Consider the following 72,089-nt stretch of genomic DNA (forward strand, 5'->3'; position numbering starts at 1 on the left):
GGTCCAGATCTGAAGACATCTTAGTTGAGCATGGAAAATAGCTAATTCTTAGACTAAATTTCTCTTTACCATCTTAGTATTAGGTATTTTCTACATGGTAGTTTAAAACACCAATACTGAGATACAATTTTTTTTTTCTCTCATCCATCTTTGAAAACATCCTTTTCAATCACAATCTTCAATTTACATGCAACAAGCTCTAGAGGCAATGAAAAGTTAGCTTCTACTCCATAAAATAAATTGAAGGGTTATATACCAATGACTATTTTAGGTGTGGTTCTATTATCCCCTAATGATTATTTGAGATCAATTTCTTCAAGATATTAATTAGATTCTTATTATTGGACTCAGCCTGTCTATTTCCTTGAGGGAAATAATCAAAAGAATTACCAACTTGGATACCATTATCATAACAATACTTAATAATTTCCAAGGAAGAAAAATAGGATGCATTTTCCATTATCAATTTCACAAGAACTTCAAATATGACTAATATATTTTCTTTGAGAAACTCATATACCACCTCTGATGAAGTCTTTTCCATAGGTTTTTCTTTGAACCATTTACTGAAATAATTTGTGGCGATCAAGATATAAGAATGTCCTTGACTAGAAAGAGGATTAATTGGACCTATAAAATCCATACCCCACTAATGAAAAGGAGCTTCAATCACCACAGGTCTAAGAGGCAAGGTAGCTAACTAAGGTTTACCAATAAACATCTTGCATTTCTCACAATTGGTAACCCACTTATATGCATCTTTAAACATGCCAATTCACTAGTAGCATTTCCTTAAGATTTTGAATGTAGTAACAGTAGAAGAGAAGTGTACTCCATATGCTTCATTATGAAAAGATGTTAACAGCTTCACCTACTTCTCCTCATCAACACATCTTAAAAATGTACCATTAATAGCTCTCTTATACAAGACATTAACATGAATTACATACTTTAAGGCCTTTTTTTAGGTCTCTCCTTTCCTTAGTATCTAATCCATTAGGGCACTCACCATATGTTAAAAAGTATGCAATATTTGAAAACCAAAGGTCTTGAAGACTTATCATGAGAACCTTTGGAGTATCTACCTCTTCAACTTGCTAATTTTCTACCAAGGCTCTACAAAGTACATTTCCCCTCACAAGTTTGGTTTTCTTGATCTCAATATCATACTTTTGGACCTTTTCTATCCAAGCTCCTCTATTATTACAGCCAACCTCTTATTGTGTCAAAATAATTTTAATCGAGGAGTTTGGAACATTTATCATTGAACAAGAATGCAGAATATAAAACCTAAAATTTTTAAGTGCTTTCACCACTACATACACATATTTCTCCATTTGTGACCATATCAATTCTTCAATTTTCAATGAAATACTCATACAAGCAATTGGGGCTCGTATTCCTTCTTTTCTTGCCTGCATCAATATAGCTGACATGGTAAGTTCTGATGCATAACAATATAGAATGAATTCTTTAGTGTAATCCGGATGAACAAGAATAGAGGCCTTAGCAATAGCACCTTTGACATCTTCAAAAGCCCTTTTCCCAATTATATCACTCCATTTGAAAGTCTTATTACATTTCATCATATGAACTATACACTTAACTATTTTTGAGAAATTAGGCACAAACCTTCTTAAGAAATTTACCTTGCCAAAGAACAATTTATTCTAATGTTTCTCAATGGAAGACTTAAATGTTGAATATCCTTAACTCTATCTAGATCAATCTTCAATCCTTCTTGAGATACAATATTACCAAGTAATTTTCCCTTTGTTACACAAACTAATAATTTCTTGGGATTCAATGAGACACCTGGATTTCTACACCTTCGTAGAACACTTTCTAGATCTTTGATATGATATTTTCTCTTCTTGGGAAAGATTGTCAAATTATCAAGGTATATGAAAATTATTCTATCTTTCAAACCACCAAAATCCAAATTCATACCATGTTGGAAGGTTGCACCTGCATTAATTAAGCCAAAAGGCATCCTACTATAGGAAAAAGTACCCCATGGAGTGGTGAAGGCTATTTTGAATTGATCTGCTTCATTGACTTGAATCTGATTATACCCTAAAAAGACATCCAACATGGACATCATTTTTGACCCTACAACGATCTACAATAGATGATCCATTTTGGGAAGAGCAAAGTTATCTTTGAGAAAGGCCTAATTTAGATATCTAAAATTTGCACAAATCCTTATCTCTCCATTCTTCTTCCTCATCAGCACAATGTTAGAAACCAAAGTAGAGTGATTAATAAGATATATAATCCTAGCTTGTAGCATTTTGTCAATTTCCTTAAAGATTGCTCCTTCAACTATAGGGTTATAATTCCTTTGTTTCTTTCTGAATGGGGTTGCTTCTAGTTTAAGAGGGATTTCATGTTTGAATTTACCATCCATGAAACCTTGTAGATCCTCATAGCTCCAAGAAAATAAATCTTGAAATTAAATGAGTAATTTTTTGATCTCGTTCCTCTCCTTTTGTGTACAACCCTTCCCTATGTTTATCATTTTTGCATGGATTTATGTCCCTATATTAATTCCATCATACTCACCATAGGCTTTTCCTTTTTATCTCTTTCTCTCTTAATGTATGCATCATGCCTATCAAAAGGATTTTCCAAATAAATTAGATGAGGTGGAATCTTATTACCTTTCAATTGGATCATATCAGGCTCTAGTTTCCTACTTTCATCTGTCACTGGATCACCAACTGAACTAGTGCTTCCTTCAAAATATAAGCCAGAAAAAGGTTCAACCCCTTCAATGAATTGTTGTATATATTTTTGATCCTTAAATACCTACCAAGAATCCTCATTATCAGGAACATTAGGCCTAAATAGAACTTCTACTTTATAAATTTGATCTTTGAAGTTAGGATGTGGTAAGAGAAATGATGCATAAAGTACTAAAAAATCAGTTCTTGAATTGAATTCCCTTCATATTGCTATAGTTGAGAAAGCATCCAAATTGTCAATTTCATCCCACACCTTATTACAATAATTTTTCAATATTGAGTTCTTTATTACATATTGGTTTTTGACTTGTCTTACCACCAATTTTGCATCTCCTTGAGGTTTGAGTATCTTGACTCCTTTTTTGTTTTGTTGAAATTATACCAAGGAGAAGGGCTCCATACTCTATAGTATTGTTGGTATTTTTGAAATATATCTTGTATGCCAAACAAGTTGTTTCTCCACTAGTTGATGTGCACAACATGGGCACAACTACCATCAAATTCCAAAGCCCATGATTGATCACGTTTAGTTTTCTCTAATTCTTTTGGAATATTAGAAGTATCAGGGAATAGCATATAATTACCAAACTATATTTCTTGATATAAAATTTGAGACCTAGTATCATATGATTTCAGGACATTGAATTTTTCCTTTTCTTCTGGTTCTAATTTCTCTTTCTTATTTCCAACTAGAATAATAGCATAGGGCTAGTCTAGTTTTATCTCTCCCCTCATGTCCTTGCAAAAACTTCTACTTAGGAGCATTCCATAACTTGTAGGGATGTCTACCACTAGAATGGTGAGTTTAAGCCTCTTGGAAGGGTAGGTAGCAAGGGAAACTTGAGAATGTTTTATCTATCCAAGAAAGGGTACTTGTTTTGCATCCATTGAGTAACAATGACCAAAGGTTTTAGCAAGTGGAAGACCTAGAGATTTAGCTATACAGGCAGACATCACATTATCAAAAGCTCTTGAATCTATGATACAATTACTCAACCTATTTCCATTAATAAACAAGGAAATTTAAAAAGGGTTTGGTTTTTTATTTGGAGAGGTGGCTAAAATAGTAGGCTCTAATAACTTAGGAAGTACAAGATCTTCACTAGCTAGAGAAACTCCACTAGTGCCAGCATCAATATTGGCATTAATATTATAATGACCTCCATTTTATTATTACAATGATCAACTAACCTCTCTAATTGATCATGATTAGATTTCAAATAATATAATGGAGATATCTGAATTCTTACCTCTTCATAGTATTGTATTATATCAAAGGAATCAAATGACTTACCTTTGTGCTCTTATTGTGAAATTTGAGGTACCATGTGACTACCTTTATCTACTTTGTTTGATGGTGCATGATTTTCAGTAGGAACTACATTGAGAGATTGATTTCTATTCTTCTGATCTCTAGTCATGACTGTTAGTTGAGGTCTATTAGAAGGATAAATACTAATGATATTACTATGGGAGAGCATTGTACTATGATGATATGTTACATTCATGACTGAGTTTGTCATTGATGTCAACATAGAAATTTTTTGTGGTATATGATAGAAGAATAATGGAAAGATCAAGTTGCTATGGATTGCTAATTGAGTATTCTAACTATACAAGGTTATGGGAGATACTTATGAGTATCTAGTATATACAATTAATGTTGGATGAAGAAATGATAAGTTTGGAAGAAGTTATGTAAGTTTTGGTGATCTTTGTTCTGAGATAGAGTTTACAAAGGAAAGTCCTAGTAAACTTATTATATCTCTTAGCAGGATTGTTATTCTAAGAATCAAGGCTAAGGATATGAAGATTACATGTTGGTAATGATATAAGTTCTCTCATCATAATATTATGTGTAAGGAAAGATATTCAAGTTGCAAGGTAGAAGATTAATGTTATCACTAAGTGTAATGTGTTCATAATGTGGTCCTATAATGATTAATTGAGAAGGTCTAATAGCTAACTCAGGCAATTTTTTTATGGACTCGGTATAAAGGAAGGAAATTTTCCTTTATCATATGAGATGGATTAGGATTGATAAGAAGTAACTATAAGAAATAGAGAGTGGAATGCGAAGTTGACTAGAGCAGAGCAGATGTGAAAGAAACTTCATTACTAAGGTTTTATTGATTGATCTGAGGTTTGATATTTGGATCCAAGGTTTGTAACTTGGTCTAAAAGTTTTGATAGTTAGTGGTTTGGTTTATAGAACAAAGGAAAGAAGAACATAATAGTAAATTGCATGTTTGAGCAGAGATCTCTTCTTGTAGTTAAAATTGCATGTTTGGGCAATGAGCTCTCCTAATACAGATTCAAAGCCTCCTAACAGGGACTCATATGTACTAAATTTTGTAATAGAATCCTAATAGGGTCCATCCTCTAACAAGGAATATTTATCTTAGTACATCATTTTGTGGCCTTCATTCGCACTAGGTTTTTCCCTTTGATCAAGGGTTTCCCTAATTAACATATCTAGTGTAATTGTCTATGTGCATCTTATTATGGTTGCTATTTATTTTGGTTTAATGGTTAATTTTTCTTAAAGAAGATATATTTTTTAATTGTTGGATGATTGATTCACCCCTGCCCCCCCTAGTTATCTTGGAGGACTATTGTTTCTAATAAGGTCCATCTAGAGTTGCAAAATAGCCACCTCCTCTCTCTAAATCTAATTCATACTCCAAGAATAAGTTTTCAGAGTCATCACAAGGAGCATGACCATCCTCACTTTTAGGATATTCATTTGTTTGTTCTTTATTGTCCACCATCTTCTTATATTTGGTCATGTCAACACACGTGTCTCCATCATGATCTTCCCTTAAGTGGAAAGCACTCATATTCTATCTCTTTGGAGCAACTTCAATTGCTAACCTTTCTTGACTAGGTGGTATTTGCAAGGTCAAACCTCTATTTGGATGTCTAGAGCCCTCTTGATAAGGTTGATGAAAAGAATGAGCAGGCCTATTGATCTATTTCTTCAATGAAATAACCTCATTAGACAGCTTTTGGAACATGGCCTCTATGTTACTTGAAGTTCTAACTATATTACTTGTGGTTACAAATTGAAGTTCTCTCTTCCATTTACCAAAAGCTATCATGTCATCTTCCATCTCCATGGCTAGTGTTTGGGAAGCTTGTAAATTTGCTACATTCTCTCTTCTAATTTGATATCCTTGATCAGGAGGAATAGAGATGATGTAGGTCTTCTTATTATCATTTGTTAGTGCACTTATAGTAGGTATTCTCTTGATGAGTTTATTAAACTTTGCATTTAAAAACTCTCATAGAAACTGATGGTTCTTTCTTTATTTGTGCCAATTATAGCAACAACACTTGTGTGTCTTTTATACATTTATAACATTCTTCAAACCTTTGTTTCATACTATTCTAATATGTGATGCATCCTATAGGTAAATATTGGAACCAATCAACAACATTATCTAAAAGGGTATCCACAAACATCTTGACAACCACATCTTCATGTTGAGGATTCACCACACCATAGGCTTCATGAAAAGAACTTAGGTGTTTCTCTATAGAGATGGTGCCATCACCATTAAAAATTGGGAATTTCTTCCTTGATGCTCTTGGAAAATCATTATTAACTACAAGGGCAAGAGGACTGATTATATTTCCCCAAGGAATTACTATAGCTACTGGTACAATGATCTGGTTTTTTTGGAAAGTAATAGAAACAAGAAGTGTTGCACCAATGAAAAACAAAGCATCAAAAATAGGAGGAGAAGACTATTGAATTCTCCTTTTTCTAGTAGGAATAACTGAGGACAAGTAAGTTTCTTGGAATTTTTTAGCTATGGATTCCCTTGCATGTGGTCTTCGTCTTCTACAAATATCTTCTAGAATAGGAAAGTTGGCCTTCTTGAGTTCCTTGTATATTGGGTCAATCCTTTCTTTTTCCTTGGTACTCTTGGTATACTTGGAATCCAGGATGTATCAAACGCTTAGAAAATGGTGTTTGAGTATACCTTAATCTTGGTGATCAAGGAAACTTTTCCAATCTTCAACTTTGAATTAGCTTCTTCTTTTCTAGTAGGTTGAGGCTGTAAAACTGGTATTAGGTTCTTATGACAAACACCTTACTTCCACAAGACTTATCTTGAAACTCAAATATATATGGAATTAGAGTGCAAAATAATTATGAAGAAAAATTCTTTAGAGATCTTTAATTTTAAATTCTCCCCAATAGAGTCACCAAAAACTATTTGTTAACACTTTGTTCTCCTATTAGATTTTATAACTTGACTCTTTTAATACCCAGTGTTTTAGAGAGACAAAAGGATATTACCAACAAATGGGCTAGTGTATGTGTTCTATTAGTGCCCATTGAATTCCAAGATGTAACTCCCTTAATATTTACAATGATGTGAAATGAATATGTCTTTATTATATCATAATTTTATACCACAATAAGCTCTTGACCTAAGAGAAGTAAAGGCTACCCAAATGTCTTGTAGGTACAAACAATTTAGGAAAAATAGATGTGGACAACCTATTACACCCAATGGAATGACTATAGTAGGTTATCTTGAGAATTTCTTACTCTTACCCTTATTCTAAATGTAGATTAATTATCTAAATGCAAAAGAGGAAAGGAAGGAGAGGTGCACATGAGATAAAATGGAATTTCTTTAACTATCAATCTTGAATAAAATGGAATCCAACAAGTTACTAATAGATTCATCAACATTTATCCTTCAACTCCCAATGAAACTATTTAACATGCCATGAAACAAGCAAGAGGAGAAACAAAATCACATATGGAAAAGTGAATGGAATTACCTATAGTATAAATAACATAGTGAAATGGAATCCATATGGTTATCATAGAATCACATATAATTCACTATCAAGTTTTTTGACCTTTATATTATCAAAAGAAAATAAATAATTTATAGTTTTTTGTCATCCCTTAGTTATGGTAGAGAAATAGTCACTCAATAGAAAGAAAATAAGAATAAAATATGAAAATATCTAATTTGGAACATGGTATGTACACGTGACATCTTCCAATCTATGGACTTGACTCCATAGCACTTCTGAAAACACATGGTAACTGTTTATCTTCATGATGTTTTAGGAATCCTACAAAAATCTTTGTTTTCTTCATATTCTATTGTTTGGAACAAAGTATATACAATTCATATTTTAATAGTCACACCAGTTTTTAATTCTGACTGTCGATCTTTGATCAATGATCAAGATTAATTGTAATAGTCCTTCTTATTTCCCTTTTGTCACTCCTTCACAACTATTCTTCATATGATGCCTTTACTTGATGCAATGATGTGATGAAAAATTATTATTTAATTTCACAATTTTGCTACTTAAACTATTTTGAATCCTTTTTAGTCTATGACCTTGCAATCTTTGGTATTTACAGTGTCACTAAGTTTACTCTGGGTTATCTTTAGCCACTTGTGACTATGCGATTGTTCAAATTTTTTGATCTTGGGTTACTTTTTTCAATTTTTCCACTTAAAGTCTTTTAACTATTTTACTATAGGTGATGCTATGATCATCTCACACTTAACTATCTAGATCTTTCTTTGCAGCTTCATAGGTCAAATTCTAGACTCAACTTAAACCTTTTTAATGGTGTGACTAGAGTAGTCACTACTTTGTATCGTTAACTTTAGGTTCCCCTTAACTTGCAGCAACCATGTGATCAATGAATTTTTGTTGCTTCAAAATGTTAACTATAGGTTATCCTTAATCACTTGTGAATGTGTGATGAGTGCTGATCTTTTAGATTTGACAACCAAGAATAGAAAATCTTAGCTCTTAGTTCTATTTTGCAATGTGGGTCCATTTTCTCCATGTATCATGTTGTTCTCTTTGTCTCACTTTCACAACTTAGATTTCTATTTGTTAGCATTGACCTACAATCACAAGCCTAGTAGTCATCTCTGGCATTCCACAACTTCACAACTATCATCCTTAAAACTATTGGCCAAGCTTGTGATCAAGAAATTCCTTTCTTTTACACTTTTAGAGCTATTTATATTGACTTGACACTTGATGTTATGAACATGAGATGGTTGTTTTGATGTTTAATTGTTAGCACTTTTGCCAGGTCACAACTTATCATATCTCTATTCTACTGACCACAATGAAATAGTGACAACTAAGACCTAACCATAATCACACCTTTGTAGCATTAACTTTAGGTTCTCCTTAACTGCTAGTGACTATGTTATTCTTCTATTTTTGCTACTTCATAAAGTTGACCTATGATTAACTTAACCCTATGATCATGGGATTTATACACTTTTTCTTAGTTGTTGCCTTAACTTCAAGTAAGCTTTAACTTTGTGTGACTTCGTGATAACTATTTAGGATTAACCATTGTTGTGTTCCCCAAGTCACAACTTAAAATATATTGAATACTTCTTGGCTAGCAACCTTGTGCACACCCTTGATTTGATCTTCATCTAATGGTCAAGGATATATCTTCAAAGTTAATTGACTTCCAACTAATCAATCACATTTTCTCCTTTTATTGATTGGCTTTTCCACTCATCCATGTAGCTGCTTGGTACAAATCAATTTCTATGCATTCTAAGCCTGATTACTACGATATCTTCCATGAAAACTATAACACAACATGAATCTTCACCTTCAACATGATTAAGAATAGGGAATGATGGATCAATAAAGTATCCATACATTGTTGTCATCAAGGGAACACATGAAAAAACCCTCCAAAACCTAATTACCTGGCCTTTTGACTGGTGCATTGATCACATGATTTCTCACATTGGGTTAGCTCAAGGGGATGATGAGAAGAGAGATCATCCTATGGGCACTCTAGACTTAGGCTCAAGATTTGACTTAACTCAAACCTAAAGCAAAAAGGAATGAAATGAAAATGGGGCAACAAAATTTTAACCCTCAAATCTTTTTGTCTCTTTCTGTTAATTAATTTAATGACATGTGATATGAATGCATAGAAAGTAGAATAATAACTTATATAATGATAAAAAATAAGATATCTAATCTAGTGTATGAAAATAACTACTATGGATGAGAGAGAGAGAGTATAAATTCACATTGAGGGATAGTAGAGGTTTCACTTTTATATTTGAATATCTTTGTTAGGTTGTAGCATAAATTGTAACTAGTTCAGATCTAGAACTTAGACACCTATAACTCCTAGACACCACAAACTTAGAACTCAAAGAACAAGAAATTTTTTGGGAGCCTATACCTTGTATGTGTTTGTCTTAGGGGAATTATACTTTCATATCTACTTTGGATATCTAGCTTTGCAAACCTGAATATGCATATAAGAATATGGGGAAATTCTTAGAGGAAATGGGCTTGCATTGGTCAAGCCACCATTTAGGAATTAAATCATGTAGAAAAATATAAATGTTAATATTTCTCTTTCTTGTCAAACCTTCATGGATGGATTCAAATCCTCTATCCACAAATATGTCTTTTTTCTTGCATGTATGTTCAAATGTAGAGGAAATTGTAGGATTCCTTCATATATGCAGCAAATCAACTATTGTTGTAAATCTAAGAATTCAAAAAATTCACCCAAGATCGTAGAACTCGAACACAAGCACAACTATAGACCAAAAAGGAGTATGATCAATATATCAGAGTATGTCCTCATACATTGCTTTGTATTGTATATCAAAATATTGTACACATTAGGAGTGTTTTTATATAAAGGCCTCTCAGGAAGCACCTAGAATGTCTCTAGAAAGAACTAAGAGATAAGATAAGCATGACAACTAAGCACACATCTTATCCATCATTCTAGATAAGAGGATAAGAATGACAGGGTGTATCTCAAGTGGAAATGTTGTAGACACCATGTGCTTAATTAGTGTGCTAACTCTTGCATTGTAGACACCATGTGCATAAAAGATGTGTGAACTCCTATGTTGTCAACATGACAACTCACAAGAGTGCACATACTCCTAGGTGACTCATAAATAAATATTAAAATAATGCATTAACCTAAGTAAACTTAAGTAAGTGTAAATAGTGAATAATTATTTATACTAGAACACCCCCCCTTAAGTAAAACTTAGGGGAATGCACTTAAGCTCACAAAAAATAGGATGAAATGTAGAATGGGTCCTAGCTACTAGGCCATTTTAGGTACCCATGTACATAATAAAATGCAATCTCTCATAAAGCAGAGAAAGAGGGAAAACCTCATGGAAAAAAACCCTCCTCAAAAATGAGAGATGAAAAGACAAGATGCATGGATGGATGGAGTAATCAAGACCCCCCCCCCCCCCCATTACAACATACATCTAGTATATATAAGAGAGAAATGGGAGAAGGGAAAAACCCCTTAAGAGGAAAACGTCCCCCCATAAAGGAGAAGAAGAAGGAGACAAGGTAGTTCCCCCCCTCAAAAGTAGTGTGCTAACCAGTGAGAAATGCTCCAATGTAGAAGATGATCCATGACCGTTGAATGATGTTCCTCCCATTTAGAAGAAACAATGGTAGGGGTATAAGCGAGATGCTTCCCCTATGTGTAGAAAGAATCTCAATGATGAATGGTTTCTCTAAAACTTGTTCAAGTGTCCCTATGTTGATACTGATGGTGACTCCTTCCAAAATAGTTGAGAAGAAGTGCAGATCTAGCAAGGATACATGTAGAACTTGTCTTAAGAAACCAACAGTCTTCTCAAATGACAAAGAGACCTCTGAAAATTGTTGTACATAAGCATCCACAATCATGCCAACTTGTAAATATTGATCATGTAGAGAATGGAGATGAGGGTCAAAGTAAGCCCTCACAACAACTGTAGAAGGATCATCCTCAGCAAAGAGAAGTGGTAGATCATCAAAGAAGTCCTCCACATTTTCTGTGTGTGACTCCACAAATAAACTTGAAATATCAATCAAGAAGTCATCACATGAGGCAAGAATTGGTGAAGTACATGAATCTATTACTATGGTAATGGATAAAGAAATTGCCTCAAAGAGAAGATGAATATCATCAATGGATGTCTCCCACATCTTCAATGTGAGACTCCACGAACAAAGCTACAATGGTTGGAAGCAAGTCATGGCATGAAGGTAAAGTACGAAGACAAGAAGTGTCCTAGTGCACTAAATCTAAAGCATCTATGGCTGAAATAGGATTAGTAGGAGCAACATGAGCATCTGGAGGTGTGATCTCATATGGAGAGGATGCAATTGCAACTAGAGGTAAAAGATCTTTTTAGGAATGGAGGAATGTGTGGATCTCCATATGTCTCCCAAAGATGGATCCAAATATCATATAAATATTTTGACTTCAAGTCATCAAGTGAATCCATAACCTCCATATCCATAAATAGAAAGAGTGCATGACAAAGAGTGGAACATGTGTCCTCATCGTATAGAAGCCCTCTTGCATATGGTAGTGCATTATGTTGACTAAGATATGAGATAACCAATTGACTCTATTCCTAATAGTTATCTAGTGTCAAGGTAATTAAATCTTCCTCTTCCATGATGGACTAATCAATGTAACCCCCAAAGGTGCAAAATAAATCAAAGAACACCCCACCACACCCCCCCCAATGTATGATTTAGGCACTTGGTAGCCACTTGCCAATTTAGGGCTTATTTTTGAAAGTAGTATTTCTATCCATATAACCTATAATTTTATTGTAGATTTGGAAAGTAGAAAAAAAAATGCACTTTCAAAAAAATGGAACCTGATTATGTGTCCAGATGAGCCCATACTAAGCATTTAAAGTGGAAAAAATTAGGATATACGAGTTGTAGAAAAATTCAAGAATAGAGATCTCAAACTAGCTACCCCAACGTGTAGATCACAAAATTCTACCCCAAAACAAAATAAATTTCTCACAAAAAGGAGTCTGTATGAGGGAGATATCATTGTTTTAAAATCGTTGTCGCTGTTATTTTTTCTCAATCGTTGTCGTCACACCTCCAAAAATCAAATGGCTCTAGATTTTGCCTTAGATGTTTGATTTGGATGGAAAAAAATCCAATTTGGGGGTTTTTTGACCTTCTAAATGTGATGCAAATATTTGATTTGCACCAGCAAGCTTCAATCCTCACCTACAAAAATTCTGTCCTATGGCCCAATAGCCAAAAACTTTCTAGAAAATAATGTAGATCCAACAAAAATAATAGAGATGTAGAAAAAAACAAATATATTTGAAAATTAAATGTACAGATCTAAAACGATCGTACCAATTCTACAAATCAGTCCTTTAGATGCCAGTTTGCAAAAAACATTTGCCTCACAATTGATTTTGGCCTAGGGTAGCCAACTTTATAGCCAATTTTCACTGAATCGATATTCCAAACACAATGGCGAGGTTAGATCTAATTTTAGATGCTCCTAATTTCTATGATACTCTAAATTCAAGCTTAGGTGTTGAAGCATGAAGATGGTCTTGAATAGCTATGTGAAGAGAGATTCTCCAAGAGCTCTGATACCATGTAAGAAATTGGTATAGCTCTGATACCGTGTAAGAATTTTTCTTAGGGCAAAATTCAGCCAAGATCATAGAACTTGAACACAAGCACAACTGTAGACCAAAAAAGAGTATGATCAATATATCAGAGTATGTCCTCATACATTGCTCTGTATTTTATATTAGATGATTGTACACACTAGGAGTGCCTATATATAAAGGTCTCTCATGAAGCACCTATAATGTCTCTAGAAAGAACTAGGAGATAAGATAAGCATGACAACTAAGCACACATCTTATCCATCATTCTAGATGAGAGGATAAGAATGACAAGGTGTATCTCAAGAGACACCATGTGCTTAATTAGTGTGCTAACTCCTATGTTGTAGAAACCATGTGCATAAAAGAGGTGCGAACTCCTATTTTGTCAATGTGACAACTCACAAGAGTGCATGTACTCCTAGGTGACTAATAAATAAATATTAAAATAATACATTAACCTAAGTAAACTTAAGTAAGTGTAAATAGTGAATAATTATTTACACCAATAGTAAATTATGGATCATGGATCATAGAAGAAAGAAGAATAAATGAAGAATATAAGTCTCCTCCCTTGATGGCTAAATTCTTTGTTGCCTATAGAGAAAGGAGTTATATCTATGGAAGAAAATACTCTAATGCTTGATGGATGAAAAATGTGTTCTTTCTTAAAACTCCTTGAATGTATAATGTCTTCAATGATTTAGAGAATGTATTTATATATATAAGAGAATTTATGGCATGGTTACATAATGGTGGATGTGAAAATGAGATGAAGAGACTCCCTTTTATATTAATTTTAGGCTTGAAGTTTAGGGAGCTAACTCTAGAACTTGGGAAAGAATAAAGAAATGGTACCTCATGGCCACAACTACAAAAAATGGATCTCTAGAGTATAGATAAACTATAGGTCATCTATTATAGGAGGGTGTTGATTTCAAACTGATGGTGTGGGAAAAATTGAAGTCTAAAGGGGTTCATAGTAAATCAAAAGGATACACAATGAAACTGATTAAAAAGGACTCTAAATCTTGAGATATCCAAGATAGGGCATAATCCAAAAGAGTTAATTTTGTGTTTGGAGTAATAATAGAGGATAATGTATAGAGATTATATCCCACCTCTATTTTTTCACAAGTTAGAGAGGGAAAAGTAAAGGAGGGTGTATTAGTATTATTTTTACCTCAACTTTTACAACAACAAGGGATGGAAATTGAATAAGATAAATTGATAGATAAATGGGATATTGTGCATATAAATTAAAGAAAACATAAATATTTGAGAAATATTAAAGGATAAGGATGGATCTCGATTAAATAATATATTCAATTAAATGCAATGAAAGATCACAATGGGAAGGGCAACATTAAGGAGAACTAAATTGTCTAGGAAAGAAGTAAGTGCATGCTTTTATAAGATGATACATATAGCCCCCACTTCAGTTAGAGTATATACAAAATTTTACTCATGGTAAAGTATAGAAATGTATAAGATAGTCATATTGAAGCTAAATAGATAAGGAAATAATAAGCCCTCAAGTTACTTAAATCCTTACCAAATCTATGACTACAATGAGAGAGACATGTCTAATAAAAGAAAGAGAGAAAGATCGAGAGGGGAATGATTACTTAGTATAATAATATTTATATGTCTGATTTCAAATCACACAAAGAAAAAAAAAATTATGACCACTATACCTAGTTAAATTTTTATGTCTTGTTGTGGACCACATAAAGAAAAGCACCACAAAAATATGGAATTGATAGTCTAGCAATGTCTCTGTGGAATGCTAGTCAATCAGACATCTAGAGCCTATTATTTAAGGGTTGTGTATATAAAAAGGGGTCCTAAAATAATTATCAAGCCTTAAGGATTGTATATCCATAAGGGATTGAGAGAAAATATAGGGATAAAAGCTTAAGGAGTTGTGTGTCCACAAGGGATCCAAATATCAAGTAGCATCAGTAATAGTGTGTGTGTGTGTGCAAAATGTGAGCAAAATGTGAGAAAAATGTATCCCACCAAATTAAATATATCACAAGTTCCTTAATAGGATATTTGGATTTAAAGGAGTTTAGAATCATCTTCTATAGATGTTTCCACTATGACATTCCCCCAAGAAAGGACAAGTCAAGTAAATAAGAAAATGACAAATAGAAAGCACAAGAGGGATCTAATAACTCTAGGGATAGTATGATCAATGATAATATATGTAATATTATGTCAAAGTGAAATATCATATTTCTCCAAAGGAAGAAAAGCTACAAAAAAATGGATGAAAATGCATTTAAGACTTGCAAAGAATAATAGTTTTAGTCCACATCATAGAGACCAAAAAGAATAAGTATTATATCATTTTGCATTATCTCAAGAAAAAAGTCATGAAGGCAATATGAAAAATAATATGTAACATGTAATGCCCCATTAGGCAACCAAAGGAAAATTAAACTAAATAATTATACTAAGTTTACTGAATAATTTTTTTTCTTAAGAGTTAACAAACAATAATGTGGAAGGAATGTAACTTAAGGTGACACATGCACATAAAAGTAACTCAAACATAGATTAAAATATCAAGGTATCCATAATGTAAAATTATGTTCATTAATTAATCTTCTAAGTACAATCATAATGCACAAAACTACATGATATAGTTGAATGGTCAAAAAATCATCACGTATGAGAGTCTCAATAAAACTAATACAATATACAAATACATAAAGGATCCATGCATCCAATGCACAAGGCATAGGTATGAGATAAAAAGCACATAAACAATATCTCATAAGAAAAACATAACCAATATGTTGATATAAGATACAAGAATAATATGAGAAAGCTAGAACAAGTTTCTAATAAAGATCACAATGATATAACTTCTACAAGGATCATACAAGACTAGAATATTGCATTAGAACACACATCAATGGTGAATTTTCAATACTACTACATAATATTGTAGAACCCAAAGATGCCCCACTCTCTTTGTATCGATGAGATAAAAATAGACCCCACTCAAAAATTAAGTCATAAGACCAATCACATAAAAGAAATGAAGAAATCCAAAAGTATATCTACATCTGAAGGTACATACATACATCCAAAGATGATACACACTAATCTGAAGAAAAAAACACATGTAGGAAACATATAATGTTGATAGGAAAAGTGTCATCACATGAATTAACTCTATGGGTATCTTGGTAATCTCATTGGACCATGACACCCTAGTGACTCTATGTGGATAAGTAGCCTCACATACACCCAAGGTTACCAACAATGATATATCTAGTTTGCACAAGAATCAAGAAATATGCTATATCCAATCTACACAAGCAAAAAAGATCTTATTCCACTCTTATCTTAGCATGTACCAACAATAAAGACATGGGTGAGGAACCACACATCTTATTACTTTATTTTAAACTCTCCATAGAATTTAGTTGTCACATATTAATTTAATTACAATGAGTTATCCCAGAAACCACTTTGAGCCTCACCTCCCATTGCAAGACACTCCCATAGAAACACCTAGATAACCTACTTTAAACTCATAGATCATGAAAATATATCATAAATGAAATAAATAATGATAATCTAATATAGTTCCATAAAAGATGACTAAAAATCATGTTGGTCTTGAATTTATAATTCTCATAAATAAATTTTAGTCCATAAACCATAAAATCACAAGTCCATACTATTCATCAAACCACAACATCATACAACACAGTCTCTCAAAAAGTTTACACAATAATGAGCCTAGGAAACTAGTTAGGTATAATAACTATGACCAAGTTAATATCATGAAATATTAAAAATTTATATGTCAAAAGGACAATAAAATCTTCCAAGTCTCTACTGTCCCAATCCTAACCCTAACATAATTTTAATGAAAAAATAACATCAAACAATAGAATCATTGTGGAGTTTGATCAGTCTCCAAGTGGGAGATTGTTGTGATGTGGAGCCTAATCAAACTCAAAGGTTTATTCGGTGTAGTCCCCCCACCCCCGACAAGATTATTTCTATAGGGGTTTGGGGGTAGCATCCCTTATGGGATGCTTGGGTTGTGCCCCAAGTGTGCTCCTTGTTGCAGTACAAGGTGGGGTTGAGGGACAATGCCACAACAAGGTTTTTTGGGAGCAACACCCTTGAAGCCAAAAATGACTCACTATTGTAAAAGGCATCAACTGCTATATTTCTACTTGATGACTTATTCTAATCCTAATTTTGTAAGCACAAAAAGCTTGTATACAATGGCTTAGGGTTAGGGATTTCATAATGAAAGATGATATTATAGCTTCTTATGGTGATATTAAGTTGTAAGGGATTGCAGATTGTTGTTGTTGGTGGACATAGCCCAAGGATTAGGTGAACCACATCAAATCTTTGTGTCTTGTGTTCTCATTTGTGTGCTTTATTATTTTTTTGATATTGGTTATATTTGTATGTAACTGTTAATTCTATTAGTGGTTGATCCTAACAAAAAATATCCCCCTTTAGAATTGATGGATGCAATACCCCAAAATTGGCACATTGCCATGGTAAACCAATTCTAGTAGATTTAACCAATCTTAAAGTCCTATTTTACTAGGCATTTTTGATTCTGATAATTGCAACTTGACCCAAGTGTCAAATGCAAGAAATCCCTAATCTACATTAATTACATATTCTTTTTAATTCCTAAGTCTAATCGAATTAACAAAGGTAAACCTATTAATTAATTTAATTTAATTATGAGTCCTATCATTTTAATTAAATTAAATTTACCCCTTTTGCTAAAATACACATTAATGAATTAAATGCATTTAATTAAATTAAATATAACCTCATTTTAATTTATTGAATTTAATTATTCAATTAATTAAGATTATGTATTTATGAGGTCATGTTCTATTTTATTAAATTAAATATACTCTCCAAATCCTCTCTTCAGTTCAAAAATGAAAACTCTGAGGGAACTAGACTTGGAAATGGAATTAACTCAGTTAACTCTTTCTCAAATTCAGAAGTGAATTAGTTAACTTCATTTGCATAAGGAAGTTTCCACTCTAATTGAATCTCATTTCCAATCTCAATAGCTTAATGGTGGTTTGCAGGATACTTGTTGAAGAAACCTTATTATAAACCATTAATGACCATTTGATTGTAGGATGTTTATCAAAGATACACATGTCAAAGAATATGTTCAAATACACTAAAACATTGTGTTTTATTTACTTCTTTCTTACACATAGTTTAATAGGGCTTATGAACTTTGTAGGGTTCTAGATAAAGGAATAGAGAAGCATGCTCTTTACTACATGGAAGTGATGCCCAAGGGTAAACTAGAAATCTAGACACCTTTGAAAGATAGTACTCAAGGGAGGAAAGAAAGTTAGTGGTTCTCCTATATGAGTCCTTTTTATGAAGGGATGATGACTTCCTTTTAGGAAATCAAAATATTGAGAAGAGACAAGTTAGGATTGATAAGCTAACTTGGTGATGAACATGTTCTGCATGTTTGGGTAAGGTGACGAGGTAGAGAAGTATGCTCTTTCCCCTTGCAAAAAATTAGAAACTTGGACCCTTAGATCCAAACCACCAATTTGAGTCAACCTTTAGAGGGCCTACTGGAGTGATCCAACCTCCAAGAATGATCTAAGTGAGCACACTCCTTTCACCAGAGATTCCAACTCACTATAATAAAGATGCTTTGTTTAGTGAAATAATCCAAAGCCATGTTAATTTACTCTTCTTCATTCTAATATTGCATATCAAGAAGAGGCTATGTCTATTGCATTGGCTGGCACTGACCCTAGTCTTGCTAGTCAAGTGTGTGCACTTTTAGATGCTAGTGTGGGTTGCTAGCATCAACTTCATTAGCAAAGCCACTAGGGGTTAATATGAATGGAATCCAAGTAAAAACCTCTTAGTTATTTGCTACCTCATTCACCTCCAAAAGGGGTCATACTCTTTGTACAAGGAGGGGGAAGAAATTCTCTTGTACATACTCACCATAGGCATGTACCTAGACATTGAAAGGTGGTGTACACACTTAAACCCTACTACAAGGATGCTTATTTAGTTTCTATGTTATTGAGTCCTTAGAATACACCAAAAATATAGGTGCCCTCTAGTGGGGTGACATGGCTATGTGAGGTGAACACATGCACATAAGTTGTGAGACAAAGGTTTGCTTCCTCTATCATTTTTGGTTATAGGGATAAAGTGTGTCTTTTTCAAGTCTTTAAACTTGTCCAAATCTATCAAATAAAAAAAGGTCAAGACTCCCTCATCCCTCTAAGTTTCTTTGTCCTTGGTTGCATTGTTTGTGACTACTACTTGCTTCCTGTGTCTGAAAACAACTGTCCATTTAAAAACCAAAATGATGTCCAAAACTTAAAAGCTATGCTAATATCTTCCTAAAACTTGTCAACACAATCAATATTCTTTTCATGTTTGTCAAAACCATTGAAAATCTTTTCAAATTTAGTCAAAAAATATTGGTTTGGTCCTTTCCTCATATCTAGTTTTGTGAATTTTCATGTGAGAAAACTCCCTATCAGCACTTCCTCACAGGGTTCTTTGTAGTTCATTGTATGAGTATTTGTGAATCTCTACACGAGAACCTACCAAACACTACATTGATGCCAAAATTTTGTCTTTTTGTCAAATCCTTGCTCAGCTCTGTGCAAGTCTTTATGTGAGAAAATTGGTTCAAATTTATTGTTTTGAATCTTTGCCTGCTTCATTGTACTTTCTCATGCCATTCACTATGAATCCTCGCATAGGATCTTGTCTTGAAACTGTCAAACTATTATGTTAGAGTTATCTGTACTCCAAGTTTGATCTATGTCTGCAATATTTGATCACTTTTCTATATATAAATAGTGTCAAATAGTGACTTCTTGCTTAGTCAACAACTTATAATCTACATGTGAACTAGTCTCCTCACTTAGTTATCTTATTTTATCCTTTTTTGTTCATCATACTTTGCGTCACGATAGTAAAAAATCTTGGCTATTCTAGCCATTACTTAGATAACTCATACACAAGTATACACCACTCTTATTTCATCCATTGAGGCTACTTTCTAGTGTGGTCCTTGTCTAGACTTTTTCTTTGGTCATTGCCTATGACTGTTGTAAAAAGGAGTGGACATGTGTTTCATCCTCATAGAATTAGATGAGGTAGATCTAGGGTTTGTAATCATGGCAGAGACTACTTCTAAGCTTATACATAGTCTGTATCTAGTATATCTTGTGAGGAGTCTTCACAATCTCCTTTACCTATTAGATCACCTCATGTTCAAAGAATATTTTCCATAAACTTACAACAAACAAGGAATCCCTTGTATCAAGAGGATCTTGAAACTAGTAAAGGTCATACATCTCCAAACAACGTAGTTGAATTCTTATTCAAACAACCTTTTCAACCAAAATGCACTGAAACTTATCACATTCCTAAAATGGCTGATCAAGACCCAAAAAAAAAAGAACACAGTGGAGAGCAAGATCACCAAAGAAATGAAAGACATAAAGAACCTTTTACTAATGAGAATGAGGAAGATGAAGAAATACTTCCTGAACATGTCAAAAGATGTCATAAGGATAAACACTTCTAGAAAGCCATGGAAATCTTGCTTAACAAAGAGAAAGAGAAATACTTTCTCAAACTTGCTTAGGAGGGATTCAAGCTACCTCATCAATTTAATGTCAAAAAAATCATTACACCTAAAGGGGAAACTAAAATGTCTAAGTTGCAAAAGTAATTGAAGATCATGCAATAACAGTTAGCCCAAATGATGCGTGATAAGGACAAACCTAAAAAAACATACAACCTAGACACTCTTTTTCCATTTCCTTTTGATAAGAGTATAGACATGCCTCCTTTTCCAAGAGGATTTGAGTTACCCAAGTATGATAAATACTTTGGAACTTTTGATCCCCAAGATCATTTGTAGGAATTTGGTGCCTTTTCTATGAAATTTATGCATAATCAAACATATCTCATTGAAGTCTAGGTGGTCAGGCCATGGAATGGTTTTCACAATTTCCTACTAGTATCAAAACATTTGATGAGATTGCTAACCTACTTTTTCAACAATACTCCTACAACATACAACATCTAGTTAACATATGAGACTTGTGTAACCTTAAATAGAAAGTTGGGGAACCTTTCCTCACATTCCTTTAGAGATGGAGACAACTTTACACCAAATATTCATGAAAAATTCCTGAAATGGAAAAACTTGACATCTTCACTTATAATATTGTACTAGACTTTGGGTATAAAGTTCAACTTTAAGGTCCACACACCTTTGAAGACATGGTCACACAAGTTATCTAGATAGAGGAATTCATAGTCAAAAAGGGAAAAATAACCCTTCAAAAGGACACCAAACAAGTCTTAACCTCTAATAAGGACAAATCTTAGTATGTGAACAAGAATCAAGAGGTGGTACATGATGGAGTCATTGACAACATTACTCCTAATCTTGCTAAGGCAGATTTCAATCTTAAAGACAATCTCAAAGCATCTAAGAACATTAATGAGCCTCCTTCTAATAACAAGACATTTAGAAACAAACCAAAGAACTCATCTTTAGTTACATGCCAAAAAAAAGAATATACACCTCTTGGTGAACCTCTAGATGTGGTCTATAAGACCTTGCTACAAAACAAGCTCATTTCTCCATGGGATAATTCTCATCCTTATGATCCACAACCATGAGCTTTATGGTGGAATGAAACTAAATTTTATGAATATAACCATAACAAAGGTCACAAAACCAGCAATTGCATTGACTTGTGTCACAAAGTTCAAGACTTAATTGATGATGGTGTCATTATTGTGGATGGACATAACAAGAACACAAATCACAAGGCTTTCAAGGAGCCATTCCTATCTTATCAAAATGGAGAAAACTCAAAGCAAAAATCTCATAACAAGATCAAATTTATATACTCTAATGATGATGAGATAGTCCATTTTTGGGAATGATTGAAAAGATCATGAGGAAAGTTGTTGGAATGATATATGGAAATGGTAAAGAATGTTCTCAATCATTGTTTTGTCATTGATGTCAAACTTGCTACTTGCAGGAATGATAATTGCTTTAGTGATCCAAATACTATCAATTAGTTCATTGTCAAGAGGAGGAAATCAATAAGATGTAACTAGAACACCTAGAGAAAGGTTGAAGTTATGATGAAGTACAAGGATCAACTAAGCCATTGATGAAAAAGTGTATTTAATGACATACTATAAGATACAAAAAATGGGCACACTGATACATATCAAAGATGTAAGGTTTTAGCTAAGACATTTGTAAAGCTCAACTAAGTTCATTAGAGAGAAGGTGCTGAGCAAGTTCAAATGCCGAGCAAGTTCAAGTGCCGAGCAAGTTCAAGTGTCGAGCAAGTTCAAGTGCCAAGCACTAGTAAAACCAATAGTTTCGAGTAACACAGAGATGCCGAGCACCAGTAAATCAATAATGTTGAGTTGTTACATTATTTTTAAAATTGAAGATTCACTAGATCTAAGCCGACAAGGTTGTTATCTAGAAGTTTGTGAATTAAAATGGAAGATAAGAATGATGAGCTGGTGGCACAGAACACCATGTAAAATATTTTTTTTAAAGAATACAACTGACGAAGTTTGAAGATAAGAACAAGAAATGAGGTAGATACATTTTATCCTACCTAATCCATTTGAAACCCTAAAATTGGAAAGGGAGAAATGAGCAGCAAAGGCAAATCAGATTTCTATTTAAGGAGTCATAAGTTAATGAAAAAGAGAGAGAGAGAGGCGGTCAAGCATGAAAGCATGAAAAGCTAAAGGAGGTGCTAGGGAGATAAGACATCATAGTGACTCTATTTCAGTAAGAAGACCCCTGATATGGATGCATTGGTACAATGAGATAGAAGACTCAAGGAGATGAAGCTTGAGAAGAAGTCAAGCAGTTAGAGCTGAAGTGATTGAAGCCAAGCATTAGGATTGAACTGAAAGGGTGATCTAAAATTTGCGAAGTATGTTGTAAGTTAAATCAGATCAAAAGACCATTATCGTTACTTTCTAGTAATTGTAACAGTAATTTTAAATCCTATGGACTTAGGTTGGTTTAATAGCCATGAGATAAATCCTTTAACAGGGTGACATTCCAAGTGAATGTTCTAAAGTCCTTTAACTAGGCCCATTCCTAACAGTTTGGTGAAATCCTCTAACAAGGTCACATTTAATAGTGTGTTGTAAGCCTTTAATAGGGCAGGCTTTTAATAGGGCATCACTTCAGAAGAGTGAGAATCAAGTAGCATGTTACTGGTGGTTTTTCCCAAATTGGGTTTTCACGTAAATCATTGTGTCATGTGTTGATCTTTCATGTTTTATCTTTGCATGTTGATTTATTGTAACTTGATAATATGGTTGATTTAAAGTTTGGATGGATGAAAAGTGTATGGATTCATTAAAAGTAGTGAAAAAGTATTAATAGGGCATTTGGACCTTGGATAACTAATTCACCCACCCCCCCCCCCCCCCCCCGCCCCCCCCTTTTAGTTATTCTAAAGAATTCTAACATCCACATGGTAGAATCAATGGATTTTGAGTATTGAGACATTATTACCATCAAGGGAAAATAGGACAAAACTAAACCTAAGACACCATTTGTCTTAAGGGACCCTACATCTAATACATTTGACAATGAACCATCACAATATTGTACCCACACTATTATGCACTCCCATGCCAAGATACACCTTCTACTCCTAAGTTAGAACAACACAAAAACAAATTTCTTACTAGTCCATCTGGTGATGCATGAGCATCTTGCATGGGAAAATTATTATTATAAAAATTAAAATTAAAATTTAAAAAAAAAATTCTAGAGAGAGAAAGTGATGAAAATTAGAGGAAAAATAAATTTAAAAAAGGGGAAAAATGAGAAAAATAAAAAAGGAGGAATTTCTATTTTCAAGGTGCATAGGTGGCATTAAATAGAAAAGTAAAAAAATTAAAAATTAAAAATTAGTTGTCATTCCATTTATCGAGGTGTGTTGGTGGAATTCTAGAAAGTTATAGATATTGTAGAAAGTTGTGGATATTGTAGAAGGTTATGGAAGTTGTAGAAGGTTGTGGATATTGTGTAGGTAGAATTCTACAAGGTTGTGGATAAGTCATGCATTGGGTGGTAAGTGCCTATTTAAGAAAGGAATATAATCATTTCTAATCAATCTCGAGAAGTAGAAGCTTTGGAAGGTGAAAGCTTCAAGGTGTGAAAGTTGTAGAAGGTGAAGCTTGGAAAGGTGAAAGCATTGGAAGGAAAAGCTTCAAGGTGTGAAAGATGGAAGGTGTGAAGGATTCAAGGTGTGAAAGAGAAGGAGGAAGTGAAGAGTGAGTTTTCCTGAGTTTGTGGATAGAGCATCGAATGTGAGGTAGTTCACAATAGGATTTTAATGGAGTTGTGAGTGTGTAGATAGAGCACTGAATGTGAGGCAATTTACACTTGGATCTTGGATAAAGTTGGAGAAGAGCTAGTGACTACAGTTTAGAAACAAGGAGGTTTCTTGGTGGCTTGCAAGCACAAGTTGAGATCTCAGAGGTTTCTACTAGAGTGTGGATCTGGACTAGGTTGGGCTTGGATTGGATCTTGAGGGATCTTGTAGAAATGTTATTGTAATTAATATTGGATTTTCAAGTATAATAAATTTTTTTAAAGCATTTTGTCATCTCTTGTCTTCATATTGTGGTATTTTTGGTTATGAGTTGGTAGGGTGGTGTGGCCCTCCATCAAGTGATATTAGAGTAGGAGTTCCTAAGTGTACTAGCAGATCGCCAAAGTGTGAGGCAGTTTTTACTAGGACCTTGGTTGGGTGAAGTTTATCAGAGCAGGAGTTCTTGAGTGTACTAGCAGATCATCAAAGTGTGAGGAAATTTGTACCAGGACCTTGGTTGGGTGAAGTTTATCAGAGTAGGAGTTCTTGAGAGTGTAGATAGATCATCGAATCTGAGGCAGTTTGCACCAGGACCTTGGGAGGACATGTAGATTGATCGATGGATGCAAAGATGGAAGACTGAACTTTTTGAGGAATGATAATAGAGAGCTTGTGAATTGTAGATCCATTTTCCTATACTTGTGATGTGGTTCTTGATTGTTCGTGTGAGGTGGCAGGTTCCGATCTGACTTGTAAACAATTTGAGGTTGTCACAAGGAGCATGGGAAGGATTTGTTGCAGAGGGTTTATGAAGATCTTGGAAGATGGATTTAAGAGGATTGGACCCTAAGATGATTGCAAAAATCCATGATACAGTGAAGAGGAATTTTTCTAAGATGTTTGCTCAGTTGGATGCTAGATTGGCTGATCAAGCTAAGAAGGTCAAGGTGGAAGAGGTTGGTTTTGTTGATTAGTTTGTGAAGCTTGATGCAAAACCTACAGAGAAACTAGAGGTTGTTTTTGAAGATATTCATAACCTTGTTGATGTTGGGATAGAGGTTGGTTTTCATGATCAATTGGTTGAGTCTAACATGGAGATTGTGGAGCACTAGTCATGGATGATCCAATTGTTGTTGGTGGTGACTTGTATCTTGCAGAGCATCTTGTTGTGAGCAATGAGGTTGCTGGTGTTGAGAGTTTGGCATGTGTTGATGGAGATCTACATGTGGCTACTGATGTGGAGCTTTTTATTGTTGGTATGGATTCACTAGTTGTTGATGTGAATGAGAGTTTTCTAGTGAAGCATTATGTTTAGTTTGTTCCTAGGAATGAGAATGTTGATTGGATGGTTGAGATTCTAGTGTTTGATAGAGTAATGCAGATGTGGAGGATATGCATGGTGGTTTTCTTGTCCATGTTGAGGTGGAAACCTTTGGTGAAAATGAAGGTGGTTGTAGATCTTTCTTTTTGGCATCAAAGTGTGGGACACAATTTTCTATCTACTAGGGGAGTCTGATGTAGGAGAATCTTGCATGGGAAAATTATTATTAAAAAAAATATATATATATATATATATAATTAAAAATATTCTAGAGGAGAGAGAAAGTGATAAAAATTAGAGAAAAAATAAATAAATAAAAAGGGAAAAAGGAGAAAAAGAAAAAAAAGGAGGAATTTCTATTTTCGAGGTGCATAGGTGGCATAAAATAGAAAAGTATAAAAAAAAAATGGTTGTCATTCCATTTATTGAGGTGTGTTGGTGGAATTCTAGAAAGTTATGGATATTGCAGAAAGTTGTGGATATTGTAGAAGGTTATGGAAGTTTTAGTAGGTTGTGGATATTGTGTAGGTGGAATTCTAGAAGGTTGTGGATAAGTCATGCATTGGGTGATAAGTGCTTATTTAAGCAAGGCATATGAGCATTTCTAATCAAGCTCGAGATGTAGAAGCTTTGGAAGGTGAAAGCTTCAAGGTGTGAAAGTTGTGGAAGGTGAAGCTTGGAAAGGTTAAAGCATTGGAAGGAAAAGCTTCAAGGTGTGAAAGAGAAGGAGGAAGTTAAGAGTGAGTTTTCTTGAGTTTATGGATAGAGCGCCGAATGTGAGGCAGTTCATAGTAGGATTGTGATTAAGTTGTGAGTGTGTAGATAGAGCACCGAATCTGAGGCAATTTACACTTGGATCTTGGATAAAGTTGGAGAAGAGTTAGTGATTGCAATTTAGAAACAAGGAAGTTTTCTTGGGGGCTTGCGAGCATAAGTTGAGATCTCGAAGGTTTCTACTAGAGTGTGGATCTGGACTAGGTTGGGCTTGGATTGGATCTTGAGGGATCTTGTAGAAATGTTATTGTAATTAATATTGAATTTTCAAGTATAATAAAATTGTTTGAAGCATTTTGTCATCTCTTGTCTTCATATTGTGGCATTTTTGGTTATGAGTTGGTAGGGTGGTGTGGCCCTTCATCAAGTGGTATTAGAGCGTACCTTCATCAAGTGGTATCAGAGTGGCCCTACATCATCTGGCAAAGGAAAAAAAGTTACAACATCATCTATGGCTGCTAGCTACAGTAGCTGCAATCATTTACAATGAATAAATGCTCAAATCACAATACTTTGAATTGCTCAAAATCTCACCTTCTCATAGGAAGATTCTAGAAAAAGCCTCACTAAGGAAAATGTACCTCAAGATCTTGATCTTGATAGGTTCCAATCTATGGTAAGTCATTTGACCTCACCTTACTATAAATCTTACTCTAAGGAGGATGATAATTCACTGAGTCATCCACATATCCAACCACTAAACATTGAAGTCATGATACACCAAAAATGTGTCTTCCATGTGCTCATTGATAATGGAGCTAGTTTAAACATTATCTTTGCTACTCTACTCAGATAGTTGGGCTATTCTAAAGAGTCCATTAATCCTCATTGCATGATAACCATCAAGACATATGACAAAGTTGAGCATAAATATTTGGGTCTTGTTGTGTTGCCTTTCCAAGTTGGTCCTATAGAAAGGGATGCCACTTGTCAAGTCCTTGACATTCTCTTAGCATACAATATCCTACTAGGGAGACCATGGATACTTGAAATGTGAGCTATGCCCTCCACTTACCATCAATGTGTAAAGTTTCTATTTCATGGTTCTAAAGTCACCATACTTGCAAATACTAGCTATACTTTTAACATGCTGAAATTTTCTAAAAGCTTTGTACCTGATAATAGGGAGTCTATAGACCATCATGATAATAAGCTAAAAAAAATTGAGTAGTCATTCAAGCTGAAAGAAACTGGGATGGGTGAATATCACATAGAGCCAATTATGTCTTTGACATCTCTTCCTGATTCTCCCCGTCATCATGAGAGACCATCTGAAGTGAAGAGACCTTTTGTGTTGACACCTCAAACTAAGTACAATGGTACCTTTGCTAAAGCTAGTGTACCTCTTGAGGAGGAAGATGAAAATAGAGCCATTGCTGCATGGATATACAAAGAGAAAACTCTAGTTGACCTCACAGAATAGTCTCACAAAATTACTTCTGAAAAGTATGGTCTAGCTCTTAAACTCATGAAATTATTTGGCTACAAGGGGACTGGTCCAATTGGATGCAACAAAAATGGTTTGATTGATCCTATCAAAGTGATAGCTAGAAGGTCTCAAGAAACATCCAGCCTAGGCTTCAAGAAGATTCCCTTCCATCCAGGGATTAATAAGTTTATACCAAAAATTGAAAGTTCATCTGAACATGAGTCACAAGCTGAGTCAAATAACCATGAGGACAATGTTGATGATGATGATCCTTATCCTTATCCAATTCCTACTAATTTTGCTAAATTATTTGTGGAACCAGATGATTTTGTACCACATGCCAGCACTACAGATAATGATAGTGATTCTTCTGAGAACATTGTTGATTCTCCTCATATTCAACAAGAATAAGTAGAGTCTAGTCATGCTTTAGTCATTGAGAAAATTTGTAAAAATCTAGACAATGAAGGAGAATTTATCCCTATCACTATTGGGGAACTCTACAATCTATCCCCATGTAGTACAAACTCTCAAGAGTATGAATTTGACTCTCTTATAAGCAACTACAAACAAAGACATAGATCAAGTTAATGTATATGAAAATTAGCTTGAAGTAGGTAAATCATCTAGGGTTAGGTTGGATGAGTCCTATTCAACTAGTGTCATCAAGTCTTTGATTAATGATGATAGAGCTGAAATGTATTCGAACACACTTATGGATGAAGTCACTCTAGGTCTCAAATTGCTTTTCCATGCATTTGATGATTATACTATGAACACTATCAAACCTACCACATCTCTTTTACTCACCTATCCCAAGCTCATAGACTATAATTCTAATGCATCTAGGGAAGTCCCTACATTCCATAAAGACTATGCTCTTTCTTTCTGCTTAAACACTGTCGAACCCGTAACATCTTCCACCAGCAAACAAAGCATCAACATGACTAAAGTTGACATCAAATATCTTAGTCACACGATAAAAAAAAGAAAAGAAAAAGAAGGTTAAATGGTGAAAACCACATTTTGGTAGTACTAGAACCTAAAATCATAACAATAAAAGATGTATCCAAAGGTGAAAAACTCTCTGAGATGCCTACAGATGAGATATTTAATGCACTTCCTAGTCATTTTTAGGAAAGATCATTGGTGTTGATAGAACCAACATAGCCAATCAACAACCTCACATGATACATCTTGCATAGTTTTTATCTCTCCAAGAAAATGAGGAATTCATTGCCCTCTTCTAAGAGATAAAGATAAATTTTGCATGGACATAGACATGCTAGGATTAAATCTTGATCTCGTAATGCATCATTTTTCTATTGCACCAAGAGTTAAACTAGTCAAACAAAAACTTAGAGAAATGCATTCTCATGTTGCATTACTTATCAAAGCTTAAATGGAAAAGCTTTTGAAATCTAGTTTCATCTATGCTATTGATTATGATGAATAGATATCAAACATTGTTGTAGTCTCCAAGCATGAAAAATCTATTAGAGTTTGTATATATTTCCAAGATTTGAACTTAGCATGTCTAAAGGATGATTTTTCATTACCCAACATTGATATGACAGTGGATATGACAAGGGGATATGAAATTTGCTCACTCATGGATGGATTTTTTTATTATAATCAGATCAAAATTACACCAGAAGATCAAGAAAAGGTTGCTTTCACTTATGCATGGAGAACCTTCTATTGGAATGTGATGTCATTTGGTCTAAAAAATACTAGTGCCACATATTAGAGGGAAGCTACTACAATTTTCCATGATATGATGCATAAAACCATGGAGGATTATGTCGATGATACCTTGGTTAAGAGCACAAAACACAATACTCACCTTTAGTATTTGGGACCCATCCTAGATCATATGGAGAAATTCAATTAGAGACTTAATTCCAAGAAATGTGCATTTGGTGTAATATCTAGGAAATTACTTTGTTACATTGTGTCTACAAAAGGAATTGAGGTCAATCTAGAGAACGTTCAAGCAATCATGGACATTCCTCCACCCTTTAATATCACTCAGATAAGGGGCTTACAAGAAGACTTCAATCCATTCATAGATTCATCTCACAACTGGTGGATAGGTCACAACCTTTTACCAAGACACTATATAAAGGTGTAAAATATAACTAGATCCAAGATTACAAGAAAAGTCTAACATAGATAAAGAAATACCTTGCTAATCCACCAATCTTGATGCCTCATATCTATGAGAAGCCTCTTATTCTATACATCTCAGAAACATAGTCATCTCTTGGTATTTTTGCTAGCTCAAGAAGACAATGATAACAAGGAAAGAGCTATCTACTATCTAAGCTGCACATTAATTTCTTATGAAATGAATAACAAAATCATTGAGAAGGCCTTCTTGTCTATCATCTTTGCTTCCCAAAAGTTGAGACACTACATGCTTGCTTATAATACATGAGTGGTTGCTAAAATTGATCCACCAAAGTACTTACTCAACAAGGCATCTCTAACAGGATGGTTAGCTAAGTGGGTCATGATCTTAAGTGAATTTGGCATTTAGTATATTGAGAGAAAGGCTATCAAATGAAAAATGACCATTGATCAATTGGTAGAAGCACCAATGCAGAGTTTTCTTTTGCTAAACATCGACTTCCCTTATAAATCAATTCTAATGCTAACACACCAAACTTGGGTGATGTTGTTTGACGGTTCCTTCACACAACATAGATTTGGTGTTAGGCTCTGATTCATAACACCAAATAGGTATTCATTTCCTAAGGCATATAATATTATGTTTCTTTGTACAAAAAATATTGCAAAATATGAAGCCCTCATTAATGACATGAAGATTGTAGTTGAATGGAGAGTGGATGAATTAAATATCTTTGGTGATTCACAACTCATAATAAACTAGGTCAATGATGTGTATCAGATGAAAGATGAGAAGTTGATACCTTATAAATGCATGGTGGATGACATAAAGAGATACTTTTCTCATATCACTTTTCAAGAAATTCTTTAGGTAGATAGCAAACTGGCTAATGCAATGGATAACTTGCTTCCATGTTATAGATGTTAGAGAATGATCTTCAACACAAGTTTCTGGTGGAAATGTTACTCTACCCTACCTATAATTCCCCTAAATCTTAGATTAGATGTTCTATTGCAGGACATGATTCATCCTGGTACTGCCATATATATTCTTACTTACATGACCAAACAATTCCAGACAATCTAACCTGGAATGAAAAATCTCACCTTATCCACAATGCTTCATGGTATGTTATTATTGCTAATGACTTGTTTAGGAGAGGTCTCGACGGAACACTCCTTAGGTGTCTAGAACCCAATAAGTCCAAATATGCATTAATCAATGTACATGAGGGAATTTGTAGATTTCATTCTAATGACTTGACACTAGCTCGTAAACTTATTAGAGTTGGTTACTACTAGTTGAATATGGAGCAAGAGGCAATCAAATATGCCAAATCTTGCAAATAATACTAGCTCCATGGAAATCTAATTCACCCTCTAGCTAGGGAGCTAATTCCATCTATCATGTTGTGACCATTCCAACAATGGGTCTTTGATCTTGTGGGTTAGATTCACCTATCTTTTTCAAATGGACACAAGTTCATTGTTACAACTACAGACTACTTCACTAAATGGGTAGAGGCTAGGTAGAGGCAGTCTCTCTCTCTATAGAAAATGGAAAAATTGTACCTCTGATCATCATGAATTACATCATATGCAAGTATGGTGTACCTTCCTTCATCATTACTAACAATGGGGGATAGTTTAAAAAAAAATATCTCAAAGAGTTATGCAAAAAGTTTAGAATCACACAACATGGGTCTTCTATTTATTACCCACAGAGTAATGGTTAAGTGGAAGCATCCAACATCCTTAAGATCTCACATCACATAGTTAAAAAATCTAGAAGGGACTAATACCTTTAGATTAATTTGGCTTTATGGGCTTATAGAACAAGTATTAGAACTCCAACAGGTACAATGCCCTTTGCTTTGGTATATGGAGTGGACGTTTTGCTTCCAATTGAGGTTCAGATTCCTACTTTGAGAATTTACATGAAGGGCCTCATTACTGATGATGACTATAAAATATCTTAGCTTCAAGAGATAGAATTATTAGATGAATGTCAACAAGTGGCGTGTGATCATCTTCAAACTTATCAACAGTGTATGTCTAGAAGCTACAATAAGAAGGTTAAGCCACATGACTTCCAACTAGGTGATCTTGTTTTGAGAGAAAACCCTAAGAATTAGCAACAATAGGTACAAAAAGGGAAATTTGAACCCAACTAGCTTGGTCCATACATAATTACTATAGTGTTTAAATTTGGTGCTTACGAACTTTCTACAATTGAGGGAGAGGCACTCAAGGAGCCCATCAACACTCCATCTAAAGTGGTTCTAGAATTGATTTGATTCCAAAAGCTTTTTGTATATACTTAAAAGTCCTAAAAAATCATTATCTTGGTGAAAACCTAGCAATAGGCACCTTGGTAATACCAAAAACATTTGAAAAATAAAAAATACAAAAATACAAAAAAATTGAAAAAGAAAAAAGTGCCATTGATGAAAACCTAGCAAATAGGCATCATCGTAGAAAAAAAAAAAGAATCTCTACCAAGAAGGTGAAAACCTGGTAAAGACACACCTCTTGTTTCAAATGTTATATCTTGTAGTGCATCTTTTGGCTCTTGTACAGTTGCTTTCCTACTTTATTTTGTTGCCTTCACTCATGCATCCATGGATTGAATCTTGTAATAACTCAAGGGAAACACCCTACAGTGTCATAGGAATCTCCCTCACACAATTCACTAGTTGTTTTAACTGTGTCTACTTTCTATCACTTGTGTCACTATTGAAATTTCTCTCATAGAAAATCTCTTAAGCTACAGTCACCAGTTGCTCTAATTGCATCTGTCTACTATCTAGTGTCACTATTGATATTCCTCTCATGGAAAATATCTTAAGCTTTAGTAACCAGTAGTTCTAACTACATCTACCTATTTTCACTTGTGTCACTATTGATATTCCTCTCATAGAAAATCTCATAAGCTTTAGTCACTAGTTGTTCTAACTACATCTGCCTACTGTCACTTGTGTCACTTTTGAGATTCCTCTCATGAAAGATCTCTCATGTTAGTCACTAGTTGTTCTAACTGTGTCTACCTACTATTTTTAGTCTCACCTTTGAGATTTAACTCACAAAAGATCTCTCTTGTGTCAGTCACCAGTTGTCCTAACTATGTTTGTCTACTATCTCTCAGTTTCCTACTAAGGTTCTTCTTACTAGAAGATTCCTCTTTGACTTTAGTCACTAGTTGTTCTAACTATGTTTGTCTACTGTTGTCACCCTACTAAAGAGATTTCTTTCATATATTTTTTGAACATCGATACTTGACATCAATCCTATAACACATAAATTGAACTCAAAATTTTGAACTTGTTTGGGATATGCTAAGATTTTCTTTTCCTGTTTGGTTTTTTTTTTCTTTATGATGTCTCTTCAAGCAACTTGATGATGTCTCTTTTGACTAGAGAAGTGAAGACTAGGGGCATGATCTTTTCTTTGCTTTCTATTTGCTAGTCTAGTTCCAATGATCTAAAGCATCCATATAAAATGGGTGTCCACTATAAGAGCCTCTATCCTATATTGGATGGCCATGTGTACCTTGACTGATTTTATATGGACTCATCATTGAGGTTGGTTCTTCTCCTTGCTTGTTGGAGTGAATTCTCTATGCTACAGTAAACATTGACACTCATCTTGCTAAGTGAATCAACAAGCCATTGTGAGTATACCTAGCACACTCATGTCTTAGGTTATGAATGCAAGGGTCATTGCAGATAGAATACTTACTAATTTCTTAGCATAAGAAAGATCTCTCATCTATCTAGCCTGTCTACACACAAGAAACATTCTGGTAATCCTAGTGTTTATTCTCTAATGCTTATGTTAGCTTGCTACATTAAAAGGGACAAGCATTTTGGTCATTCTAGCTTCTTGTGCCTTGAATGCTTATATTTAATCTCGAAAAAACTAGAACATATTTGATATTCATATTCCCATGATTGAAATGTTAGTGAGAATTATACAACATTTGGGATATAGCTAAACACTCAGTCATTATAATTTTTAAAGTTTGGTAACCAAACTTAGGTTTGCATCTAGAATAGGGTTGCATTGCATAAGCACATGGTTCCTATCACTATCAACAAAATGGAACACTGCATGAGATGTTAGTTCATTCACATTTTGCATTTCATAAATTCTATCATGATTGATCTCATCTACACTACATTCATACATCATTTCAAATTTGCATTCATAATCATAGTAATAACATCTCATGTACAACAAACTATAAAGAGAGAATGATGACACATGCGAAGGTACTTGAATAAAAAATATCATATATATGTGTGTGTGTGTGTGTGTGTGTGTGTGTGTGTGTGTGTGAATTAAACTATGTACATCATTACAAAAATGTATGCTACTTGAGCATTCAATATGCTAAAAAATAGTGTTGGCACACTAATCAATAAATAGCCAGAGCAAAATTAGAAGAAAGTAAGATAACTCTATCCCTATCTATCCTCTCCAACTAGCAGAGGAGGAGGAGGAGGAATATCTAGTCTCATTGGAAGCCATGCACCTCTTGAATCTCTCACATACTGGGAAAATCAAGGCACTTGCTCTACCCCATTTGGTACTACTGCAACATATGCGACATAGTAGTACACTATTTTTAATGACTATAGCCAAATCTCATCCTATTGTTGCTCTAATCTACAAGCCTCACACTTCAACTATTCCCCTAATCTATAGATCTCTCAATCCTAATATGTTATATAGGTATCCCTGACAACAACTTGTATATGTATCTCTCCCAACTACCACTATGCTATCCTCACATAATCTTGGGATTTCTTCATGGAATCCTATGTATGTACTAGGATATCCCTACCATGTAGCTTAGTAGGTTGATCTTGCTCCTCATCTCCCATTACCTACTATGCCTGCTAACCTAGATGCTCCTCTGTATAAGGCCTCTTTGTGTCTCCTTTGATGGCTGCTAGGGATTCCATCTCACCTTGAGGATGTCTATGTTCTATCCCGCTACCACCAGCATCTAGATCTAATCCCATCTATGGAGGAGAAATATGAATCTATCAAGTCCTCTATCTTGGTCTCTCCTACTGTGGTCACTATGGTGGTGGCTATGGTGCATGCACTGGCTATATGGGTATGGCCATCTCCATTGGGTCTATGAATCGAGGGAATGAATGACTCATAAAGTGTTCTTGGTATGCTGGTGTCATCCCCCTATTTGCTACAGCTAGTATATAGTCCTACTTGGTCACCACTAGGGTATGCACATCAATCATCAACCAACCCTGGTCTAATCTGGCTGACCACCCATGATCTAAATCTATCATGAACCTTGCATATGAGTAGTACTCCTGTGAGATGTCTTGTGGCTGACCATACTATTGCCAAACTTGTGTCAGTGGGAATCTCTCAATGACCTACATGAAGCAACCAATCATTGGTCAAGATGCAAACATTTATCCCATCTTTGTAGGTGCATCATCCCAGGCCTTTGTCTCCCTCCATGATCTCCACACCACTGCTACTAGGTCATCTAGCTGACCTCTCCATTGTTCTATCTTCCCTTGAGTTGTCTATGTTAATAGGCCTTGATATCTACATTCATATGTCTCTAGAGGCTATCTCTCATCTATGAAAATAGGTCTCCTCATGGGAAAATGCTCCCATGCCCACACCTAAAGAACAAAGACCCTCATGGTCATGCTCTCCCTCTCATGATAAATGATCTCGTGCATCTCATGGAACATATGAGAAAGCATGCACTAACCCCATCCATATTTCTCAAGTGCCTCCAACATCAACTACAAATTCCACCCCCATCTACACTCTAAACCTTGCTAACCTCTATTTGGCATCAGAAAGCAATTAATGAATATGCTCAATACTAATACTAACCTATGGGTGGGACCATAGATATGCACTAGCTCATTGCAGATGACGGCTTTGCCCATGATAAGATCCTCCTAGAAAATATCTCATAGTGTCTCTATACTTGTCTGGGGCACTATGTCATACACTACTCATTCCCCATGGAATAGTTAGTGAAGAATTGTATAGATGTCTTTTGGTGTGATGGTCATCTTTTCTTGGTGTAGATGGAAGGTGTTCATCTCTAAATGGAAATGCTCAACTAGTGTTGTCAATAGGTCATGATTCACTAGTAATGCAAGAATTTGGCAAAGATATGAAAGACCTAGAGCATTAATATGTACCATATCTGCCTCATCTAGTTGTCTAATGAGCACTTTGTAAGGGAGATATTGTGATCTAATTGTGACATCTAAAAAGCTAACTTGTAACCATGAAATAATAGGCAAACAATTAGTCTTAGATAGGTGAAAACAATGAATAAAAGTGAAAAATATGAACAAGAAAATTAGTTTTCAAACATTAAATTTTCCAATTTACACTAGATTTTCATGTGAGATTTCATATTTCTCACATGAGCTTGCACATTTTCGTGCAAGGAAACATGTGATCACATGAGAAAGAACAAAAGACTCAGTGAAATAACAACTTAGTTTAGGGTTTCTCACATGAGAGATGGGTATCTCCTATGTGAGGAAACCCACAACACCTAGTGAAGAAGTACTAGCTTGGTACTTCTTCATGCAAAGGGCAATTGGCATCATATGAGGAAAAATATTCTCGCACAAAAATTTACATGACAATATTGAAAAAATCCTTAAAATGTGCTAAAATGACTCAAAATGTATGAAATTTGAAATGTTAAGTGAGATTACAAATGACTCGCCAAAGGTACCTAGTGTGTCATCCAATTATGTCACTTAGAGTGCTAGAATTGATGCGTACACATGAGGACCACCAACTTTCTCCTTAGAGCTCTCTTCTTTACAAAAGAAAAATGCATAAATGAATTGAAAATGACCTTTTTGGGCCTTATATAGGTTTTGACCTAATTTTTTTAAGTTCTCTAATTGGTGTGAAAATCACCCACTAGCTAATTTGGCTATTTTGAACTAATTTTTGGGATCAAATTCAAAATCTGACACACTTAAACAACTCAAAATTGTATTTTAAAATTTTGGGAACAACGTGATGGAATGCTTGTGTAGTCCAACTTTTTCTTGATACTTTGTAAATCTTGGAATATTTTCAACTCACATATTTCTTCAAATTTTCCATTTTTTTGGAAAAGTCAACTCTAATCAAATTTGGTCAACTTTGGTCAAACTTGGTCTTTTGTACCTCAAAATCACTATGACTTGACTCCAAATTTTCTTTAAACTCTTTTGATCTATTCTACATTCTTCTAAATCTTAGATTTCTTGAGTATCCCTCAATCTACAACTCTATATCACTATTTTGGTGTTTCATCTTTCAATTTCACTCCAAAGAGGGCAAGATGATTACATCACTAAATCTTTTCAAAAGTGACTTCAACTTAATCTGAATCTTATGTCCTCATCACTAGGGGCATCCCATCACTCATGGCATCTTGTTCACTCTATCTAGCACCATATGCCATCTATCTTATCTTTTGATCAGTTGATCACACTTATAACAATCCTTCCTAGAGTTCAATAGACAGGTATCGAGATAGTCTAACCTTAACTCCTAAGGATTAAGCCTCATTCTAGGGATGATTCTATGACTCATGATAGGTCTTGTTATTTTGTTAAATGGACTAGTATTTGAGTGTTATATCTAGACTCTGGAGGATTAAACTTCGTTCTAGAGATAATCCTAACTCTTGTTCAGAATTAAGTTATATTCTAGAGATAATTCTAAGCTCTTTCTTTCAATCACTATTCAATGGATAGGTATCAAGATAGTCTAACCCTAACTCCTAAGGATTAAGCCTTGTTCTAGGGATAATTATATAAATCATGATTAATTTTATCATTTTCTAATGGATAGGTATCAAGACAATCTAACCCCAACTCTTGAGAATGGAGTCTCGTTTTGGGAACAATTCTATGAAGTTTGACAATCTTTGGTCTATCAATTTTGGGTATCTAGGTGTTGTATTTGAATTCCCTGAGGTTAAGCTTCATTGTGGAGATAACCTTAAAAATCTTATCAACTTTAGTATCTAGGTGTTCTATCTAGATCTCATAAGGTTAAGCTTTGTTCTAAAGATAACCTGAAAAAGCTTATCAACTTTGGTATCTAGGTGTTCTATTTGGATTCCTTAAGGCTAAGCTTCATTCTAGAGATAACCTTGAAAATCTTATCAATTGGTCTTTGTGTCATCAATCTCAGAACCAATCTTACTTCTTGGTGTATATTCTTAGACTTATTATTTCTTTGAATCAATGTGTTGTTAGAAATAATAGTCCACCAAGATAACTAAGAGAGGGGGAGGGGGGGTGAATCAATTATCTGACCAATTAAAACATTTATCTACTTTAAACAAACTTAACTATTCAACCAAAGTAAATAGAAACCATAATAAGATGCATTTAGACAATTACATGAGATATGTTAACTAGGGAAACTCTTGATTAGAGGGAAAACCACAATGGGAATGATGCCCACAAAATTATTTACTAATATAAATATTGCTTGTTAGAGGATGAATTTTGTTAGGATTTTATTACAACATATAGTACATAGAGTCCCTATTAGGAGATTCCAACCTTGTTTGGAGTTGTGGTACAATGCATGCAAGATGATCCCACTACCCAAACATGCAATTTCAACTACAAGAAGAGCTCACTTCTTAAACATGCAATTTACTATTATGTTCTTTTTTCCTTCATTCTATCAACCAAACCAATCACTATCAGACCTTGTAGACTAGGTCAAAAAATTGAAATCTAGATATCAAACCTCGAATCACTTAGCAAAATCTTAGTAATGAAGTTATCTTCACTTCCACTCTACTCTTCTCAACTTCACATTTTGCTATCTTTTTTCTTACAATTACTTCACATCAATATAATTCATGTCATGCATCATATCATACTTGATAAAGGAAATTGTCCTTCCTATATACCAAGTCCTCAAAAAGATTCCCTAAGTCAGCCATTAGACTTTCTCAATTAATCATGTTGATGTTTCTCGGATCGCTGCAAATGTACTTGCATTCCTTGTATTGGTATATGTTTTCTATATGCAACATCCTCTCATTTATATTGAGCATAGGTTATTGAATAGACATGTCTATTCAATAATCTAATAATTAATTTATATAAACTTAATTATTTTTATATATGTATAAAAATATATTTTTGACAAATAATAAGTTTATATCTCACACAAATTTATATCTCATATATAATTACATGTATATCCACAGGGTTATCCGACAAAAGCTACCAAACATTAACACTCCCTCTTAGCAAGGGAGGATAAACACAAGACAAATATTACACCAATGGTAATATTAGGAATTTAAGGATATCTCAAAAGTTTTCGACAATTTAATATTACATATAATATCAAGAGTATTGATCTCCAGAATATCAACATATGATATTTATCAATTACTCAAACTAGGTCAGATATCACATTTGATATCAAGAATCTTGATCTCCAAGAATATTGACATTAGATATTCATCAAGTTCTAAAAAAAAAGATTTGATATCAAGAGTATTGGCCTCCCAGAATATCAATGATATTCACCAATTACTCAAAAATATTTAGATATCACATTTGATATCAAGAGTATTGGACTCCCAGAATATTAATGATATTCACCACTTACTCAAAATATTTATATATCACATTTGATATTAAGAGTATTGGCCTCCTAGAATATTAATGATATTCACCACTTACTCAAAACATTTAGATATCACATTTGATATCAAGAGTATTGGCCTCCCAGAATATCAATAATATTCACCAAGTACTCTAAGAGTAATGGCCTCCTAGAATGTTGAGATACAAGACATTCACCATTTACTCAATTTGTTAGATCTCATAATACAAGTTGATTGTAAGATCATCACCTTACAACAGCTTCTCCCAAATACAAGTGATGACCATTTGGAAGTCATCACTTCCTCATGTTATACATAGGGGATAGGCCCATATAAATGTCACATGGTCATAGTCCTCTTGACTGTGAAAACTTATTAATTATTAGAGAAACCATCTCAGCATGGTCTACTCCCTCTTAATCAATAAGATTGGGTTCACTGAAGGTTAACCAAATAGCATTCTCAGTATTCTCCCTCTAAATCTTAATCTCCATCTTTTTCCTGCAAGAACATTCTTGGAGGAAAAGATCAAGGAAAATAGCTCTTATAATAATACAATTACATTTAATAATTATTCTCAATTATAATAATATTATTATAAGAACATTAGAAATTTAACTTTGTACTTAATTCACAATGAATTAATTCTATTCCAATAATCAATTTAACTAATTGATTATGAATAACATTAATATCAATTAATATGCAATATATTGCCACATCATATCACAGTATAAATAGATATAATTATAAAAACAATTGTTATCCATATCATATAATGAAATGTAAGCAAGGATTTAATCAATTAACATAATACGTACCTTGTTAGTATCTTCCTTATACAATTATAATTTTAGGGCTCCTTTATATCTTTATTTGCTGACGTGGTATGCATTTGAAATACCCTAACCCTCATAATTCTAGGGAAACCTTAATAAATTTTGATATGCTCTATATAGATTAGGGTAAGGGTATTCTCATGAATTTCCTAATCTACAGACCTAGTGTGGTTGATATTAGCATTTGAGAGCCATCATAGATCCATAGGAGCACAAATATATTGAACACAAAGGCTTGAAGTATTGCAATCAAACTCCTTGCAAGACATTCAATAGTTATATGCTAAATGTGACATAAATGTTGATCCCATCATGTTGCACATTGATAGAACCATTAGCTTTTCTAAGGTGTCATCAATCTAGATTTGACGTAGGTATTTGTTCATGCAAGCATTGATTTGGAACAATCAATTATATTACCAGAGTCACATCTAAAATTACTTTTGTTTTGAGAAGCAAATATCCAATTGTTAAGCCCATGTTTCATTATCTCAATCTAACCTGTGTTTGAGTGAATTATGGTTTGTTAGTGCAGACACTAAACTCTTGATATCCCGATGATAAGTCTCGTGTAGTTGCTAATTAAGGATCTAGTGAGGAATAATGTTCGGTCATGATAATGAGCATGTGCAAGGTAGCAACTATTGCAATGCAAATAGACTTCTGCAATAACTAATTAATGATATTATAAGGAATCCAAACTCTAAGTTTCTAGGTGGTCCTTCATTTAGAAAAGTAGTTTAGCATTGGCAAGGACCTAGTTACACTACTAGAATTTCTAATCAGGTGGAGTCAAATTCTACCCACAAACATTACAGATGCATCTCATTCAAATTCAATCAAGTCATCCCATGCTACCCTTTCATGAGCACATGATTTGAGAGCTTCTCCAAGATAAAAATGGTAGATTGGTAGTGTTAGGTTTGGGTCTTAGCCTACTTAAACTCATCACCTCCCTCATATGATTATACTCATATTTAGATGGTAGTGATACCCCATAACAACAATGATATCGATGGGCCTCATATGCAAATAGGCTCATTGATCATTTATCCAGATCGTAACACTGCTCTGATACCATGTTGATGTTTCTCGGATCACTAGAAATGTACTTGCATTCCTTGTATTGGTATATGTTTTCCATATGCAACATCCTCTCATTTATATTGAGCACAGGTTATTGAATAGACACGTCTATTCAATAATCTAATAATTAATTTATATAAAATTGATTATTGTTATATATATATATATATTTCTCACATATAATAAGTTTATATCTCATATATAATTACATGTGTATCCATAGGGTTATCCAACAAAAGCTACCAAACATTAACAAATCATTATAGGACCTCATTAAGAACAACGTTAATCTTAGCGATACCATTAATCTTCTACCTTGCAACTTGAATAACTTTGCATACATGCAATTTACTGATGAGCAAACTTAGCCATGTCATCACCAACATGTCTTCTTCATATCCTCAACCTTGATTCTTAGAATAACAACTCTATTAAGAGATATAATTTTTGTACCAGAACATGCCTTTGTAAACTCTATCTCAAAACATACATCACCAAAACTTACATAAATTATTCTAGACTCATCATTTCTTCTTTTGATGTTAACTACATATACTAGATATTCAAAAGTATCTCCCATAACCTCAGATAGTTAGAATACTCAACTAGTCTTCCATACCAACTTGATCTTTCCATTTTTCTTCTGTCAAATACCATGCTATGTTGACATCAAGGAAAAACTTTGTCATGAATGTAACATGTCATCATATCTCAATACTCCCCCATAGGAATATCATCAGCATTCATGCTTGCAATAATCTCCCCCTTTGGCATTGATGATAACATAGATGAAAAACATCTAGTTCCAAGAATGCCAACAAAAAGATCATTCATCTTTCTTTTCAAATCCTCTTCATCAATTATTCTCCCCCATTGATATACCTCAATGTTCTTTCTATCAAACTATCATTCCATGTTGTACTTCTTTTGAACTTATTTTTCTCATGTTGAACTTCTCCAACTATCTTATTGTAAGTGCTATCTTTCTGTGTTGTTTTTCATTGTTTTTCATGCCGAACTTCTCCCCCATTGACATCAATGTCAAAGGTTTTAGGAACTAACTTTATTGCGTCAAAATATACAACAATTAATTCTGACTTAGCTCAAGTTTCCAAAGACACTTTTGAAAACAATATCGAACAAGAGTCCTAGATGACTTTGTCCATCACAGATACTCCCCCATACATGAAGCATCAATATTTAGTCTAGACAATAATGGTGTTCTATTACACTAGACTGATGCATTCTTGCATCTTCTACTCTAATGTAGGAAGGGGCTAACCCCAAGCATACCTCGCAAATACACAAAATTTTCTTTGGGAAGAGGCTTAGTGAACATATCTACAATCTAATGTTTAGTGGTCACATACTTCAATTTGATTTCCTTTTCTGCAACTTTCTCTCTCAACATGTGATACTTAATAGAAATGTGCTTGGTCTTAGAATGCAACACTAGATTCTTAGACATATTTACCATGCTTGTGTTGTCACAATGTATAACAATAGGTTCATTGATTTCTATCCTTATATCCTTCAACATTTATTTCATCCAAACAACTTGATTGCAATTGTTTGCTACTGCAACATATTTTGTTTCTACTTTACTTTGTGATGTAAAATCCTACTTCTTGCTTAGCTAAGAAACCAATCTTCCTCCAAGAAAGAAGGCTCCAGCACTGGTGCTCTTTCTATCATCCATTCTGCCTACCCAATTTGCATCAGTATAAGCACTTAGAGTGAAATCATTAGATCTTTTGAATACTACAATCTGAATTTATATGTTCCCTTTAGATATTTAAATATCATTTTGACTAATACATAAATTGCTTCTCTGGGATCAGCTAGAATCTTGCAACAAGTCCAACTGCATTTTCTATATCCAGCCTTGTGTGAGTCAGATATTGCAATCCTCCAATCATAGATGTGTAGTTCTTCTACTCAATAGTTGTTGTCTCATCTTTTGTAGATAATTTGTGTCTAGTTACCATAGGTTTTCCAATGCATTTGCATGTTTTCAAACCAAACCTTTTTAGTAAATCCTTCAAGTACTTAGTCTGAGAGATAAAGATCCTTCTTTATTTTGTATAATCTATAATCTTATAAAATATTTTATTTCTCCTATCATACTCATTTCAAATTCTTTCTTCATCTTTTCTACAAAATTCTTACTTTCTTCATCATTTCCTCCAAATATGATATCATCAAGAAATATTACCAAAATCATCAAGCCATCATCAATGTCTTTCCAATAGAGATTACTATCTACCATACCTTTTCTATATCCAAGCTTTTTCAAATGCTTGTCCAACCTTGCATACTAGGTTCTAGGTTCTTTCTTCAAGCCATATAATGCTTTCCTCAATCTACATACAATGTCCTTGTCATCTGTCAAAGGATAACCTTCAAGCTACTCAATGTACACTTCTTTAGGTTCTCCATTTAGAAATGTTGACTTGACATCCATCTGATACACTTTGAATTTTTTTTTTTTTGCATAGGTTAAGAATAATCTTACTACTTCTATTCTAGCCATTAGAGCATAGGTCTCCTCATAATCTATCCCTTCTTCCTATGAGAAACCTTTACATACCAATCTTTCCTTGTTTCCTATAACTTTTCCCTATTCATTCATCTTGTTTTTGAATACCCATTTAGCCCCTATCACAGTCTTGTTTTCTAGTCTAGAAACTAATTCCCATGTCTTGTTCTTTACTATCTAATCTAATTTCTCTTTCATAGCTTGTTTCCAATGATCATCTTTACATGCTTCATCTGTATTCTTAGGCTCAACTTGAGATATCAAACATAGTTCTTCATTGACTTTTCTTCTTGTCATTACACCTTTATGTTTTCTTCTAATGATTTACTTGGATGGGTAATTCTTTATCGTATTCTTTCCTAAAGTAGGATTTACTATCTCAACTCTTGGCTCTATTGAAGGTTTCAAGCTTTGTTCCTACCTTTGCTCTCCTTCATTCTACAAATCATTGTTACTCTCAAGAAATACCTCATCATTCCTTGGTTTAGTAACAACATCATTATCTAAATTATAATCAAATCTTCTCTCTTATATCCTAAATTTCTCATCAATTCTCACATTTGTACTTTCCATAATACTCTTAGCTGAAACTAATAGCGACCAACCTCATTCACCATTTGATACCATCATGTCTACTCTTAGATTATATCATCTATAAGCCTTCCTTTTCAATGAATAACAAAGAAACATACCTTCATCACTTCTAGCATAAAACTTACCAATATCATCATCTCTTTTGATATAACACTTACTCCCAAAAATTATGAAACACTTAAATGAAGGTGAGTGACCAAACCATAGTTAATAAGGTGTCTTGTTTATGTCTTTCATGACTTACACTCTGTTCATAGTGTAGACTATTGTATTCACAACTTCTCTCCAAAATGTCTTCGATATCTCATTCTTAGCTAACATAGCTCTTGTAGCTTTTGTAACTGACCTATTCCATCTCTCTATAATGTCATTCTGATTAGGGGTTCTTAGAGTTGATAACTATCTTTTGACTCCATTTTCTTCACAAAACATGTTAAATTCATTTGAAGTAAATTCTCCTCCTTTTTCTAATCTTAAACATTTAATCTTCATACTAGATTCATTCTCAACTCAATTCTTGAATATCTTAAACTTATGAAATGCCTTAAATTTCTCTTTAAGAAATGCAATCCACATCATTCTAGAAAAGTCATTAGCTAGAATCATAAAATACCTTTCACCATAGAATCCTTTCATCTGTATGGGATCACTTAGACCTTTGTGTATAATCTCCAACTTTGTTGTAATATTAAACTTCTTGCAAGGAAAGAAATTATGTTATGCTTGGTCAACACACATTCCTTGCAAATTGTGTTAGTAGACTTTGCAATCTTTGGAAAATCTCTAATTGCAAACATACTACTAGTCTTCACAATACTACCAAAGTTTATATGGCAAAATATCTTATGCCAAAACCAATTGTCATCTGCCTTTTTAACCAAACATGTCATTGCGTTGGGATTCAACTAAAATACATTACCTCTAGATCTAGTTCCTATTCCAATTAGCTTTCCATCTTTGTCCTTGATCATGCATGTCTTCTTTGTGAACTATAACTAATAACCTTTGTCCACTAGTTGTCCAACACTCAAAAGATTATTCTTTAAACCATCAACAAAGTATACATCCCTAATGTTAATTTTACCATCAAGAGTTATAGATCTAATACCTTTAATACCTGTAGTAATTTCTGATATCCTACCTATATATGTTCTTACATATTCATATTCCATCATTTTAACATCTTAAAATGCACAAATCCAACTTTTTAGCCTCAACTTCTTAGAATGTGCATCACCTTCAAAACAAGTTTCTAAAGCTTTCTAAATTAGATGTGAAGTAGCAAATGATTTTACCTGATTATATTCAATTTTAAGAATTTTAGTCAATAGTGATTCTCTAGCTCTCATGTCACATATAAAAAGATCTATTTATGCCTTAGTACAAGTTTCCAAATCATTTTCAGCGATGATTGCCTTCGCTGATTTTGTCAAGATCCAAAATCCCAGACCCATACACAATAGATGTGTCTTCATATTTTTCTTCCAACTATCATTATTTGTTCCATCAAATTTCAAACTATCTTTCCTAAACATGTTCACCATGGATCTCCCAAAGTTGTTAAACTTTATCTTCAAGGACATGATGCTCTAATACCAATTGTTAGAAATAACAGTCCACCAAGATAACTGAGAGGGGGGAACATAAATCAGTTATCTAACAATTAAAACATTTATCCTCTCTAAACAAACTTAACAATTCAACCAAAGTAAATAGAAACCATAATAAGATGCACATAAAAAATTACACCAAATATGTTAACTAGGGAAAACCTTGATAAGAGGGAAAACCCTGGTGGGAATGATGCCCACAAGATGATGTACTAATATAAATATTCCTTGTTAGAGGATGGATTCTATTAGGAGTCTATTGCAAATTTAGTACATAGAGTCTCTATTAGGAGACTTTGAATCCCTATTATGAGATTCTAACCCTATTAGGAGTTGTAGTACAATGTATGCAAGATGAGCCCACTGCCCAAACATGTAATTTCAACTACAAGAAGAGCTCACTGCTCAAACATGTAGTTTACTATTAAGTTCTTCTTTCCTTTTTTCTATCAATCAAACCAATCATTGTTAGACCTTGTAGACTAGGTCATGAGCCTCAGATCCAAATATCAAACCTCAGATCACTCAACAAAACCTCAACAATGAAGTTTCCTTCACTTTTGCTCTGCTCTGTTCAACTTTGCATTCCACTCTCTTTCTACTTACAATTACTTTGCATCAATATAATTCATGTCATACATAATATCATACTTAATAAAGGAAAATGTCCTTCCTTTATACTGAGTCCTCAAAAAAATTCCCTGAGTTAGTTGTTAGACCTTCTCAATTAATCATTATAGGACCTCATTAAGAACACGTTACACTTAGTGATACCATTAATCTTCCACCTTGAATAACTTTATATACATGCAATATTATGATGAGAAAACTTAGCCATGTCATCACCAAAATGTCTTCTTCATGTTCTCAACCTCAATTCTTAGAATAACAACTCTGCTAAGAGATATAATAGGTTTATCAGAACATGCCTCTTTAAACTCTATCTCAGAATAGACATCACCAAGACTTACATAACTTCTTCTAGACTTATCATTTCTTTTTCCAACATTAACTAAATATACCAGATACTTAGAAGTATCTCCCAGAACCTTGGATAGTTAGAATACTCAACTAGTCATCTGTATGAACTTGATCTTTCTATTGTTCTTCTGTCAGATACCACAAAAAATTGCTATGTTGACATCAATGACAAACTCATTCATGAATGTAACATATCATCATATCTTAATACTCCCCCATAGGAGTATCATTAGTAGTCATCCTTGCAACATGTGCTACTTACACATTCAATCATAGAGGGGAGAATGTAATACCCCAAAATTGGCACATTGCCATTGTAAACCAATTCTGCTCTATTTAATCAATCTTAAAGTCCTATTTTACTAAGCAATTTTGATTCTAATAATTGCTACTTGACCGGAGTGTCAAATGCAAGAAATCCTTAATCTACATTATTTTCATATTCTATTTAATTCCTAACTCTAATTGAATTAGCAAAGATAAACCTATTAATTTTATTTTATTTAATTATCAGTCCTAACACTTTAATTAAATTAAATTTACCCCTTTTGCTAAAATATAGATTAAGGAATTAAATGTATTTAATTTAATTAAAATAATCCTCATTTTAATTTATTAAATTTAATTATTTAATTAATTAATATTATGCATTTATGAGGTCATATTCTATTTTATTAAATTAAATATACTCTCCAAATTCTCTCTTCAGTTCGAAAATGGAAACTCTAAGTGAAGTGGAATTGGAAATGGAATTTACTCAGTTAAGTCTTTTTCACACTTAGAAGTGAATTGGTTAACTTCATTTCCACAAGGAAATTTCCACTCGAACTGAATCTCATTTCCAATCTCAACCATCTATTCTATTTGATCTTGGCCATTGATCAGTTTCTAGGATTCTATTTAAGAGGACTTCAACTCCTCATTACAGAGGTTGATAATTGATAGCATCAAACTTATTTTGAATTAATCACTCGAGCATTTATATTCATGGTATTATTATTCTAGCATAATAATCTCATCCTAGTGTTAAAATGCATACATTTAGTTTAGTTTGCTCTCTTTTATTTCTAGATTAATTGCAAATATTTATCTTTAGATTTGCATATCATCTAGCTTAAATAAATCCTTCATTCTATATGTCTAGTTGGTTGCTTCTCATTACGAGAGTAGTAGCATAATCAATCTAGTTAGAAGGAAAAAAATCAAAATTTTGAACATCTCAAATGAACAATCCCATGTTTATTTTGCGATGATCTCTCAGATAATGATCACATTGTAGTGTGTGTGAAGATCAAGGCCCACATTTCCCATATACAATAGAAACATAGATGAAAAATATCTAAGTTCCAAGAATACCAAACATACTTTTTTGTTGTTGCTCTCATCTTTTCAAATCCTCTTCATCAATCAAATTTGAAACTCTTAGGAATAATTTTTTCTCCCCCATTAATAAAATTCTCCCCTATTTATATGCTCAAATTTTCTCATGTACTCTCCCCTATTGATCTCAATATTTTCTTCATAACTCTCCCCCATCCTTAGGAGATAATTCTCTCACCATTTATGGGAGATATTTTTCATGCACTCACTTCTCCCCCATTGACATCAATGAAAAAGGAATCATTATGTAAATCTATTGCTTAATATCTTCAACCAGCTCAAATGTCCAAAGACATTGTTCAATACTAGCTACCATGATTCCTTCATGACTCAACTCAAACATAGATACTACCCCAAAAAGGAAGCATCAAAATTGAGTCCAAATATACAATAGTAATTTGTACCATTATACTAATGCAATCTTTGTATAATCTACTTTGAAGTAGGTAGGGGCATAATTCCAAGAATACCTCTTAGATAATCAAATGTATCCTTAGCCAAAGGGTTTTTAAATATATTTGCAATCTTCTCCTATATATTTACATATTCCAATTAAATCTCTTTCTCTACAACTATCTCTCTAAGAATATGATTCTTAATAGATATGTGCTTTTTTGTAGAAGGTAGAACATGATTCTTTGACATACTCACTATACTTGTGTTATCAAAATGTATGATAATAGGTTTTGGAAACTCTATCCTAATATCCTTTAGCATCTTTTTGATCCACACGATCTGATTACAATTGTTTGTTGCTGCTACATACTCTACTTCTGTTGTACTCTGTGAAATATAGTCTTATTTCTTACTAAGCTAAGAAACCAATCTTCCTCCCAAGAATAATTCTCCACCATTTGTACTCTTTTTTTCATCCATACTATCTACCCAAATTGTGTTAGTATATGCACATTGAGTAAAATCATTTGATCTATCATACCATAACTCAAAATTAGGTGTACCCATTAAATATCTAAAAATTATTTTTATTGATGCATATAGTGTGATTCCTTAAGATCAACTTGAAATATTTCTACTATACCAAATTAATTTTCTATATCTAGTCTTGTATGAGTCAAATATTGCAAACCTTCAATTGTGGATTTGTACTTATTCTACTCAACAATATGTGTCTCATTTTTTCTAGATAACTTGTAACCAATTATCATAAGTGTACCAATAGGATTAAAAATTTCCAAACTAAATTCCTCAAAAAGTATTTCAAAAACTTAGTTTGAGAAATGAAAATACCTTCACTATTATACAAAATCTACAAACCCAAGAAATTTTTCATCTCACCAATCATGCTCATTTGAAATTCTTTAATCATTTCATCAACAAATTTTTCACTTTCTTCATCATCACCTTTAAAATTTATGTTATCCACAGATATCACAATGATCAACAAACCATTCTCAATTTATTTTAAATAAAAATTACTATCTACTATACCTTTAACAAATCCAAAATTTTCTAAATACTTGTCCAACCTTGCGTACTAGGTTCTAGGTGATTTCTTTAGTCCATACAACACTTTCTTCAACTTACATACCACAAATCCTTCTTCTATCAAAGGAAACCCTTTAGGATGTTGAATATAGACTTCTTCAAGTTCTCTATTTAGGAATTTTGGCTTCACATCTATTTGTTATACTTTCAACTTCTTGTTTTCTATATAAGCCAAGAACATTCTCACTGCTTCAATTCTGACAACAATTGCAAATGTCTTATCATATTCTATACCTTCTTTCTATGAATATCCTTTACATTCCAATCTAGATTTTTTTCTCAAAACCTCTCCTTATTCATTCATCTTATTTATAAAAACCCATTTAGTTCCTATAACATTTTTGACCTTAGGTTTAGGGACTACATCCCATGTCTCATTCTTCACAATCTGATCTAGTTCTTCCTTTACTACTTGAATTCAATGATCATCCTTACACACTTCATCAAAACTCTTAGGTTCAACTTGAGAAATCAAACATAATTCTTCATGTACTCTATTTATTTTCATAACTCCTCTATCTTTCCTTCCAATAATTTGATTATCAGGGTGATTCTTTATCAAATTCTTATTTGGTGTCATTGTCTCAACTCTTACTTCTTCTCTAGGTTTAGATCTTGGCTCCTCTCATTTTTCCACAACTTGAATGTCATTCTACAAATCATTGTTAGTCTCATAAAATAATCTAATATTATTTTGATTAGCCTAAGGATTAGCTTCTTCATCATAATTATAATCAAATATTCTTTCTTGAACTATAGACTTCTTATCCACTTTCACATTTGTGCTCTCAACAATAGTCCTAATCCTTTGATTAAAACATCTATAAGTTTTTCTTTTCAATGAATACCCAAGGAACATAGCTTCATCACTTCATGCATAAAACTTACCATTGTCATAATATCTCTAGAATGTCTTTGAAACATCATTCTCAAACATCACAGCTATTGTTTCTTCTGTTATTGATCAATTTCTTCTCTCAACTATACCATTTTTCTTAGGTGTCTTAGGGGTTGATAGTTGTCTTTTAATATCATTCACTTCACAAAAATTGTTAAACTCATTTAAGGTAAAGTCTCCACCTCTATCAAATCTCAAACACTTAATCTTTAATCCGATCTCATTCTCAACTCTATTTTTTAACAACTTAAACTTTTCAAATGCTTCAGACTTTTCTCTGAGGAATGTTACCCACATCATCCTAGTAAAGTAATAAAGAAGAATCATAAAGTACCTTTCACCATAGAATCCTCAAGTCTTTGTAGGACCACTCAAATCAGTTTGAATAACCTCCAACTTTTCTTTTATAGTAAACTTCTTGCTAGGAAAAGAACTTTTCTTGTGGTTAGTGATAATACATTCCTTGCAAATGACATTAGTAGGATTTACAATTTCAGGAAAATCCCTAACAGTAAATGTACTAGTTTCTTTCACAATATTGTCAAAATTTATATGAAAAAACCTTTTATGCGATAGCTAAATGTTATCAACTTGAGCAACCAAAGATGTCATCTCCATAGGATTCAGCTGAAAACCATTACCTTTGGATCTCATGCTAGTGTCGATAATCCTACCATTCTTATCCTTGTGTTGCATGTCTTCTTTATGAACTATAATTGATATCCCTTGTCAACCAATTATCCAACACTTATAAGATTATGTTTCATTACATCAACAAAATAAACATCATATGTGTTAGTTTCACCATTAAGCATAATAGATCTTATTCCCTTGATATGACAAGCCACATTGTTACCAACTCTAACAATTCCTCCATTACAAGTATTGAACTCAATAAATTTATTCATATCATTAGTCATATGATGTGAAAGACCACTATCAATGATCCAATCAATTTTCTTCTCAACTTGTAACATTAGGGATTTTTCCTCCTAACTTCTTTTATAGAATTTTCTTCTTTTATAGCACCAAAACCTAACTCATCATCACTTTCACTCTATACTTTTTCCATCTAAATCATCATCATCATTTGCATACAAACATTCTCTAGAACTTCTTGACTTGAAATTATTCTTATACTTCTTTACCCTCTTAGGGAATTTAGAAGCATAATGACCAAATCCATTACAAGTCCAACATTTGAAGATTTTTTTACAATCTAGTTCTCTTATCACAAGAAAGACAATTCCTTCTTCAATATTTTTGTCTTCTTTAGATCTTGATCCACTACTGCTAGCATAATCTTCATTGGTGCATGCACTCCTTGATAGGGTAGGAAAAACACTTACTGAACTAAATGTAGTCTCCACTTTAGGAAAAACTCTAGATTGTTTCAAACTTATTTTTCTTGCTTCCAATCCTCCAAGAAGAGTCTCTCCAGAGAACTTCTCTGTAAAAGGTATCAATTTCTCTATCATCTGTGATGTCTACTTGAATGGTGGTGTCAAATTTTTTAAGATCTTCCATATGATCCCATCTTCTTCTTTAGTTCCTTAACAAGCCTTGATTCCTACAAAAAAATTTGATATTTTTCCAATATAGCTTCTTATAGATTCATCTTCCATCATTTTAACTTCTTGAAATAGATATATCCAATTTTTTAATCTAACCCTCTTAGCATGTTTATAAAATTCAAAAGTAGATTCCAAAGCTTTCCAAATTTTACTAGATAATCTCAAAGATTTTACATTTTTGTACTCATTTTTAGGAAGAGCTAACAAATGTGCTTCTTTGGCAACCATGTTACACATGAACAAATCCCTTTCAGCTTTAGTACATTCTTCAAGTTTTCTTTCTTCCACAATAGTCTTCCCATTCTTTTTTATCAACCAATATCCTAGACCCATGCATAGTGGATGTGTTTCCATCTTCTTTTTGCAATTGTCATAGTTCACTTCATCAAACATAGGAATTTTTTTTCTAAAATGAATTGCCATTGATCTCCTTAAACTATTAATATTTCCCTTCAAGGACATGATTCTCTAATACCAATTGTTAGAAAGTAAAGTCCACCAAGACAAATGACATGGGGTGGATCAGTTATCAAAACAATATTACTTTTATTAACCTTATTAAATATCAAACATGTGATCAATATAAACAATAAGCATAAGAAGATACACATACATAGTAACACTATATATGTTAACTAGGGAAACCCTTTATTAGAGGCAATACCCATGTGGGAATGGAACTCACAAAATGATGTACTAATATATAAGTTCCTTGTAAGAGTATGGATTGTGTTAGTAGCCAATGAAATACAACAAGTACATATCTTTTAGGAGACTTTGAATCCCTATAGGAGATTCTAACCCTATTAGGAGTTGTGCCGGCCCTATTATGAGTTATGCAAACCCTATTAGGAGTTGTAGAAGGAAGAAGGACCCACTAACCAAAAAGATTTCGGGGAAATACCACTAAACTCACTATCCAACTTGTTTCTATATTACTCCTTTCAGAATAATGGAAATGGAATTGATTTTAGCAACTCAAACTCTATATCGTGTCCTCTTACCATGCCTTTTTCACACCAAACACTTCACAAATCTTTGTACTAGATCTCCAAACTTGCATTATAATAATCCCTTTGATCTCTTACTCATAGTTACTTAATTTTCATATCATTTTCATAATCCATACTTATAAACTTTATCATATGGAAAATAACTTTCCTTTATACCAAGTCCTCAAAATAGTTTATTGAGTTGGCCTTGGGGATTTCCCAATTAAAATTATAATAAGACCTTATTAAGATGACATGCTACATTTTATTTTTCATAGTTACACAACATTGTTGGCTCACTGTCTTTACAACTGCTCAATCATGTAACCTAAAACTCTGTGCACTCACTAACATCATCATTAGATATCTTCTCTCTATATATATATAACTAAACCACTAGATTCTATCCCTATTAGGAGATACAATCTAAACATCATAAACAACTTATCAGGAACTTTTTTTGCAAACTATCTTCTATAAATCTCTAATAACTTCTAATAGTCTTCAACTTTTTGCATGTGCACATTTCTGAGCTATCATTTGCATGATGCTTAACAAAAGGAATCCTTTCAAAATCCTCTCTTGAAAAGCTAATCTAAGATCAACTCCAAGGTTTTGGGAAATCTTACAACCTATTGGAAACCACTAAGTTGAAGATAAATCTGTTTGTTTGTAGAGAGGCCTTTGCTAGTTCAAACCAATTTTGGATAAGATACCAATTTTCTTGCTATTTCAAAATTAACTAAAAAAATAGATGTTTTTGGTATTTTCTTTTTTTTTAAATGAATGCAATCTAACAATGCAACTATATGAATTCCTAATTTAACCAAGTGTTAGTAAAGAAAATAAAAAAGATAAGGTAATGAGAGATAAAGTAAAATAGCATGAAACAGAAATTCTAACAGACATAAACCATGGTAACAACATGTTTTCAAGTTAAGTCATTGAAAAAATTAGGTAGGAAACCATAAAAGTAGGAGCAACACTTACTCAAATCCACTGATGTAATTGTCGATGGGAATTTATTAAAACTAAAAGATGTTTCACTTCTTATCAAATCACAAGGCCATGGAAAGTGCACTCATGTGACATGAGAAGCTATGTAAGAACAACAAGGTGATCTCTTCTCCAACTGGGTAAATCAATAAAATTTGTCAACATGTTGAAAACACCATAAATAAAATATTGCACAATCAAATCAACACAGAAAAACTATTAAATTCATTATTATCATGAACAAGAACGCACAAAAATAACACACTCCAACAAGAATAATACACTTAGAATGAGATCACCAATAACATATATTATTACATCAAAATAATGGCCTAGAATACATGTTACTTTCCTGAATTTATAAGAAATCATCTCCTCAATTTGTGTTGAGAGTGAGAGATCTCTTCATGCAAATATATGCTTAAAAATAATAAAACAACTCTAATTATGTACAAACTAACTCTCTAAATGGTGCTAAGTAGGACTTCACCATTGTTTTATATCAATTAATGGGTGCATGAGCCTTCACATGTCTTAAAAGAAAGAAAGAAGTAGTAGATAAGAAAAAGGAAGTTGTAAGAGGATCTAGGAGTCATTGGAAGCTCTAAAAATGGAAGCTTAGCCTTCTTTGAATGTTTCTAGGAGTTAAACTATCAATAGAATGTGTTTCTGGTGCATGGAAAGCTCTAAATTTGGAACTAGAAATTAACTTTTAGTGCACCTCTAATTTCTTCAAAAAAATTGACACACCTTTGGAGGAGGTTCAAAAAATCCAAAATTATCTCAAGTGTCAAAACTGAATTTTTACTTGGGTTTTCTTCCCCTTTATACCAAAGCAATGTCTCGATGTTTGCTCTTGAATTTCTCTATAATCTCCACCACTTGGGAAGATTCCAAAAAATTTAAAGCCTCATATTTATGTCTAATTGTTTGGGGATAATTACTAATATCTATTCATGTTTCCACAAAATCATCAAGTCTACTAGCAAGTTTCAACAATACATCTTTAGTCTTGAATGCTTGCCTATTATCTTCATCAAACGAAACATCCTCAAAAGTTCTTTGGAATTGTTCAACCAATGCTTGCACTGACTTGAGGTTTGTCTTTGACTCATCTTCAAAAATATTAAGGGAAATAACATCATAATACCTATCTGCATCCAAAATTTTCTCTTGAGATAGGCCTTTTAACTTCTAAATATCTTCATGAAGTTCTTCCATGACCTTATTTTTGGCAGCTATCTTTTTAATCCAATCCTCAAGTTCATCAATCTCATCTATTATATACACTTCTATGAGTGTATGATACCTTTGAACTTTTATTATTTGGAGTACTTGAAGGTCTTTTCTCTAGGTACATACCTCATTCATAAGCCCAAAATCCTAGTCTACTATAGATACTAGTTTCTTTGCATTAGAAAAATCATTATGCAATAGGTTCAAATTAGCCTATATTATCTCTACACCTTTTTGCTCAAAATTTTCATGTCATTGCTGAAATGCTCCCAAAAATGAATCAACTTGGACACTCCCCTTATCTCTCCTTTCTAGCATTGTAGTGAGAAACCTTTGGGTGATCTTCATCCAATGGACATACAATTCCATGTAGATAGCCTCTTAGTAGCTGGTTCTATTTGTGCAGCTTTATCAATTCATTCTCATTTTCATCAAAATTCCTGAACATCTCCCTAATGCTCATAGTAATCATTACTTTATCTATATCTACTATTGTTGAGATAATAGGTGTTGCACACATTGCATAATATTGTTATATTTTATTATTTTATTTTATCATGTAATGTTCCACTTAGATGGATGTGCAACATGTAAAGATTCTTATAGAATATTCTTGATGAGTTGTATTGTAACATTGTGATAATATTTCTTGTAATTATTTAATATTGGAGAAAAGAATTAAATGCCCAATATTAAATGTGGAGTCAATGGGTTAGGTATCACATGGTTTTAGCACATGGTTTATGTAATACCACTTAGTGGTTTTGTGGGACTTGCTACTATATAAGCAGCCACAAGGGTAGTTGTTGTAGAGAGAGTAAGAGTGAAAAAAGCAAGAGTCCAATGGGACAAGGCTTGACAAGTTAGCCAAGGGAGCATTTGTGAAGGTTGGAAGCATGGCATGGGATGTGTGGATTCATGTTTGTTCACATAGTTTGCTCGGTTGTGGCTATGGCCATGAAGGCTTCCATGGTTGTATTGCAATGGTATTTTTGCTGAATAATACACGGTGATGGATGCTTTTGGAGGCTGGGTTTTTACCTCAATGAGGGTTTTCCAGGGTATATCTTGTGTCATAATTTTATGGGTATGTTGTCTATTCTCTTGCATGTGGATTTTAATTCTGTGTTTATTTCAGATCTATTATGAGTTATGTGGAAACAGTTATATTCTTTATTGCCAAGTTTCCTTACAAGTGGTATCAGAGCTATGGTTTTATTATTTGTAACCCTAGATTGAATCCATGGGAATGCATGAGAGGATAAAAGAAAGGGCAAGATAAATGAGCGATTTATTGCAAATCTGAGGGTTTTAGGTTTGCTGTTATGATGGGATGTTGGTAGATTTGGGCATGTGAAATTTTTGGGACAAAAGGATTTTTTGGATGTTTCATTAAAAATGAGGGTTTTGGGGGGTAGCATGCAAAAATGACCTCCTGGGTAAAAATAGACCTCACCATTGGATCTAGATCGACATTTCCATAAATTTTGATATATAATATGCCCTAGTTTGGCAATGTTCAGAGGAAATGAAATAGTTTTTTGGTTTCAGCCCATGATGGCTATCAAATTTAATCCTATTGGAATTTTCGTCATTGAAAAAATAAAAAATGAAAAATCGTAATGAAAATGGTAAAAAGACTGTCATAGTAAAACAACCATAACTTTCTCTTAGAATATTGGATTTCGAAGTTCTTATAGGAATTGGAAAGCTAATTTAAAGCACTACAACATGGTATAAGTTTGGTTCTATGATTTTGAGATTTTGTTAAGTTTTAAGAGCCCTAAAGTAAGATGTTATTTATTTTGAGCACGAATTAGGGCATAACTTGGGCATATAGAGTCAAATTTTGGACTTCAAGTAGTCAACGGAAAGCTCTTAAAGAGCTCTACACATTGGTTTAGATTTTGTGTAGGTTTGGTATGATTTATTTATTGATATGTTGATCTAAACAGTTTATAGATATATTTTGACTATGGTAACATTGTGAGTTTATGGCATTGGAGATTTAAGATTTGATGTCATTGTATAGTCAGTTCATATTTTAGATTGGTCTCATGATGATGTGGTTATCAGTATTTGGTTTGGATATGTATGATGACTTGTTGGATCTACAAGTTGTGCAGTGTTGTAAGTAGTCTATACTTACAAGTTGCATTTATAGCTTGGTTATGGGTTGTCTTTGCCCATTGATATTTCATTATTGATGCATATTTAGATTGGTGGCTTGGATTTGGTTTGTCTATGCCCTAAGTCACATGATTTGCTAATTTTATTCTTCATGTAGAAGGGATGAGATGTTGTTACCAGGTATAGTCATGGTGGAAGATTGTGGTTGACTATTTTATGCTGACAGGTTGGACATATTGAGAGATAGATCTCGTTTCATGGATGTGATCATGGTGTCATGGATTTTGGCATGACATGATTGGATATACAGGTACATCTTTAATGTTCATTAGCTTGGATTTCTAATTCAGTTATGGTGGTATATCTTCTTGGTTGAGGATCATGGTTATTTGGTTTATTTTGAGGAGCTCATGATGTGCACTTTGAGTTCTTTGATGGTTTGATGCCTTTGGTTGATTCTCATGGTTGGAGGATGGGTTTTTCATCATGATGTCATAGATAGCTTGGATGCACGGTTTAGTGGGAGCTTGTGACAGTGATGGGGTGACAGTACAGGATTAGTTCCTAGTTTGGTTTGGATCTTCATATAGGAGATGGATTTTATGATGCCATGGAGACTTGGCACCACAGTTGAGTGGGAGTTGTTGGCATTGATATATTTATTGAGTGTTTGTAGATGTTGGAGGTTTGTCTTAGATCCTGTTGCTACAGAAGCATCTTTGACATTTGCATGGTGCACTTGTTATCTTCATGGTGTGTGGAGATGGTTCTTCATGGTATGTGGAGATGGTTTTCTTCATGGTGTGTGGAGATGGTTGCATCTTGAGGACTCACAGGGTTCTTAGCAAAGGTGTGGTTTATGCTTTTATTTGGCATGTGTTCCTTGGTATGAGAATGGTTTCATTATTATGTCATGGTATACTCTTGATACACATTTAGAGTTGTGACATGTTATAGTATGTTCATATGGAGCATGTTATCTCTTTGGTCGAGATGGTTTAGATCATGTTGTCATGTTTATGTTCCTGAGGCCATGGTTGGAACTTTGACATTGATCTTGGTTTAGTTTCTTGGTATTGAGTACACTAATCATAAGCTGGATACTTCATGATATTTTTATGTTGCATTTGGAGTTGGCATGGATTGATTGGTTACAGGTGCTCATGGATACTTAGAGACAGTGGTGACGCTAATTTCTCTTAGATTAGAGAAGTATTTGTTGGGACAGTTGATAGTTTCAGCAAAAAGTCTGAGGGGCAGTCACATGATATGGACTTGAGAGGAGATTATTCTTAGATGAGTCTTAGTTGGAGACTTGGGTATCTTGATGAGCATTCTCATTCCCCACTCTTGGTCTACTCGGCAGTTTGCTACTTGACAGGTATAGCCCATTGTTTCTCTCAGTTGCATTATATTTATGCTTGTCTTTCATGGATATGGATCTTGAGCTATGGTACATGAGTTAGTTCTGGAGGGTTCATTTGAGGGATGGTTTAGCATTGGTTATCTCTATGTGCATATGTTGTTATGTTGGTTGATTTTGAGAGATGGTTTTATATTGGGCATTTTCCTTGGATTAGGAATGGTTATTCCTTGGTTTAGGAATGGTTTTATTTAGTTTGATCTTCTTGTGAGAGGCTTACATCCATGATTAGTTATATGGTATGGTTTGGGTGTTGTTGAGGCTTCTTGTTGGGGTTTTATAGAGGTGATTATACTTGCACAGTTTACATCTAGAGGTGTGTGTAGAAGGACATAATACAGGTTATGATTTGCATGGTTTCTCTAGTCTTGGTTGTCTTCCTGGATGTTCAGTTTTGCCTACATTGGATTTGAGATTGGTTAGAGATTGTGATCACTAGTTTGTGTTCATGTATGTCATGTGAGAGATGAAATAGTTATTACTTTATCTCTTTCCTCTGTTGGTTGTGGAGAATTTGGGAGACCATTGGAGACTTGTTATGATAGTTGTTCTTGCAGGATATCAGTTTATATATTGTGGATGTCCTTGATACTACATGGATTCACTTCTTTGAGATGTGTTGAGTGGATTGGTTATAGATTTGACATTATCTTTTTGCAGTGGGAGCTTCTTGGTATTTATGTGGCTATGGATTGACCCTATGCAATGTATACAACAAGTGGGAGATTGTTGAGATAATGGGTGTTGCACACATTGCATAATATTGTTATATTTTATTATTTTATTTTATCATGTAATGTTCCACCTAGATGGACGTGCAACATGTAAAGATTCCCATAGAATATTCTTGATGAGTTGTATTGTAACATTGTGATAATATTTCTTGTAATTATTTAATATTGGGGAAAAGAATTAAATGCCCAATATTAAATGTGGGGTCAATGGGTTAGGTAGCACATGGTTTATGTAATACCACTTAGTGATTTTGTGGGACTTGCTACTATATAAGCAGCCACGAGGGTAGTTGTTGTAGAGAGAGTAAGAGTGAAAAAAGCAAGAGTCGAGCAGAACAAGGCTTGACAGGTTAGCCAAGGGAGCATTTGTGAAGGTTGGAAGCATGGAATGGGATGTGTGGATTCATGTTTGTTCACATAGTTTGCTCAGTTATGGCTATGGCCATGAAGGCTTCCATGGTTTTATTGCAATGGTATTTTATGCTAAATAATACATGGTGATGGATGCTTTTGGAGGCTGGGTTTTTCCCTCAATGAGGGTTTCCCAGGGTATATCTTGTGTCACAATTTTGTGGGTATGTTGTATATTCTCTTGCATGTGGATTTTAATTCCGTGTTTATTTCAGATCTATTATGGGTTATGTGGAAATGGTTATATTCTTTATTGCCAAGTTTTCTTACAACTATGGGCTTTCATAATAAGAATTCTTTAATCTAATAGTCCTTAGGAGTCAAATCTCCAGTCTTAGCATGTAGAGAAAGAATGGTTATATAAGTAAGTCCGTATTCTTCATTATGAAGGTCAATTGTTGCACATCACGCTTAGGTGGCTCAGGCCTCTTGATGGCTTCTACTAGTGCATCCATATTCTCCTCTTCATTTAGGTTTAGCTACCTTTTTTGTCAAACCATAGCTTCCCTCTTTAGTTAGGCTAATGGAGTGCCCATAGGAGACATATATTTGGTTGAAGAGGAGGATTTCCCAGCAAGACCTTTTCCTTTATCCCTCTTTTCTGGAGTAGAGAGATCTAGATTTGGTGTCCCCACATCTATAGTATCTAAATTCATCACCTTTATATCTTGAAAAGTTTGCTAAGGTTCTTTAGGTATTTTTCCTTCTTCTGATACTTCATCAGCCAACCTTTTTTGGCTCTTCTTCATACCCTATTCATTCTTCTTCAATAATGGTAGGGAGAGGAGTGGCTGAACCTTTGTCCAAAAATAAAAATATTGAAATTATGGTGGTGAGGTACCCAAAGATCCTTGTGGTAGAGAAAACATTTGGTTTTAGTCCTCTCCCAAAGGTTGGTTCATGGGTGTATCTCATATTTTGTCACCCACCATTTCAGTTCCTACTAGCATAAATTTGAAATCATATATGTTGAAAATATATGTTCACTGCTCCTTTTGTTGATCCATCCACTATTACAGCTCATCTTCTAAAGTTGTAACCTCAAAAGGCTACCTGGGAATAGATGGTAGTGTAATGGTGGAGCTTCTCCTTTTCTCTTCTTGGATAGCCCTTGTTAAGCATGTCCTTTGATTTGATGGGAGATTGTCTTCTTCATCTGACTCAGGGATGCTTTCTAGGACTAGAGGAATAGGTATAACCTTTCTTTGTATCTTTTTCCTTATATTCCTTCTGATCATAGGTCTAACCCTAGCTTTCTTAGCAACTAAGGGAGAAGCTTCTTCCTCCTTTATAGGTGGTGATACCTCTTGTACTTCCTACTCTGGTTCTTGTTCATGTTCTTATTCTAGCGAAGGCACTTTTGGAATGTCCTAAGCTTGAGTTGCTTCTTCAATTTGAGTTTTTTGTTTCTTAGGTGCTTGATCCACCTCTTGAGGTTGAGGTTCTTTAACTTTGGGCTCAACTTGCTTTGGAGAATCTATTTTCCTTTTATTCTTCCCTTTGTTTGCTATAAAGTACCCAACACCCCTATCATGTTTATTTATCATTTTTGGCCTAACTAGATGTTAGATTGTGGTAATTGATTAGGAAAGTACTGTACATACTTCATAAATTCTTTGGGGTTCGGGGCATTGGCCCGAAAAAATAAATTTGGGCCCTATTTTATTGAGATTTTGGGCTAACATGTAATTATTAATTATAACCCTAAAGTGGTTAAAATACTTATATAAAAGGTCTTAGGGTTAGGGATTTTTTTCATAAGGTGTGATGCGAAATTGGTTCTTGCGACAGTATTGAGCTATAAGGGATTATAGATTGTAATCAGGTTATAATCACTAGATCATAAAAATAATGGACTTGCTATTTGGTGGATGTAGCCCAAGGATTGGGTGAACCATGTTAAATCTTTGTGCCTTGTGTTCTTTTTTGTTCTGTTATTGGTTATATTTGCATGTAATTATTATTTTTGTCTATGGTTTAATCCTAACAAGTGGTATTAGAGCTATTTTTTTTTTAGCTATCCTCTCTAAGAAAGTTTCATGATTGAGTGAGAGTCTCATAGTTGAATGGGAGCAATGGAAAATGAGGTTAAGCTGAGGGTTGGCAGGTTTAATAGGCAAAACTTCTAGTTATGGAAGATGCAAAAGGAAGACTATCTATATCAGAAGGATTTATGGAAGCTGTTGGAAGGTAAAGCCAAGAATTAGGGATCTATGTCAAATGATGAATGTGATCTTTTGGATAGAAATGAACTTGGAATTATTTGATTATGCCTGGCACCATTAGTGGCATTTAATATTACAAAAACAAAGATGACATAAGAATTGATGAAAACCTTAACAACACTGTATGAAAAGCCCTCCTCTTCAAACAAGGTATTTCTCATGAAGTGTTTCTTTAATATGAAAATGGTAGAAGGTAGATCTATTATAGATCATTTAAATGAGTTTAATACTATTACTAGTTAGTTGTCTTCTGTGGGTATCAATTTTGAAGAAGAAATTAGGGCTCTCTTGATTTTGTGTTCTTTTCCTAAAAGCTAGAATAACTTAGTAATGGCGAGTAATTCTATTCTTGGATCTAATACCCTAAAATATAATGATGTGATCAATGTTATTTTGAGTGAAGAAACTCATAGGAAAACCTCACTTGGATCTACATCAGGAGGTACTTTGAATGCACAAAGCAGGGGTAGAATGACTAAGAGAGGAAGTAATTCTAGAAATCATAGAAAATCAAGAGAAAAGTCAAAGGGGAGGACGTCTCAATCGAGAGGATCGAACGGTAACTAGTATTGTGGGAAACTAGGGCACAAAAAGAAAGATTTTTGGGATTGAAAGAAAAATGAAGGAGATAAATTAGATGGAGACAAGGAGGAAAATATGCTAAGTAACAAATCCGTAGAGGATGCTTTGCTTTTGTCTTTAGAAAGTGTTGATGATTCCTAGGTTGTAGATTCTGGTGCTTCATTTCATGCTACACCTCATAGAAGTTATTTCATTGATTATGTCCAAGGGAATTTTGGGCTTCTTTATTTGGGGGTAATGAACCCTATTAGATTTTTGGAAAGGAAAAAATTAAGATTAAGTTGCAGAATGGGAATCATTGGCTACTACATGAGGTAAGACATGTTCCAAGGCTAAGTAGGAATTTAATTTCAGCAGGGCAACTTGGTGATGAGGGTTGTGTGGTTACTCTTAATTATAAAAATTGGACGGTTTCAAAAGGTTCCCTTGTAGTAGAAAAAGGTGTGAAAGTAGGCACCTTATATCTTTGTACAGGTGATATTGTTCCTTCTACTTTAATTGTTCCAGAGAAAAATGACTATTTAGGAACAATTGCTACAGTTGAGTAGGGAGAACAAATAGTTGTTGTAGATTTTGATATAGTGTTGTGGCACAATAGAATTGGACACATGAGTGAGAAAGGTATGAAAGTACTTCATTCAAAGAAAGTTTTAATAGGTCTAAAACGTGTTAATATGGATTTCTATGAAAGTTGTGTGTATGGAAAACAAAAGAGAGTGAGTTTTGCAAAGACTGTGAAGGAAAATAAAAGGGAGAAATTAGAGCTTGTGCATACTGATGTATGGGGACTGGCTCAAGTATCTTCCCTTGGTGGTTCTCATTACCATGTTACATTTATTGATGATGCAACTCAAAAATTATGGGTTTATTTCCTTAGACAAAAATCTGACATAATTCAAACTTTTAAGAAATGAAAATGCTTGGTTGAAAATGAGACTGGTAAAAAAATAAAATGTCTTAGATCTAACAATGGTGGTGAGTATTGTAGTCATGAATCTGAAGATTATTGCTCCAATAATGGTATTCATAGATAGAAAACTATTCCAAGGACTCCACAAGAAAATGGAGTGGCTAAATGCATGAATAGGACTATAATGGAATGTGCAAGGAGCATGAGGTTGCATGCTAGGTTGCCCTTACACATGTGGATAGAGACTATCAATACTATCATATATTTGATTAATAGAGGTCCCTCTATTACTTTGGGCTATGGTATTCTAGAGGAAGCATGGACTGGTAAGAAGGTGAGTTATTCTTTTCTCAAAACATTCGGTTGTGAAGCATTTGTTCACATAGATTTTGAAAATAAAACCAAGCTAGAAGCTAAGTCAAAGAAATGTGTATTTGTTGGATATGACATTAATGAGCTTGGTTATAGGCTTTGGGATTTTGAAAATCATAAAATTATAAGAAGCAAGGATGTCATATTCAATGAGAAAGTGTTGTACAAAGATTTTTTGCAGCAACATGAGAAGAAAGAGGATGATTATGTAGTGTTGGATGATACTCTAAAAGGTGACGTTCCAGCCATTCCTCATGATGTGCAACAACTACAACAACAAATACCACACACACCAGTGAATGATAGATGGTAAATAAGGCAAATTAGACCTCCAAAAATATTTTATCCCTCTTTGTATTCTATTTTACTTACTGATGCTAGTGAACCTGAAAGATATGCTAAAGCTATGCAGGTGGATACTAAGATTCAATGGGAGTTTGCAATGAAAGATGAAATGGACTCTTTGCTAAAGAATAAGACATGGGATTTGTGCAATTTTCTTGTTGGTAAAAAGGATTTGTTGAATAAGTGGGTTTACAAGTTAAAAGAAGAGGAAGGAGGTAAGAAAATATTTAAAGCCAAGTTAGTTGTAAAAGAATTTGCACAAAAAAAGGGAATTGATTTTGATGAGATATTTTCTCCTATTGTTAAGATGACTTCTATCCATACTATTTTAAGTCTTGTGGCTACTGAAGATTTTTATTTAGAGTAGCTTGATTTAAAACAACCTTCCTTCATGGTGATTTGGATGAAGAGATATATATGGCTCAGCCACATGGATTTGCGGTCAAAGGTAAGGAGAACTTAGTGTGCCAATTGAAGAAAAGTTTATATGGCTTGAAGCAAGCACCTCAACAATGGTATCTAAAATTTGATAGTTTTATGCATGAGCATGGTTACAGTAGGTTTCATTCAAATAATTATGTTTATTTTAAGAGGTTGGATGATGACAGCTACATTATTCTATGTTTATATGTTGATGATATGCTTGTAGCTAGGTCTAACATGGATCACATTAAGGGGCTAAAACGCCAATTAGCACATGCATTGTCTATGAAGGATTTGGGGGCAGAAAAAAAATTCATTGGTATGAAGATTTTCAAAGATAGGAAGAACATAAAATTGATGCTATCTTAGGCTGATTATGTGGAGAAGGTTTTGCAACATTTTTCTATGGAGAATGCTAAAGCTATCAACACACCTTTACCTGGTCATTTGAAGTTGACTAAGGAGATATGTCCTAAGACACAAGAAGAGGAGGATAAGATGTCTAAGGTACCCTATGCTTCAGCTATATGAAGCTTGATGTATCCTATGGTATGTACTTGGCTAGATATTGCACATGCATTAGGAGTCGTTAGTAGTTATATGAGTCATCCAGGAATTGAGCATTGGAATGTAGTCAAAAGGATTCTCCAATATTTGAGAGGAACATCCAATAAGTGTCTACACTTGGGGGGCTCTACTATTGATTTACAGGGCTATGTTGACTCAAATTTGGCAGGGATATTGATACTAGGCGGAGTACTAGAGGTTATATCTTTACTATTGGTAGAGTAGCCATGAGCTGGGTTTCTAGTTTACAAAAGGTTAATTCTTTATCCACTATAGAGGTAGAGTATGTAGCTACTACAGAGGAAACCAAGGAGATGATATAGATTTAGTTCTTCTTGCAAGAATTGGTACATCCTCAGAAGGATAATTATTTATTCATAGATAGTTAGAGTGCCATTCATCTTGCAAAGAATTTAGCTCTACATTCAAAGACCAAACACATATAGTTGTGGTACCATTTCATTCGATCAGTTTTGGAGGATGGAAAATTAAAGCTAGAGAAGATACATAAAAATAAAAATCTATAAAATATGTTAACAAAGGTAGTAACAAGGGAGAAGTTTCACTCCTCTTCAGCTTCAATTGGTCTTCTAGATTGAACATGAATACAAGAATAGTAGAGTCCAGGGTGGTTTGATCTAATGGGAGCCCCATGTGGTAGTGGTATTGCTACAAGATCAGTCTCCAAGTGGAAGATTGTTGTATAGTGTGGAGCTTGATTAGTCCCCAAGTGGAAGATTGTTAGATTGTGGTGACTGATCAGGAAAGTACTATACATACTTCATAAATTCTTTGAGGTTTAGGGCATTGGCCTGAAAAAATAAAATTTGGGCCCTATTTTATCAGGATTTTGGGCCAACTTGTAATTATTAATTATAACCATAAAGTGGTTAAAATACTTATATAAAAGGGCTTAGGGTTAGGGATTGTTTTCATAAGGTGTGATGTGAAATTGGTTCTTGTGGCGATATTGAGCTATAAGGGATTATGGACTGTAATCAAGTTGTAATCACTGAATCATAAAAATATTGGACTTGCTATTTGGTGGATGTAGGCTAGGGATTGGGTGAACCACATTAAATCTTGGTGCCTTGTGTTCTTTTTTGTGTGATCTATTATTTTTCTTTTATTGGTTACATTTGCATGTAATTATTATTTATGTCCATGGTTTACTCCTAACACTGGAGATTGGATTAGGAATACTGACACTATAACTTTTGCACCTTTACCCTTTACTAGGAATATTGTGGCTTGGAAGGTGATAGCCTTAGGAACTGAGTCCAACTTAAAGGGCTTCTTGATCTAGTCCCCTGTCAATTGGATTATATGTCTCAGCTTGTGATTGATATTTGCATTCTCTTCCTTGTAAATCACTACATTCATGATTGGCCTATTATATCTTTTTATGATTGTACAAGAGATCCAAGACATCTTGAGTGTCTTGTTGGAAAACCTTTAATAGGATCTTTATCTTCAAGTTTCTTTATGCCAAATATAGAGTCATCTTGCAATAATCCCTAATTCAAGTGTCATAGTCATCTATCACATTCATCCAATGATCTTCTATTGCATCATCATGAATAAATTTCTTTCTTTCCAAATGTTGAACTCTGTCAATATTGTCAAAATATGGATGAGGGGAGTTGTAATCTTCCAAGGGGTATTGATTTTGTTGGCCTAGTTTTTAGCCTTTCATAATTTTGTTGCATTTCATAGTGAAAACCCAATGGATTTATGTTTTTAAGAGATAAGGTGTGCTAAAAACACTAGATGAAAATTCTAATTTTCATGAAACCCTTATCATTATGCCCTAGTTTTTAAAAAAAATAGGAAAGTATTGTTTTATTTTGAAAATTACGTGGGAGGCTTTTTGTTTTAAGAAATTATTTTTTCTTTTTCTGTGTTTATTTTAAAATACTTTCCCAAAAATCTTTTTCCAATTAACCTTTGTTTTAAACCATGGTTTTTACCTTCTATTAACCCACTAATATTCCTTGAAGGTTTTTTTACTATGGTATGGTCTTTTCCTACAAACCATTGATCATGGAAACATCAATAGTCAACGTTTTCCCATAATATGAAAGTTTTCGAGCTTTCACAAATGAAGGGAAGTGCATGTGTGACATGTATCCCATGATGAAGTTAGTTCCCTAATGAGACACAAAATTTGGATGTGTCAGAATAAGTTCATGGTTGTTAGGCAGTCATCAAGATATCCTGGAAAAGATGACTTATTTTTATTGGTTATTATTGCTGATTAGATTACAAACAAGGTGAATCTTATGGAACCGTTGATTTTTTGAAAATTGATAAAGAGTACTTTCCCACTTTATGAAGATGTTTGATGTTTAAGGAAAGTAGGGAAGTGCCTGATTGACATGTGGATAGGTGGGGCTAGTTGTTCAAAGGGTTTCCTAGTCATTTTGAGTTGGGATGCATGCTGAAATGTCTTATGCCAATTTGTTGAGAGGTCTATGTGCTTACTAAGTTGGAGGGTGATTGTGTAAGTGAGCCCAAAATATTAAAAGAAGGTGTAGAAAATTCCAAAGGTTTTCATGATCATTGATCTTATAAAGATCAATGATCGACAATTTCCTGTAACTTGAACTTTCTCAAACTTTAGCAAATGTGGGGAAGCACCTTGTTGATGTGTGGCTAGTTTCATAAAAAGGTAATGTAGTCATTCTGAGTTTAAATCTAAGTCATCCCATTTGTGAAGATTCATGGTTGAATTTCAAATTTCACAGTACAACATGAAATATGACTATTGGGGCATTAATTCTTATCAATGCTATTTCGTGTGAGGTTAATTTAGAAATAAGAATTTTGATTTTCCATTATTGAACACTAAAATTATAGAATCCTCACAAAGTGAAGATTTTCAAAGTTAAGGGCACAAATTTTTTGTGGGTTTCGATTTAGTACTAAGTGATTTTTAGAGGAGAAAAACAAGAAAATCAGTTGAGTGTTTTGGGTTGTTGAACAATTGAGAAAAACATTTTCATAATAAGTTAATTATCAAACATGCCTCCACGAAGGGTTTTTTTAGGGAAGGTAGATTATTTAAAAAGAGTTTTGAATGATGATTTCCTAGAGAAAATGCCATAATCCATGAATGAGCTTGCTAGTGGAAAAGAATTTATTCCAAAGAACACTAGATTATTGTTTGGAGAGGGTTTTTATGGAAAATCAAACTAGTTGAGAGATGTCAAAGTATCTATTGGAGGATTAGAGATTTTCCATAAGTGGTTTGTAGAGAGAAGACTAGATACTCCCTTGAATAATGTATGTGAATTTGACATTGGAAAACTAATTATTCTGAGAGTTTTCTTTGATGATGATTTTCTTGCAGTAATGTCAAAGAAATATGATCCAATAACCAAAATAGTGAAGAATCATGCAAGTGATAATTTCTTTAGGGTTTTACCAGAATTAATTAGAGAGGTTTTCAAATTAAACCCTAACCATGAAATCCATGAGAAGATAGATATGGAAGAACTCCAAGCTAGGTATGATATATAGAGGACATATTTAAGTGGAGGACCATTACAAGAGAACTTTTTTAGAATAGGATCATTTCCCCTAGTTACACCAAACACTCTAGAGCCTTTGTTGAAAATATATTTCAACCCTAGAGCATATGTGTTGTATTTCTCTCTCTGCAAGATCTTTGGCATGGATGACCAAGACCACATCCCTAGGTTCCATTCTCTTCATCATTGCTCAAACCCTTTAGTATGGTATGAGTTCTATTTTTTATTTTCTTAATCTCTTGGTAGAAGAAATTCATACTGGGTTAATAGCTATTGCAAAGGATAAAGTTAATAATCCCTTATGCTACAACTCCATGCTAATGTGCTTATGCTTTTATAAGGGAGTTACTTTTTTCTCTAAAGAAATGAAGTTGGAATTGGAAAGAGATGAAGAAAAGCTCCCTATCCAATTGTGGAGTGCAAATATGACACGAGAGGTGACTAATACAATATTTGTCAGATTTGATAGGTATTTTCCCTCTAGGATTAGAATGTAATTAATAGAGGATAGACCTAGGATACCTCAACCTTTACTAGAATTGATTAGACCTAAAGATCATGCCAAAGGGTTAATGGTAAGTCACAATTGGGGAGACATCATCCCATATGCAGTGTCTACTATTTTTAAAGTTTATCGTTGTCTTGGAAAACCACATGTTCTACCCTATCAATTGCCTTTGAAAGTAGGAATTGTTGAGCTTCTATGGTACATAGGATCAGTCAAAGAAAGAGAATTATTGGGAAAATCTAAAGGTACTTTCTTTCCCCAAATTACTATTATTCACAACTTTGATTTTGTCAAAAAGGGATGGAGGCACTTGGATAAATTTTAAAAAAAATATCAAATGGCTCAATCCATGCCCATTTTATAGATTTGAAGGGATTTTATGACCTATTTAGAGAAAGAACTAAAGCCAAAGCTAATAAAAAAATGGCATACTTTATAGAGGATATAGTTAGAAATAAGTTCCCATTACAAGAGCAAAAACTTAGGAAGGAGAAATAGAAGGTATATAGTAAGGTCCTAGATTTTATAAATGCTTTTGAGCCAAATTATGATATCCTAGTTGATAGAAAATATTGGGGTACTAAAGTAGATATGTTGATGGATAACTTTCCTAGGATTATGTACACTTTGAATGAAAAGAAGGAAATTCTTTCACAAGCATACCCTGACGAGACCATTGAGATTGAGAAAAGATTGGAAAGTACACATTGGATGAAAACACTGGGTACATAGGGGTTAGGAGTATATAGCATGTTCCTCATATAAAATTCCATGCCATGAAATCCCACTTGCTATGCATGCACCTAAGAAATAAAAATTGGAGTAGGGATCATCTTCTAAGGTTAAAGAATATTCACCTACCTAGACCCCACATAAGATAGATGATGAAGTATCCTTGAGAGAACAATGGAGACAAATGTGAGGGGAGAGGTATATTGTGGTCAAAATAGTAGATAAGGAGTGCTTGATGAGCCTCTTATGCCAACACTAGGTGTCACTGCAGTGGATTACAGAAGTAAGGAAATAAATCCTCTAATAGCACAAGCTTCTAAAAAAATTATTGATAATGAGAATTTGTTAAGTCTAGAGAATTTTCTAAATTCTTATGGAGAAGAAATATTAATAATTTTGAAGCTAAATGTAAAATGATCAAAGTAGAGCAACCTAATAAAAAGGACTCTGAAATTGAAGAAGAAGTTAAAACTAGTTTCATGGAGGAATTTGCATAGATAATCCATAAGGGGGAAGAAAATTGTTAAAGGATTCAGGAATTTTTATATTACCCAAATGGTATATTGAAAATGTCATGGTTTTTGATACTATGAGGAAAGCAAAAGATACTCAGTTCAAAACTAAAGAAGACGTCTTGTAGGCCCATAAAGGATTGAAGTATAGTAATGATCATCAAGCATTGGTAATATGGTCCACTCAAATGAAGGATAAAGCCAAGGTGCACAAAGCCTCAAATGTTGAACATATAGGTAGCCTCATGGTGTATAGGGTAGAAGAGGTAGATAGTGAAAAGGTGTCTCTCATGACCGAGGAAATGGTGGATTTTGGAGTTGTTGCAAAAGACAAGATTAAATTTCTAGAGCTCAATGCTAAATTTGAAGAGATGCTAAAGGCATATGAGGAAAGAGGAAATAGGATACATCAATTGGAGGCTTAGGTAGCCTAAATGGATAAGAAACATTGGAAAAGAGGGAGAATCTAGCCAACCTAGGATTGCTTATCCTCCTTG

This window comes from Cupressus sempervirens, chromosome 9 (genome assembly GCF_028749045.1).
Source record: "Cupressus sempervirens isolate cs-2001-9-10 chromosome 9, ASM2874904v1, whole genome shotgun sequence".
Taxonomy (NCBI): Eukaryota; Viridiplantae; Streptophyta; class Pinopsida; order Cupressales; family Cupressaceae; genus Cupressus; species Cupressus sempervirens.